Source organism: Numenius arquata, chromosome 5, assembly GCF_964106895.1.
Source record: "Numenius arquata chromosome 5, bNumArq3.hap1.1, whole genome shotgun sequence".
NCBI classification, from domain to species: domain Eukaryota; kingdom Metazoa; phylum Chordata; class Aves; order Charadriiformes; family Scolopacidae; genus Numenius; species Numenius arquata.
The window spans coordinates 56,362,945-56,434,759 of record NC_133580.1 but is presented as its reverse complement, the minus strand read 5'-3'; the positions used below and the strand labels follow the sequence as shown (position 1 = coordinate 56,434,759).

Here is a 71,815-nt window from a genome sequence, read left to right as displayed (position 1 = left end):
AAATATCTTGCTATTTATTCCTCGAAGCAGATGGTGCCAGTTGATTACCTTCACCAATAGAAGCTGTACCTGTTAGCGGGGGTGTGAAGAAACCTCTCTGCAGTGATGGCTTAGGGAAAGGCAAACTATTGCTTAAGGTAGTCAAGCAAGAACCTGCCGCAGAAAGAGTAATGTGTGAAGGTTAAAGGGCTGGGGCAGGGGAAGCAGGGTCAACTCTGTACAACACAAGGCTGTTGCCCTGAATTATGGGGACTGGTCCACTGCATGTCCATGAAGGGATAAGTTATGTGACACATCTGTCCCGTAGGAGGGAATTTGCAGAGCTGAGAGGCACTGTGTGTCGGAGCACTTTGCTGTGACACACAAAGTGTCGGAGCACTTTGCCCCGCTGCGACTGTTCTGGTCATGTTTGAGTTCAACCCATGGTGACTCGCTCATGCTACAAGCCCAGCTTGCTCTGATCCTTTGATTCAGTATCTGTTTAAACTGCTCCTGAGCAAACAGCTTAGGAAAGAGCTCTTGGCTGCGTGCACACACTCCTTCCTCTACAGCCATCTTAAGGGCTTTGAGCATCTCTGTCCCTGAGCAGCTCAGCAGCCACCTCTGTCAGATCAGGTCTTACACTGCACAAGGTGGGGTTAATTTTTTTCTTGATGTGCTTGCTGAGAGTGCTCTTTATAATAAATATCACCAAAATGGCCCCCATTGTAGAAGCTTCATACTGTTTCTTCAGCCTTATATTTGATTGCCTTCATTTCCACTGTGTTGGTTTTCCCAGTGGCTTTGTGGGACTTATCTTGGGCTTGCACTGACTCAAGGAAAGCAGAATCAAACCATCTGTGTCAGATGTGTGGGGGATTTTGAGCAAGTAAGGCAGGAAAAGGAGAATTTCTACCATACAGCAGAAGAACACATGCTGGTTTTTTCATATGTTGGCTCCTGGAACTTCACTGCAACAGTAAATAAATTGCCTCAGCAGTTTCTGAAAAATGCCTTTTAATGTTTGCTGGCCCCTGGGAGTGCTAAACATTGTCACATTTGTTGAAAATGCCAGTCAAAGGCTCCTGGGAATTTCATCCCCATGCCTGCAGCTTTGATAAGTTTTATAACAAGCTGGTGTAGTACAGCACTGCTAGTATGAACTACTGTGTTTGTGAGGCATGGTGGAAAAATAGCAAGAAAAAATGCACTTTAATCTTTATTCCTGTCAGGTTAAAATCTATTGATATAACAAAGCCTTAAGAATTGGACAAAAATAGATGAAAATAGAAGGAGGCTACATGTACCCTTACCTTGGGATTCAATAGGAATCCACTTACCATTTTATTTTTTCTTAAGACTGAAGAAGAATTTGTAAAATCAAAAATTCTGGTTATGGGCCAAGTCCTGAATATTCCATCAAATCAGGAGTAACTCTGTTGTAGAACTAGTCTGAGGAGAGAACGGGTATAGTCCAGGTATTTTGAAGAACTTGACACATAGTAATGGAAGACAGAGATTCAAATTCTTGTGCCATTTGCTTGAGGGAACAGTATTCCTCCATTAATATTTCAGACCTGCATTACAGCCTTAAAGCTGTTGGATGTAAAAGCTAGTTAGTGTTTGTTTACCTCCTGACACAAACTTTGCTGAAATCAATATATTTTGCTGCTCAGTAGAATAGCATATTTTTACATTCACATTTTTGCATTGTACTCTAGGAAAATCTGGCCAGCTTCATTCCAAAGCTGAATCTTGCAATCTAGAATGCTGGTTCTACCTGCTGCCTTGTGTTGTGGAAGAGGAAGACAAAATGAATTGGTGGCAGAAAGAGGAAGCATTGACATATATCCATACTTATCCATTTTTAGAATTGTATCTCAGCTGTAACTGTTTTGAATTCTGTGAATATTTTACTATTTTCCTTTCATCTTCCAGTATCTGTGTATTTCCATTTCCATTAAGAAACATCAAGACTAGAATCATAGAATCTTTTAGGTTGGAAAAGACCCTTAAGATCATCGAGTCCAGCCATTAACCTAACACTGCCAAGTCCACCACTAAGACGGGTCCCTAAGAACAACATCTACACATCTATTAAATTCCTCCAGGGATGGTGACTAAACCACTTCACTGGGCAGTCTGTTCCAATGCTTGACAACCCTTTTGGTGAAGACATTTTTCCTAATATCCAATCTAAAACTCCAGAGCTCCCCTGGTGCAACTTGAGACTGTTTTTCTTCATCTTGTCACTTGGCAAAAGAAACCAACACCCATCTCGCTACAATCTCCTTTCAGGTAGTTGTAGAGAATAATAAGATCTCCCCTGAGTCTCCTTTTCTCCAGACTGAATGACCCCAGTTCTCTCCACTGCTCCTCATAGGACTTTTTCTCTAGACCCTTCACCAGCTTCATTGCTCTTCTTGGATATGCTCCATCACCTCAAGGTCTTTCTTGTAATGAGAAGCCCAAAACTGAACACAGTATTCAAGGTGTGGTCTCACCAGTTACTCTTGAGGTATTTTCACCTGTCTCTTCAAACCTCAGCTCTATCCTCCAAAATCAAATATTTTCTTGAATTATTTTGAGATCAATTTTTGTAGACTGTAGGAATATGTCTAGTTTGCACAAACACGAGCCAAAAGATTTTTGCAAGTGTATAGTTTTAATACAAATGCAAGATTATTTGTTGAACTATGATATTCTTACAATTTTTAAGCAATTTTGAAATAATTTCAGTCAGCAAGACTGCTGTATGATTGAGCTTTGTATTTCTTTTGCTCTTCTCCCTTCCCTGGTAGTTATGATAAATACACATGCTTTTTACTGCTCCATTTTTTCCCTGCAAAGTAGGGTCTACAGGAGGAATGTGCAGACCTTCAGTTCGGCTGTATTCCATGTTAGGAAGATCTTTATGATAAAGCTATTCCACAGGTGGTAAATATGCCCACTGAAATTCTGCCAAAGGAACAGTGTTGCAGAATTGTATTAGACTGATGAGTCAGGCCTCGCATCTTTTCTGAAGAGACTAACAGCATGTCAGCTCTTACGTTACTACTACCAACTTGCTTATTTGCTATATTGTTCCAGAAAAAATAAAAGCTGTGTTAGACTATCAGGTATGGATACCCTGCTTGCTCAAAGACCCTACAGTTCAAATCATAATAAAGCAGGGCACTGAAAAGAAAGAGGGAATAAAAAATAATGGGGGAATAAAAAAAATTAAGTTGCTTCTGAGTCTTGATGGACTGAAGGATTCTAGCTTCACCAAAGTTTCATTAACTAAAACTAATGTGACAACAATAGCACACCTGCTGCCATTGTGGTGGTGAGAAGATATTTCCATGTGCTTGTCAGGAACTCGGAGTACCAGAGATCTTTACAGAGCATACTGAAAATCTTACGAGTATTAACCATTCTTGCTCACATTTGAAATGGGTCACTTTTTAGCAAGTGGCCTAGAAGTGAAAAGCTTTGTTCTTAACATCAGTTCTGTGAGTCATTCCATTTCCCCCTACATTGGTTAATGTAATTTAATTTCCCCCCTTTTGCCTATCATAAGAGAATCTGAAGGGTTGCTTTTGTCTGTACTTGCAAATTATTTGATAAGATTTGTTTGAGATCTCCTCTTTCATGGTGCTTTCTTAAAATTAGAACCAAATTAAATGTGTTCCTAGCCATTGCAGAATACATTGATTAGAGCTGAATTATGCTCAGTTGTGATCTGTATTGAAATTTGCATGACACATCTCTCCTGGAGTGAAACTAAAAGGCAATTTGAATCGTCCCCTGTTCCTTTCCAATGAACACAGTGCATTAACCATTAAATCCAATAAGTTGCGGTCAATATTTAGAACAGATGAATGTGTAGATTTAATGAATGATGCAGCTATTAGGATAAAAATCTCAAGTACTTACCTAATCTGTGCTAACTGAATAGTCTATGTTTATTAAAGGATAATTAATGACAAGCACCTCTTTTTTTTTTTTTTTCCTTTCTTATTTGTATTGCAGCGGTCTCCAAGTCCCCAGTTTGAATCAAGACAGCACCCTTGAGTATGAAAGTAAGTACTGTAAGATCTTGATTGGGAAAATATGTGTGTTTAGTGTGACCACTGTGAGCATTTGTAGTGATTTATGTATGTCTGCTTATATGCAAAAAGGTAGCATATGTGTTTTCAGGGGTAAGGTGGCAGATGCCTACTTTTGCAAACTCAGAGTGGCAAGTTCAAGCCTTCTGGTCTCACACAGGTGACTGTTTTCAGCCTCATAAGCTGTAAATGGGCATTTGAGCATCAATATTTGAAAGGTGGCTGGTATGAAGTGTTATGGGATGCTGCCTGTAAATGGAAAAGAGTCAGCAGAGGACCCCCCATCCCTCAGGAAGTTATGTATATGCTTAACTTGTCACTCTGGCAAAGGTCTGCTGAAAACAAAGAGACAAATCTAACAATGCCATCCCAACTGGTTTCTTTAAGCCCACGATATTATTGCAGATGACCACAGAACTCACTGTACATGTGCAAAAGCAGAATCATTTTTTTCCTGGTTTTCTGCTACTTGCCACCTTTTTTTTTTTTTCCCTTGTCTTATTTTGATGTGTTTTTTCTCCATTAGTTTTCAGAAATAATTAATTCTTCATCTGAAAAAGCTGTATGAGAGAAATTATGTGTGTATGTGTAGAAAAAAGAGAGAAAGAGACAGAAGTTGCCTTCTGTCTGGATCCAACAGAAAATAGCTTCTCAAGTAGCTATCACAGTAAGAGAACAGCACATCTAGGTTGTCTCTGTGATGATATAAAATAGCATCTACCCCACCTGACATCACTACACAGACAGCCTCTAATCCCAGATGGTTAACATAAAAGCTCCATAACCTTGTGATACTGTTAAATGAAAGGTAAGTCATAGATGGGTTCTGACTAGTAGGAACCTCAAGAATTGCTGCTGTGAGAGAGGGAGTAATTGCAGGACCTCTGCTCTGCATGGGTACAGCCAGCTTCTCCCACGATGGTTCAGTCCTTCCCAACCCTCTATGCAGTGTTTGGCTCCACAATGTTGATTCCCTGATGACAGAAGCACAACAAATGAACTCTGAGATAACTGGTATTGTCATGCTTTTGTAGATGTGGGTTTTTTCCTCAAATGCTTACACAGATATATATTGGATTTTTGCTTGTCAAGCATAAGCAACGTCAAATGTATCTGCTCTTTTTTAACTTTGGAAATGACAGCTTTCTGATGAAAGAAAACATTCATTTTCTATCCATCCTGAGAACTAGTACAGTACTGGTTCTCTTCCAAATAACACATCTTATGTCTTGTTGCTTTGTTCTTTCCTTAGGACATATAACTTACCATAGCAAGTTTTTCAGTTAGGGCCTGATCCAAAACTTATAACTGCTGTTGGAAAAAAAAAAAAAAAACCAAAAACAAACCACCAATGCCTTCAGGCTCTTTCAAGCAGTTTTATGTGCTGCTTTTCACACAGTGGTCACACTTGCGTGACAAGGCTACATTGTAGAGACAATATACACAATACAGCATTTCCTTAGGATAGCGGGAAAGCTACCTTTTCTTCTTCTTTTTCTTCGTGTCAGTTCTGGCGATCAACTGTAAAATGTGACAGTGATTAGAAATGGCAGCTTTTTTCTGTACTAGTGTTTTGATGCACCAAAACTTACTCCCTCTTTTTTTCCTTTTTTTTTTTTTTTTTTTTTTTAATCTAAGACAAAGATTTATGGAATCTTTGGGAATTAGCCGTGTGATTCACTTTCCTGCCAGGTGCAGAGGGAGAATTTCTGGCCTCTTTCTTGTCTGTCTTTTCAGGTTTTGCCACAATGTGACAAACGAAAGAACCTTTCTTACCATCACACTGTTGTGATAACAGTGTAAATGGGAAATAGTAAGAGAGAGACTTTAGTCTTCCACAGAATGTGCCAGCACCACCCTAATGTGAGCACTTGTTCACCCAGCTGGGGCTTTAAATGTGTGAGTCCAAGCAGCCAAAGTGAAGTCTCTAACCAAGCAACATCCCTCACAGTTGGCCAATGGGGACAATGTGAATACCCAGAGGGCAACCATAGCTCCTCTAGGCACTATGAAATTTTTATTTCATAGGGAGAAGGGCAAGTAATCCCTCAGATGGAGGGGGAGGGAACCTTCCAAGGGGCACAGACACTAGCTTTTCAAAAGATTCCAGGAATGCTGGATGCAGCCTGTGCACTCAAGGTGTGCCTGACCACAGAGCAGGGATTAAACTACCAACAGCTCGTCGCCGGGTCTTATCCTTCCTGAGCTGCGCATAAGCGGAAAGTTGGGCTTCCTGTCGCTCTCGCTTGGCGGTCCGGGAGTGGATCAGACCGACTCCGCGATCCCTGGCTGAGCCTGTGCCTCGCAGCCGCTCGTCTGCGCATGAGTCGCCGCGGGAGGCTCCGCGGCTGGAGTATTTCAGGGGCTGGGCACCGGGGGAAGATGCTCAGTGCCTGACGGAGGCCGTGCGCCCGGCGGAGGGGGGACCCGCGGCGGGACATGGAGAGGGCGCCGGCGCGGGGGGGACCGCGGATGCCGGCCTGAAGCCGCGGCGGCGCGGCCGTCGGGGCAGCGCCCGCTTCAGCACCGCGGACAGCGCGCAGGGGCACCGCGCCCAGCGGCTCCGGCCCCGATCCCCCGGCCCCGGCTCCCCGCCATCCCCGGCCCCGCATCCCGCTAACCCCGCCCCGGCTCCCCGCTACCCTCGGCCCCTCTCCCCCAACCCCGGGACCTGCTATCCCTGGCCAGGCTTCCTCAGCCCCGGCTCCGGCTCCGCTCCTTTGGCCCCGGGACCCTCTGCCCGGGCTCCCCGCTACCCCCGGCCCCGCTACCTCCGGCTCCGGTTACCGGACGCTCCGGAACCGCTAGCCCCCGACTCCGACCCCGGGTGCCTCGACCTCCCTCCCCACTTCGTCTATACCTCCCCCCTGCCCTCGGCTCCTCTCCCACTCCTCCTCGACCCCGCTCCCCCGCTGCCTGGCACCGCTATCAGGAAACCCGAGCCCCGCTCCCCCGCGGGTCCTCTCCCCTCTGCCCCGGCCAGCCGCCCAAACCCGCTCCCCTCGCCCCTCTCTCTGCACCTTCGGCTCTGCTCCCCGCCCCCTGTTCCTCTCCCCACACCCCGCTGCCTCCGGCTCTGCTCCCCGCTGCCGGCTCCGCCGGCACCTGCGCCCCGGCCCGCGCCGCCGGCAACATGCGCGGGCGGCCGCGGGCGGCGGCAGGCGAGGCTGCGGTGCCGGCTCGGATGCCCCCTTCCTCCTGCCCTCGCCCGCTCCAGGCGACCCGCTGAGAGATGGACTTGGCAGGCGTGCTGCTGGCGTTGCTCCTCGTGCTGGTGCTGGTTGTCTCTCTGCTCTCCAACCTGCTGGTGCTGCTATGCTTCGTCTACAGTACGGAGATCCGCAAGCAGGTCGCCGGGGTTTTCCTGGTGAACTTATCTTTTTGCAACCTGCTCCTCACCGTCCTGAACATGCCTTTTACCCTGCTGGGGATCCTGAGGAACCAGCAACCCCTCGGGGGCTGCGTCTGCAAAGCGGTGGGTTTCCTGGAAACTTTCCTGACTTCCAACACGATGCTGAGCATGGCAGCGCTCAGCATCGACAAATGGATTGCCGTGGTGTTCCCCTTGAGCTACACCAGCAAGATGCGGTATAAGGACGCTGTGATACTGATGGGCTACTCGTGGCTCCACTCCCTCACGTTCCCCTTGGTATCCTTGTTTTACTCGTGGGTAGACTACAACAGCGTTTATGCCTCTTGCACCTTACACCTAAAGGAAGAGACAGAGCGGAGAAGGTTTACAGTGTTCACCATCGTCTTTCACTCCACCAGTTTCATGCTGTCACTGGTGATCTTGTGTTTCACCTATTTAAAGGTGTTGAAAGTTGCCCGGTTCCACTGCAAGCGGATAGACATTATTACCATGCAGACTCTGGTTTTGCTGGTGGATATCCACCCCAGGTAATGTGTGTGTGTTCGTATTCACAACCCCGGGCACTTGCGGTAGGTACCCCGGGGAGAGAGGATGTCCTGCCTCCCCAGCACCCTTTCCTGCACCCCTGCCTACCCCGGCCACATGGCGAATCCTTCTGCCTCTAGTTTCAGACGCTGCTTATAGTGCCAGAAGACGGTAGATTGTGCATTTGTAGCCTGCTTTGTTTAAATGCTAGTTCCGCTCGCTGGGTGCTCCCACTTGCCCGAGCTCCCTTTGACAGGGAGCCGCTGCTCTAGCGAGCGCGACCAACTCCAGAATCAGGGGGACCGGGACTGCGCTCCCCTCCCCGGGAGCTGGCCCCCTCCGGGGCCGAGTCTGCCCTCTCCCGGGAGATGTCACCCTCCGGGGCCGGGGCTGCCCTCCCCTCCCCCGGGAGCTGCCCCCCCCTCCCCCGGGAGCTGCCCCCCTCTCGGGTCGGCGCAGGGCTGCCCTGCCCTCCCCTCCCCCGGGGCAGGGGCTCTCCGTCCGGGAGTGAATCCTTCCCCCCTCCCCTGGGCTCACATCTCTCCTCCTCGCTTCTTGCCTTAACCCGCCAACTGCTCTTTTCCCTTTGCAGTGTGAAGCAGCGCTGTCTTAATGAGCAGAAACGGAGGAGGCAGCGGGCTACCAAGAAAATCAGTATTTTTATAGGGTCGTTCGTGGTCTGTTTTGGTCCTTACATTATCACCAGGTTAGTATCGCCTGTTGGGGTAGGGAAGCTTCTGGGACCGGTATGCCTGCTGCTGTGCAGGTGCTCGGCGGGGAGTACAGCTAATTTTGGGGTGCCAGAGCCTGACAGAGACCCGGGGCCAAGCCTGCCCGCAGCCTCTAGCTCTCCTTTCCTCATTGCAGCCAGGTCTGGGTACCTCTTGCCAAGAGCAAGAGGCTTTTAGGACAAGTACCAGGAATTAATTACATGCCAGTGAGAGATGAAAGCAGTTTAAAACACTCGCCACCCTTCCTTGTTAGCACAACCTAGAGCAATAGAGAGGAAAGCAGACAGCTTTTTCTGATTAGCTCAGGTCTTTTTTTTTCTTTTTTTTAAAAGCATAAGGCCAAACTTGCTGCTATTGGAAGATGAAGTGACATAATTTAAATTTATCCAGGCTGATAATTTGTCAGATAAGCTTTGTGTCTGGAAACATTAATGTCTGTAAATATATTGCTAATGGTGCAGCATGGCCTTGTGATGAGGTGCGAGAGTTATCTCCCAGGAAAAGCAATAATAAAAAGTATAAGTAATATGACTCTCAACTGGTCAGAATCACTGGTGTCCACCCGGGTGGTTTGCACTTTTTTTAAATAGTCATGTATCATTCTCATTGCGTACTTGCATAGTCTTTATACAACATATGGTTATTATTTTTAAATCTTGCATAAATCAGTGAGCTGGAAGCCAGCGTAACTCTACTGAATTGTAGCACCTCAGGATTTAGCTTTTCATCTCTAAACTGAAATGAATTACATCTTTCTACTAGTGATTTTTTAAAAAGTCTTCCACTTCACAGTGTGTACAAGACACACTTGAAGAGAACCGACTTCTATCAAGGAAGGTTCACTAGTCTTTGCAAAACCACCCTGGTGATGGCTGCCAGGGTCTGCAGCCACAGAAACTGGCCATCTTTAGACCACTGATCTTACACAGTCACATATACATATACGCCACTCATGATCACTGTAATTGCCCTTTTCTTTCATGGGTAGGGGGACAGATTGAGGCCAGTGCACAAAAATGGCAATGTTTTCTAACCTTTAGGATGACATTTCTTTCAGTTCCCATTTATATGTTGAAAGGGATTCCTGAGTGATTGCCTAGATAACTGCATTTTTTCTGCAGTGGAAAGGATTATTACAAATATTAACATTACATCAGAGTTAAAAGGTTAATTGATCACTGTTCAGTACATTCTGAGTCATTTTCTGTTCACTTTTGCCATAATCAGGATAGAATTATATTGAGCAAAGTGGATTTTGCCATCTTCTTTCCATCCGAACATTACCAAGCTCAGCAAATTCCAGCATTGCCACATTTTTCAGGGTGAAGGTATTTCTCATAAACTTCTTAAATAAAAGTGGCTTCCTTTTTCATCCTTGCATTTGGCAAATGTGAGATGGTTCATTCTCTGTGTGTGACAAACTGGTACCTCGTGTGTCTCGAGAGAGAAAACGGAGGGTTGGTTTATATAAATGTGTGTGTCAAGGTACAGCTTCTGTCTCAGTCACAAACACCCGAGGTGGTTCAGTGATAGCAAAATGGGAAGTATTTAGGGAGGATATCCTCAAAGGCTCTTTGCCCCAAAGGCAAGACAGTGTCCAAGCAGAACTAGATAAAAGGTTATGGTGGCAATGAGGTTGGAGGACTTGCTGCCCATGCCCATTTCTCCATTTTTCCCTCATTCTGGTTTTTAGAGGGGTGGCACTAAAGTAATCTCTACAGAGAGATCTCCTCCTTTGTTTTCTTGCTCTCTGGCCTGGTGACTCAGTTTGTGTTGTGAGCTCAGTATTTGCTCCTCATTTCAGAAATGTGAATGAGATTATGATCATCAGCAATATATTCGTCTGTTCACTAAGAGCCAACAGATGAATTTCATCATTTCTGTAACAGCACTGAAAAGAAGAAAATGAAACTAAGATGCATTCAGATGGATATTTCTAAGGCTGACTTGATTCGGCCAGGCCCATTATCTTATTAAAAACTGTGCAATTTTTCTTCTGTTGGCTTCAGTGCAATTATGTTTGGGCCCATAATACATTAAAGGAACACATGGTAATACATCTATTTTCATGACTGAAGGATACCTTACTCTTCCTATTTAGTGTCTTTATAAAAATGTCAATTGTGTAAATATCAAATGTATATTTCTTGTATTAGGACAATACACAGGAGGGGATAAACCCAAGCAACCATGTAGCAAGTGTCATTTATTGTACATTTGTTTATTTCTCACATTTTGTGTCTGGTACATTTATTCATTCCTTGCATTTTGTGTCTTCGTGTGCTCTCTGTTTTAAAGTCACTGGAATTTTTTCCAAGCAGCTTCAAAAAGAAGTCATCATTTTTTTAAATGCACTTGCCATAGGAGTGATTTCTCTTTTATGCACACAAATGAGAAATTTTTCTGTCAGAATTCAACCACTTGTTGCAATGTTCCATCCTAGCGGTGGTAAATCAGCTTTTCTATGCAGAGGGATCGGAACAGCTTCAAAAGTCAACGCCCTGCAAGTTGGGAGCTCTGCACTTTGGAAGGAAGCCAAAAGGTTCTTCAAGCCTTGAGAAAGCTTCTGATCTTACATCTTCAAACAGTGATGTTTTAGGGTACAGAAAAGGGCTATTTTATCTCATGGTACTTTTTTTTTTCTTCTGGAATGAATATAGCAAAAATATAGCAAAATTCTTGCTGCTACAAAAGGTTTCACAAAAGATGTGCAGATAACAAAAACTTCTCACCCTGTTCTTTCCACTTTCCTGAAGAGTTTGCCCACTGCAGATGAACTATATGCCAGACATTTGCTGGAATAGTCTAAACGTTTACTCTCACTTCTGTGGAAAAATTCTTTTACTTAGTTGCAGTTTCTGCACCCATGATTAATACACCCTTCTCAACTGAGGTGCTGAGGCCACTAATCATCCGTGAAACACAGAGCAGGAGACACAGGTCTGGAGACAGCTGGCTGGTCATATAATGATGATAAAAGTGTTGTCTCCTTGTTTTCTTTGGCCAAACTAGTGGTCAGCCAAGTGCACACAGAAACTTTCACAGGTAAGTAGATGTAGTTGTGCTCCTAAGCATACTATGGGATTGCAGGTGCCAACCAAATCTCTCTGAGATACTGCCCTGTTGCTCATATGACAACGGTCTTATGTGAATCCTCTTTGCATATTTTATAATTCACATCAGTTGTGTAATGCGGGTTCACTGATCTGTATCTGAGGGGGTGGATTCAGTGTTCTAGACCAGGTTTCTGGTGTCATTTGAGATGCTGCATAGTGTCCAAAACCTCTACAAAGAATGGCAGATATGACACAGGAGCTAGAAGAGACCCACAACTTCCAGGAACAGCAGCCTGATGCCAAGGGGGCTATGCCCAAGTGTCTCAAGTGTCACTAGACAGCTGTACTTAGGCAGCTGAGTTGAGTGAGCCTGGATACCCCAAGTCACATGTGTTTATCTCAAGTTTGCCATGGGAGAAGAGTAGTTGATTATGTCACCAAGATTTTTGTCCACTTACTAGCACAACTCTCTAAATTCAGAAAGTGAGCAATAAACTGAAGCTCTTTCTTATCTCCAATGCATGGGAGCACTGACACTGAAAACACACTTTTTCTCTCTCTATAGAGGGAATGATTGTTGTATTCCAGCGGCCTTGCTAGAAAATTTCCCTTTGCCTTTATTGAATCCAAGGAGTCAGGGCCTTTTTTCTGCAGGGACCATGTGCTGTAAGAAAATAAGTGATACATTAATGTTTCATGAAGCATGAGTTTAGCACTGGGCTCAGTGTGAATATAACACTCAAGTGTTTCCATCTCTCTTTAATGTTTAACAGGTTGATAGAGCTCCTTCCTTTTGTTACCATAAATTACTACTGGGGAATTATAAGCAAGTGCCTCACCTACAGTAAGGCTGCATCAGATCCATTTGTTTACTCACTTTTACGTCAACAGTACAAAAAAGTTCTGATCAACATCGTCAATAGGATACTTAAGAGGGACCTGTACCCATCGTCGGGGTACAACAGCTCTCTGGACACTGAAAACGATTACTGCTTGCACAGAACAAACTAACAACATGAAAAGCATTCCCCTTCGAGTGAGACAGATGTTTGCTGCTGCTGGAAAGCTGCCTTTTCCCTCTCATGCTGACAGTGGTGACAGCGTCTCCAGGGTGTGAAAGCTGCATCAATGCGATGCATTTTATTGTGGACTTTCATGAAAGGCTCTTCCCTGGTCTGCAGCCAAGTACAATATATGGCAAAGCCTTGTTCCTGAGCAAATGAAGTAGGCTTGAGGGGTCTTAAGAGAGCCTTTGGAGGCTTTAGAGAAGCTTAGAGAGCTTTTAATGTTTCATGTCTGAAGACCCGGTATATTTTGGAGCGTCCCACATCAGATGTGATATTCCAAACTTCTTCTGGGACCACAGGAATCCCCAGCTTGGAAGGAGAGGTTCAGAGTCCTCCGTGCTGCACATGTAACTTGGCAGCCCTGGATCTGCTTGGTTAGTTTCAAACATTACAAATAAATCTTTTAATTGATTGATTCATTGTATTGGTGCCTCAAGTGAGTGATATGGGTCAGCACTTTGAATCTGAGATTGTTATTATTAGTAGTATTTATTACTAGGCATCATGATTGTAACATAGCCTTTAGGAAGTGGTACATATATTTGATATGCCAGTATTCTATCAAGCATAACCAAAGTCCACATATCTGAGTTACTAATATTTAGCACTTCAGTGGTATGTGATTATAATAATTGCAGCAACTGTAACAAAGATATATATGGAATTTAGTTAAATAGCACTGTAGTTCCATCACTGAGCTAGTAGTCCTATTCAAACAAGCTTTTATTCAAGAAAAAAAAAAAATCAGTTAGAGAGTAGAAGTGACAGATACCACTGTGTTTAAGATATATTACTTCAGAAGCTATCTGTTTTCAAAGAACAGGCTAAAATATATTAATTCTTTTTAAGGGGTACATGATGTGTAAAATATTTCATGCATTGGCTATATTTGGTGGATTGTAATAATATTGTACAATCTTTTCTTTTATAATGATCAATTGATTTGGTGATTTTAACTGATATCAAGAGATATCTGAGAGATATTATAACAGACCCGCTGCCAAATGCCCAGAAACACAAAGCTGCTTTATTATTATATGTATTTTTCTCTTTTATTTATTTATAAATCTAAACAGCCTTTAGGAAAATGTGGGAATTATTTTTGAACAATGTTCTTTTGATTGTATAAGACATGATTCAAAAATTCTATGGCATTCAATAAACTACTATTTTCTAATCAAGTACATAAGGGGAAAATTAAAGCAATTTTAAAATATATTTTAAGAAAAAAGAAAGACAGAAGACAGTCAAGAACACTTATTTTTTATGTAACAATGGACTTAACCCTATTAAGCATTGAGAAGACTCTTCCTGGTCAAAGTAAGCATATAAGCATGTGATTAGGCACAAATAGAATTTCCTTTGAAGTTAACGGCTCTATTCCTGTGCTGAAAATTAAGTGCACACTTAACTGTTCTGTAAAATCACTGTTGAGTGGTTAGCACATTGAGAGGGTTTTCCCCACCATCCACAATGCGGAAGGAGAGCACCTTATTGCAATCCCATTGAAGTCAAGGAAAAGTGATGCTGCGTAACAAATACAACAAATACAATGTTCCTTATTTCCTGCTTTTAATCTCTGAGGCCTTTCTGATGCTTTTTTTTTTTTTTTTTGCCATGCGAGTACCTTAGGCCTCTGTGTTTTGCATCTATAGTTCTGCCTGTGTTTAAAACGAATGTACTATAATGGTTTTGTCTTCTTAGTAAAGTATTTGTATTCTCCAATTTTGTGTAAATACAGTATTTCAGACAAAAAAAAAAGTTGTCTATGGAATCTTTCCAGTTTTACTATCTTCCTGTCTGCCTCCACATGCTTCCCCCCCCCCCTGCCATGCCACTACAAAACCTGATGCTTCAGTCTTTCATTTCAGGTGCAACGTAGGGACCAGATATCTCTGGGGAGGGGTGGGAGGGATGCTATATTTTCAGTTATTTTTAGCTAGGTTTGTGCCAAAAAGTTTTGATAGGCTACAGCATTTATCTGTGAATAAACATGAATTTAATGATACCTACAATTGTTAGCTTAGCTTTGATTTCCTAAACAAAATGGCTCTCACTAAAGAGGAATGTTACATACAGTTAAGTGTATTAAATTGTCACCTCCAAGATACACAAATGAAATAAATCTTTACTTTGATTTTTTCTATTTTAGTATGAAGAAAATAGTAGAGGAAAAGAAAAAAAAAAACTTTAAACCTTTTACAGTAATAAACTTCTAAAGTTATTCAACTACAAGCCACATTTTAAAGGTATAACACAGGACATAGTTAAACCGCTACATCTGCTATTAAGTTAATTAATGAAGTCTATTCATGGTAGCTGAGGGTGTTGTCATGCCTACACTTTACAATACCACTCAACCTCACAAGGCATTGAACGTGCCAGAGGTGCTTAGGTCTAGATGTGGGGGTGAGGGGGGGAGAAAAAAAAGCATTTTGAGCCTGTGCTGGGTGTTCCAAAACGCCTTTTAGATTTAGTTTCCATAGAGAATTAGGAAGCTAAGGTCTAACGTATGCTCCAAATGTAAAGACACCAGAAACTAAGGAAGGGCGAGGACAGCTGATGAGGAGATTACAACATTTCTCTTATGAGGAAAGGCTGAGGGACTTCTTGGGTCTTTTTAGTCTGGAGAAGAGAAGACTGAGGGGGAATCTGATCAATGCTTATAAATACCTAAAGGGTGGGTGTCAAGAGGATGGGGCCAGTCTTTTTTCAGTGGTGCCCAGTGACAGGACAAGAGGTAACGGGCACAAACTCAAACATAGAAAGTTCCATCTAAACATGAGGAGGAACTTCTTTACTTTGAGGGTGGCAGAGCACTGGAACAGGCTGTCCAGAGAGGTGGTGGAGTCTCCATCTCTGGAGACATTCAAAACTTGCCTGGACGTTAGACGCGTTCCTGTGCAACCTGCTCTAGGTGGACCTACTCTGCAGTGGGGTTGGACTAGATGATCTCCAGAGGTCCCTTCCAACCCCTATTATTCTGTGATTCTGTAATTTCCATAGAGAATTAGGAAGCTAAGGTCTACAGTTTGCTCCAAATGTAAAGACACCAGAAATTAAGGAAGGGCGAGGACAGCTATAGTCCTCAGAGTCTTGATTTGCAATGAAGTTTAAGTGCTTTGTTTAGTATTACCAGAAGGCATCTTCCTCTGCTCAGTATGGACAGTCAGTTCTGCAGGTAAATTTTTCTTTCTCTCTTCTCGCCACCCTCTCCCCACCAGAGGAGGGCTTGCTCTACTCTTCTAACCAGGAGCAGGAAGCGTTCAGTGAGAGGTCTCAGATTCATTCATCACACCCAGCTTCCTGATGTAGGCAAAACTCCTGTTAGCTTGGTGCTTCATTCACCATGCTCTGGGTTATTTGGGGATAGGAGGAAGTAGGGGGAAACCACATTTTGCCCCCAGTTTTTGGGATGCTGCAAAAAGCATGAAAGGATTTAGTGCTATACTAGAGGTAAGAATATACATCTTACATGATGGGACCATTCACCAGAGATGGCAAGGTTGCGGATTCCCTCTTACTGACATTTTAGATAAAACAAACATTGGATACACAGTCCTGACAGTAGAGTTTAGTTTGGATCAGAAGATTTCCAAAAAAGCTGAAGCATGATATCCAAAATGGCATCTTGCCATTGACACACTTTTGCCAACTTGAAGGTAGTGCTGCAGGAAACTTTATCTGGATTTCCTGCCCAATGGTCTGGAGTGGCTTTTGCTAGGAGACAAGAGACTGGCAAATAGCTGGTAGGTGTGTTGTGGAGTTGGAAATGCCACAGGGGTCAGCAGGAACTGCCTGATAGGATGGCTTCCATAGCAGAAGGAGCAGCCACCCACCTGTGGTTGCTTAGGAAAAACGATGGTGAATTGTTAAAAGAGGATGTGAAAGAAGCATTTTTTCCTCAGAGCAGTAGAAGCAGGGTCTGAAAAGCTTCTGGTTGCAATCTGAATCAGCAAAAAAAGTCCTCTTCTGTTTTCCAAACTTGTGTTTTGGCTGCAGAGTCTGGAATTGAGGACTGCACCTTCCCTGGGTGCCCCCCTCATCCTAGTGGCAGAGTATAAATTCTGCAGCACAACAAACCTTTAATTAGTCCATGCAACTGAGGTGATGTTAAACTTCAATATTTTTTTCTTAATACACCTCCACTGAAGTGTTGCCAGGCCTGATGATTTGGATATTTTCTGGCAAGATCCAGGATGGAGTTTTGAATCTACCTTTACGGAAGAGAGTCTACATGCTCCTTTTCCTAGGTGAGTGCTCTGACGTTTATTTATTAGCCACCTCTTCCAAAGGGAATAGAAACTTTATTAATTTTTTTTGCCCAGTACCTATGTTGCAGGTAAGCTCTGAGACTGACAGTCAGACTCAGTTTCTGAGGCAATAAAGGTGAAGCAGGGCTTAGACTACAGATTCACAAAAGGTTTAGGTACGAGCTGGATCCTAGCCTGCTAAATCTTGACAAGATGTGCTTCAGGCCAAGTGCAAATTTAGGATAGTTTTCTTGGGTTGTGTGACGCTGAAAGTTTATGTGCCTCTGAGCTTAGGTGGCAGCTGAGCAGTGAGGACCTCGGGTTCTGTGTCACTCCACTAATTTGTTAACCTTACTGAAGAGCAGGCATATTATTCATCTGGGTAAATTAGCATTTACTAAACTTTTGCAAATAATCTGTGCGGCTCAGGGATTACTGAATACATGTTTACCTTGTCTTAACATGGGTAATGGTGGTACTGAATTTATATTTCGGAGCAAACTGCAATGTTTGGCTAAATACACGGTCAGGCGTGTGGGACAAAGTTCTTTAATGCAAGTGCTATTATGAGACCAGAGAGCGACCGTGTTCTTTACAACTATGGGTTAAAATATGAGCTCTTTGAGAAATTTAGCGGCATTGAGCCTTGTTGAATAAAATGACCTGTAACAAAACGTTCAAACTTATCTAGGTAAAGTGCTTAAAAAAAAAAAATCCAAACTGAAAAGACCTATCCTGTGTAAGTGGGAAGGTTTGACTACATCACCTGGAGGGCGTATTTTCTGTTGTATTTAAGGCATTTTTCCCCAAAAATTATTATATGCATTTGTGCATGTAGAATGAACAAGCAAATGTGTGCCTGTCTGAAAAGCACACAGAGTATTTCAGGATTGTGAAGTGCAAATGGCTTGTTCGGTCTGGTTCAGGAGGACACCTGGTTTACGGGAGGTGTTAATTACACAAGTAAATTAGAGGTTCTGCTTTTTATTTTTGGAAAGCAGGTCCAATTAATATTTAATGGCTCAGCTGGAGACACAGCAGAGATGACCTTAAGAAAGGTTGTAAATATATGAATATCTTTCTGTGCCAGAAGCTTAGGAAAGCAAAATGTCACCTGGCACAGTCTGTGCAACCAGCTCCTTCCCTGAGCTGAAGCTGCTTTTCCCTGTGGCTTATGGATGTGACACAGGCCAAACGACTGGTCCCATTTCTGCGTATCCCTGGCTCTTCTCCCTTTACCAGCAGTTTTTCCTTGCTGCAAATGAGGGTGCATGATGCAAACTTGGTGCTTCTGCTCTTTTCTGTGAGTGAGCAATGCATGAACCATGAGTTGCTCCCAGCCAGGCTTCTCATACGTTCTCTATGCAAATGAAACATCTTGTAAAGCATGTATGTTAAATGTCATAGGGTCCATATGGTTAAAGGTATTTTTGAGTGTTGAGAACTACAGATCATTCCAGTGCACTGGCACCACTTCTTTAAGCAGGTGCCTCCAGAAACTTTATAAACCACAACTTAAGCCTCTTCATTTTTGAGTCCAATCCACTATCACATATTTCCTGTGCAAGTTGCTGAGCAGCCTACTGTGGACTGTAAAGACTCTAAACAAAACCCAAAACCACACCCTTTAGGACTTAACCTAAGCTATGTTGTGCGTGTTTCATCCGTTTTACTGCATCCTGCTGTTTGCACATAGCGTATACAGGCTTGTATCCAGCAAATTTGGAGCAAACTATGCAGTGTGCATTTAAGTTTCCAAGTTTCCTTTCCTAAAACAAATGGATGACAATCTTGAAATGCTTTCCAAGAATATCCCTGCTCTTCACGCCTAACCCTAGAGTAGCTTTACTTAACTCACTTTCTCAGTTGTTTGTTTGTTGGTTTTCTTTTTTCAACTGAAGGCTTAGCACTCTAATTGTATTTCAGTAGAGCCTGACCTTAAGTGGCAGACTCATTACCACCACCTTTTCACTTTTATAATTCCTGTCTCTACATATCTAGCTACTCTGTTCTCTTTGCTTGCAGCTGTCAACCCTGAGGCACATTTTCAGAATGTTTCATTGAAACCCAATAAATTACTCAATAACGTTGCTCCATGGCATGGGACCAGAGATTGGGTTCGTGTGAGCATTTGCACGAGAATATTTAAACATGTTTTAGGTCTTCTGTTTCATATTTGTCCTTATTCACAGTAAACCAAAATGTCCCTTGGTGATATGTGACCTTTGTTTTACAAATGATTGCTGATCACTCCTTACAGGTGCATAGCTCAGACTGGCTTTCAGCTTGAAAGCTAGCTTTTCAGCTAATCAGACTCTTATTGTTGTTGTTGCTGATGAAGCCTGCTTTAGGCATTTAAAATATCTTTTGGGTTCCCCACACAGTAGTCTGAATACCTCATTATCTTTTTATTCTTATTACCTTGCTGGAAGCCAGGAAAGTAATAGAACTGCTTTTCTCAGGAGACTGAGGCACAGGTAGATGAAAGACCACACAGCCAAGACACGATCAAATTGCATGAAACAGGGTTTAGAAGATACCTAGGAATGGAAGACAAACACTTTCATCCTGAAATCCTGAATCTGTCTGCTGATCTTTTGGACAAAGTTTCTCAGGCGTTTAAAAATGTGCTTCTCATGATGACTGGGGATACCTCAGAGTTGACAGTGGAGCTGAATTTCTGGGAGAAAACCTTTTAGGATACAAGTATAAGATATTCCTCTTGTCATCCTGAGGCACTTCCACACCATCACCATGTAAAAAGGAGTGACAGACACCCCTTACTCATAAAACACAGCTACATGTGTTTAAGCCACAGCTCCCTCTTATGTGCTTCTAGATGGAGCTTCAGTGATCTTCCCTGGGTGTGAGAGCTCAGGCTGGGATCTCTCTTCTTGGAGAATGTTACTTTGGCCAGGCTGGAGGCTGGGTAGAAAGGGGTCCTCCTCTCCCCCTGTACAAACAAGAGTTTGAGATGCTGTCTATGAGACAGTACGGACTCCGCTGAAGTTTAGTGGGTAGGGCGCTTGTTACAAAGTGCCCCATACAAGGACATGATGTTCCTACTCCTCTTGTGAGGGCTGCTTATATTCCTCTCATTTTGTTAGTGGGCAGAAAAATAACTGAAGGGGGAAATATGTTAAGGATAAGATCCTGGCTCACTGGCTTCAGGTAGAAGTAAGCCAAGATTTTACTTGAAAGTTTTCATCAGTAGAGTCCAAGTCTGAATTTGCAGAAATCTTTCCAAAAGGCATTTAAGACCACCTCAGTTAACCAGTCTAGTCACTGAATTAATCACATTAAAAAAAAAAAAAAAAATCTCGGATTCTTGTATATCCTAGCAAAACACATTAAGACCACTGAATGGAAATGTAACCTAGAAGCTGCAGGTTTTTCTTCAAAAGGTAACAGACCGAAAATGCAAATTGTATGGCTATAGGGGGAGCTGCATTCCGTCCTCTGACAACTGCTTAAACCTTTGAGACCTGCATTCCCTCAGGTTATTGTGGTGGCACTTTCACATTTTTTCCCTGTGGTTTTGGTTTTCTGTGGGTTTGTTGTTGTTTTTTAATTAGTTTTCCACTGACAGCCTTTTCAGTTTTTAATTTTGTGTGGCTGAGCAGGATTGTAACATGCAAATTAAATAAACTAGAAAGAAAGCTTTGTGTCTCAGTTTTTTTTTTTTTTTTTTTTTGTACTCAACAAAGAAAGCAGGCAAAGGAATCAAACCAAGAATCTTACTGAATCTGTTTTCTCCCTTGGGATTACAACCTACCAATTTCTGCAGTCAGTGGCACACAGAGAGGAGTAATACAACTACTGTCACATCTTCACTTTCAGATAAAATTACCAGATATCCATTTATGGCTGAATCAAGGTGTTCAGCATGAATTCCTCATAAAAATAAAGTTCTTATTTTTGAAGCTTCAAGAAAATTTCCCACCTATTGCCCCAATAAACCTCATGAAGGGAAGATTGGATGGAAATGCAACTACCCAATGTGGATGCATAGTGGGTTTCTCCAGGCTTTTTCTGCAATGGCTAAATGTCTGTTATTGCCCTGGCAGCTCATAGCCTCTAATTCCAATGCTGATTCTCGCAGGTTCAGCCCTTAGAGTGTCAGTCACCTTTTGACTTTCAATTGTACATGATATGAACCTGCAAAAAACCCAGTTAAATGGATCCCAGGACCTTTTGCCTTGTAATTTCCCGTACTGGTGCTGCATTGATTTGATGAGTCTTGAGGGTAGCTGTTGCTTGGCAACTTGAAGCTAAACAGGTCCAACATAAGGTGGAGTATGTAAATGGCTTGCTCTGAGCTAGCAAGGTTTCTTGACAGCTTGACTTCCTCACAGAAGGAAGCTGGAGGTTGGACTTGCCTCCTGGTACAATCTCCTTTACTTCAAGGAGAAAGAAGGAGCTATTGAGAGTTGTGCGCAGCACAAAAATCTGTAGAAAAATACAAAAAAATCAGCTCCTGCAGGTATTTCTCTGGATATCTGTGCTCCAAAAGCATTCTGCTTAGCAATGGTTTAATGGAGGGACCCGACTAATCAAAATTTTGACAAGTAACATTAATCTTTTTGATGAGCCGCTGGTTCTTTTTTGTTCCCTAACCACAGTAAAAGAGGATGATAACTCTGTGAAATGAACAGTTGAAGGAAATTAGAAAAACACAAATCCCCTGTTGTCATAGGGAACTCAGTGTTACAGTGGGTTAGGGAGTAACAGCGTGGGTAGGACAACTGACAACAACTTTTGAGCTGCTAAGGTCCTTGTCCTGAAGCCTTGTACACTGAAGGAGTGGAGAAGAAACATATATAGAGATTAGTTTGATACGTGGATGATATGGCATTTCTCACATCTGTACAAAACTTAGCAGTTCTGGATCAGATCTTTAAAGAGAACAACATTGTGATATTAGTAGCACAGACGAATTTACACTGGCAGAGATTTTAATCCAAAATATTGGCTTTTTGAAAAGCAGGGAGAAGGATTTTACTAATTGGAGTTTTTTATTAAATTATTAATTTTTAAAATTTTTTTAAAATTAATTTATAAATTAGTATAATATATTAATATATTATATTATAAATTATATATTATAATAACAAATAATTTAATTAAACTATTAATTTACTAATTACTGATGGAGCTGTTCCCAGAGCTCAGCCCATGACTGGTGTTGTTCCACAGTGTTCCTGTGGCTGGTATTTAAGACCCTGTAGTCTTTCTTTTACTCTCTTTGACTGCCCTGATCCTGCTCTCCTGACCCTTCATAACTGTGGCTTGGCCTGCCCTGTACAACTTATATTTTCAGAAGCATCATACATAGTCGAAATACTTGTAGGTAACTCCTGAATATCCAGTTAGTCATTGTTTGGCCAAGAAAAACTCATATTCAGCAGCTGAAATTATTTCTCATCATGAATCAATGCCTAAGGGCCCATCCTATTCGCTACCACTCTCCAAATCCCCTCCAATTTGTTAATCCTTTTGCTGAAATGAAAACACTCATGCTTTTAATGTCATTGGATGCACAATAACATGACAGAAGAGTGGCACGTAGCAGTGCTGTACATGACTCTAGCTGAATTCTGGAACCAGTTACATGAGGCAGCCCTGAGCCAGTGACCCCCACCCCAGATGCTGTTACAGACTGCATTTGAAATAGATATCCATTTCCAGGAGTTAATGACTAATTACATATAACTTGGAGAGATGAGATGCTGCATGTGGGTCTGGCATGTAATCTAAATGCCATGTAGACTTCAATAAAGCTGGGACAATGACCTTGAGGTTAGCTTGCTCTCCGTAGAGCAGACAGGCTGTTTGCGATGTTGCCTCTGTGGGCCTGGGTATCATGCTGTTGAATATGCTGGCTGTGTGGGATCCTGCATGATCCCAAGGATGGTCCCAACCTGGTCTCTCCACCTTTGCTATCCCTATTCTGCTCCTCTGGTCTTTGAAGATGTGTTAAATTGTCCTCAAAGGACAGTCTGAGCATGGCAAGTGGAACTCACCTGCATACTGCAGGCTAGAGATGATATCTTCCAAAGGTTGTCTGGAAAAAATAGACCTTACAGTTAGTTGTTTTATATTTGGTCTCTAGTTTCCACTGATGGGTTTTAAATTCTTTGAATGAAAGAAGAAAATAAAAACTGAACTAGAATTCCTTATCTGTTAAAAGGCTCTCTGTTTAGGGGACACTTAGGCTGTGTCAGTCTAAAGACTTGGAACCTTGATACAGAAAACAAATCTTAAGACATCTAAAAATTATCATTGCCCAGATATTTAGCTGGACAACCAGTCTCAGTATACTGATATGTAATTTTAAAGTCCCTAAATACCTTTAAAAACATTCAGGTTTAACTCGTTTAACAGCCTATTTCTCCTGACTTTGTGAGGCTTGAATCTTGATTTGACTTGGAGATTGATTTCTGAAAGTGAAGTTGAAATCCTCAGACCTCTCGTGCCAATATCATCCAAAATACTAGTCCTTGCTGTCCAAGTTTAAAACCTGGTTTTCTGGAGAGTGTCAGACTTGGAGCGCCTGACTTTTTGGAAAGTGCCAAGGATCTGCCTTTAAGGAAACTGGGGTTTGTTAAGTGTTTCCCCCATCAGGTATCTACAAACTAAAGCACTCAAAGTCACTTTTTCAAAATACTTCCCAGCACCCTTGTGAATGTGCAAAGCAAGCCCTAGAGGACTTCTTTTGAGTGTTTTGGCATTAATGTTCTGTGAGACAGGGAAAAGAGATGAAGTGAAATGAGTCTCAAAATAGGACTGTCAAGTTCTTTTCTGGTAGAGCTTACATTAATTTTTAATACTCCATCTGTGATCAGAAGAAAAGAAAGACCTTTAGTTCTCAGCACAGATCTTTTCTGAGCACACTTATTTTTCCTTGTAGCCATTATATATTCAGTTCTGTGATTCACTGAGTAGTTTGTATTATTTTTCTTGCTTTATGGGAGTCAGGCAGAGTCATCTTTGGGCCTCGTCTTGAGCTGTAACCACAAAATGCATTACCAGTAACCCCTTAGTAGTAATCCTGCTTTATTTTACATGTGGGAGTAATAAGAGGCAGCCTTTGGGATGATAACAAGGTCCTCATGTCAGTTCTATCTTATTAATGTTTAAGTTTAAATAATATTGTGTGCTTATAGCAGGGTTTGGTAATCAGTGCATGTTATTTTGCACGTTCTCCTGGATATAGTATCATATTTATTACTTTTGTCCCTTTGTGGTCTCATTCTACCATCTGGTGCCAGGTTCCCTTCCAGTTTTTTGTATCACTTGTGCCTTTGATCGTGGCTGAATTTTAACTAGATATCATTTTCTCCTGTCATCAAAAGAAATTTTCTGAGTGGCTTTATTTCTTACTGATTAGCCCAAGCAAGCACAGAGATCATATGGAGGGTATGCTAAAAGAAAGGCATGTATTCAGATGAATCTATAGAGGATGGTAGGGCCGCCTTCTGCTTTAATTGCATTCCTCTGCATTATAGTAGGATCAGTTCAGTGGATCACCTGGAAGTGGTATAAGAAACTAATTTTGTGGGTCATTGACTTAGTTATTCTGTGACAAGTCAGAAGATGAAAACAGAATTTAATTATCACTGGCAGTACTTGTATTGAATTTAAATGATTTAAATATTTTTCAAGAGCTGCAATTTTTACTTTTTTTACATTTATTATATTTAAACAGGGAGGAAAGAAATATCTGTGACTCTAATATTAATAGGGGAAAAAACCCTCCCACACTCATTGCTTGCTTTTGTTTCCAGCATGTAAGCAAAAAATGGGGGAAATAAATTGGCAAAATATGCCAAAATGATAAAACTAAAAAGGAAATAATTAAGTCCAATTTTGGAGCAATTGCAGGAAATTTAATTTTTGGAGTATGACTAGATTGGCTTGCTCTGGGGAGGTCTACCAAGACATTACTCCTCCTCCCTTAGTGAGCTGGTACAAATATGGACTTGGTCAATAGTGATCAAAAATAACTGCTAGAGGCTACAGGGAATTTGTGAAGTATTTGAGACATGTAGAAAGTTGCAGTCCATGATCCATTGTAGGTTAAACTCTTAGGGTACAGTGTAGGAAAAACAGGAAAACTCTTGTTTGTGTGGTCTTTTTCTCTACTCTTAGTCTCTCCATCAAATTTCTGGCACTCTGTTTATGTGTGGTAGTTTCTAAAGCTGGTTTAATCTTGTGGGTCATACAGGGAACAAATTGAAAGTTGAGATAAAAGGCGCTGCTGAAAAAAATCTGTGTGAGAAAGCTAAAAGCTCCACAAACATAATGTAGATGGTCCCAGAAGGCACAGAGAAACATCCCAAAATATCTGCTCCTCTTAACAAGTGCAGAGCTCAGAACAGTCTGTGCATCTTTACAGTGAAATAGCCATTTCTCTTATCCACATGCATGTTAATTTGAATCAGAAAAATTTGTTTAGAGAAAAAAAATGTGTTTTCCTCTTTTAACTTAGCACCTAGAAGCTGAAAGAGAAGACCTTGTGGGTCTTTCTCAGATCTCTGTTGCTGTGTGATGCACCATCAGGGCATAGGGGGATAAGGTCTTGCAAAGATAAGTAGAATAGTTTGGGGTTTTGTTTGGTTTTTTTTTTTAAAAAAAAAAAAAAAAGTTCCTATTGCTTTGCAGGAAGTTGCTAATTCACTCCCTGTCTATCTTGAGATCAGCTCCTCTTCTCTGCCCTGTTCTTGTTCTGTAGAAAGAGGAGGAAAAAAAAAAATCAGAATAAGGATTGATTTCTGCTGTGCAAATGAAAATATCTCCTGGATTAATTTAAACTACTGTAAAGTTCTAAAAGTATGCCTGCTGACTGTACTGGAGCAGATGTGCTGCCATACACTGCTCTGCCAGCTTCACTGACACCTCTTGAGGGAGAGAATAACAAGCCATGAAGTAGCATTTTGATCTGCTCTCAGTCTGTTTATGCCCTTCAGAAAACAGTTATCTAGACAGCACTGCTTCTGTTTATGGTTCAACCTCCTGTCAGCAGAGTGAAAATAAAAAGAACCATGTAATTAAAATCAGTCTGAGTCTGATATATCCCTCTACTAATTTTCTCTGACAATAGTAAGAACCATGAGAATGCAAGCAAGTTAAATGTACTGTATTTAATCCCATTTTGAGTACTTGCCAAAGACATAAACCAGTTTTGGTATTTAGTCCTGTCTGAGGATTTCTGGATTGCTGCTATACTGTGGACTGTAGGCTAACAGAAAGGTCTGACCAGAAAAGAAGTAGTCTGTGATAAGAGCTAGTAAGATTATTTAACTTAACCTTATTGTATGATTCAAGTGAAAATTATTAAACCCAGTTGATGCTGCTCATCACTGTGGGATTTGCTTGTTCATTTTTAAGATTCTTTTAGAATTTGAGTGAATATATCATATTTAAGCCTAAGGCACAACTTGATGTCAGCTCCCTGGAAAGCCTACAAGGTTTACTAAAACCCAAAAATGAAAATGTAGAGGTGGGGAAGTCCCTTTGTTCCCAACTCTCCTTTCCCTGGCTGCTTTTTAGTGCTTTTAGGTTTTGATCGTACACCTGTGCAATACCTGGTAGTAGTCCTGTTTGATATAGTCAGTGTTAACATATAACAAACATATGAGAAAGACAAGTGACATACATAAAGTACAATAATGGGCTGAAAAAATAGCCAAACAAGGTAGAAATGCTGGATGGATGGAAATATTGTATGGGTGGGAGTAGCTGAACCTCAGGAAGATCCAGGTTTACAGGGGTACCCAGAGTAGGCAACCGTGCACAGGGGAATGGAAAAAGCTTCACAGAAAGACACGCTATAAAGTTCAGGTTCAAATGCCTTGGAAAGGAGGAAAAGAACAGGCAGTCTAAGCTCTGAGGCCATGTCTGCACCCTGTGCCCCTTACCCAGCCACTCATTCAGACCTTGAGTCTTCCCAGATGCAAGCCTTCTCCTACTTGTGTGTTAATCCAGACTGAAGTTTGCTAGAAAACTATGCACGCACACACATGGACATTGAATTGTACTCACTCAGGAAATACAAATACATGCAATTCTCTCCAGTTGCTGGCACTTAGACCTTGCAGCTTACACCTTGGTCTCTCCAGCTGCTGACACTTGACCTTTCTACACTCACACCTAAGTCAGAGGGGGAGATTACATAGGGGTGGAGGGTGGGGGGGGAATGGTTAAGAAAGGATTTCATATGAAAACAGACTAGATTGCAGGGACCAGGCACAGGATTCAGTCAGATAAGCATACTGGTCTGCAGCCTGCCTGCCTGCAGCTCTTCCCTTTATCCCCTCCTCTCTGATTTTCTTACTCTTTTGCCTCCCTGATCCGCTCTGGTCTTTCCTTTTACTCCTTCCCCTAAACAGGCTGTAATAAATTTTGCATGGTCCCTGAGTTCACTTCTAATATCCCATAATATCAATGATAATCATATTCCATGCTTCTTATCAGTGATAAAGCTCAGGCTGACCCTCTTCAAGGCTGTGCCCAAATTGTTGCTTTACTGCCCATCAGCCAGTGACCAACATGTTCTGGTCCCTGTTAATGTCTCCATCACCTGCTGGTTAATTCCTGAGTATCTGTGGGTTCAGTTGCTCACTTTCCTTGTTACTTGTTTATTCTGTTATACTGAACAGTCCTTAACCAGATAACTTACTGATCCAAGTACTTCTTCATTGTCCGTACCCACGCACACCGTATGTTGGTGTGTATAAGAGCCATACAGCACACCACACCCCAGGTGTTGCAGGGGATGAGCTAACCCTGAGCCAGGCCAGTTCTCCCATTCTCATGTTTTGAACAAACCTGGATGTGCAAACGTCAGGTATGGGTAATCTCTGACAGCAATGTCAAAAGCCTCTCTCTCTCTCTTCCTGCCCAATACTTCCTCTTGATCCTTTAAAGAAGTCAAGAAAAATCAAAACGGAAAGACAAAATCTTTAAAGGGCTGCCAGGCAGCCCGGTGTACACAATTATGGTGTGGGGCAGGATACAGCCTTGGAAGCACAATGAGTGGGTAGAGCTCTGTTCCTGTCACCTGAGATGGTGGATCTTTAAAGCCACGCTGTAGCTCGTCATAAAGAAACCCAAGGTGATGGTCAGGCATGAGGGTACCACATTGCAGCTGTGTGTAAAGGTGGTATCTCTGGTCCGGGAAAGCTTGCACTGAGGCCAAGGAGTCCTGACCCTTGGCAAGGCTAATTAGGCTGAGCATATTGCTATGATGAGACACAATGTTCTTTCTGTTCCAGAGCTCATCCAAGTTAATCATTATGTTGAACTGCCTTATGCAAGGCAGAGAAAATACTGTCTCCATTTGATTCTGATGAATATGATATAATGCCCAAAGGCCGGTTCAACTTGGGGACGTGTGGAAATCAATGCATAGACAAACTACAAATAATATTAGATGGATACAATAATCTTGAGAACAAGAAATGATATAGTGTACCACAATCATTTAATTCAGGAAATAACAAATGGACATTCCCAAATGACACCAGTATTCCCAGTGTGATGGGACTTTTTCTCATTAGTGTCTGAGAGTACGGAGCGCAGTATGAACGTGGAGTGTCACAGTAGGGCTAATAGCACTGGTGGAAGCAGGTGTCAGCGGTTTGCAAAATATTTTGGGGGTTCCTGGTAAAGTGGACTTACGTTTGCTGGTATTTTAAAATATGTGGTCCTAAAGCATGCGGCATTGAAACTGGGGCTGGTGGCCTAAAGTGTGGTGGATGGGAGGAGACACTCACAAGGGTGTAGCGCCTAGGCTGAAGGATGGGAAATCGAGTGAGACATCACAGGTGGAAACAAAAAAATACCAACAAGAAAAAAAGACAGAAAAGGGGAAAGCTGACGAGATTACAGCTGCTGAAGGACAGTTCTGCAGCAAAGTTCACCTGAAAAAGCACTGGGATGTATGGAGAAGATGTCATTCCATACTTTAGAAAGACAACAGCGTTTCCAAGGACTGGAGGTCAGCTTCTGTCTGTAGGTACAATCTCCACAGCTTTTTTTGCTGTAAGAAATTTAGCCTCATCACTCAGATCTGGGCAGCCTCATTCTTTCGCTTTAACAAAAAATGCATGGACCAGGCACACAGCAAGCCTTGGTCTTGGATGCATCCTTGGCTGTACTTGGGCACATCAGGTATGAATGTGGCAGATTGGTGTTCAAAGAAACCGACCCACAGGCTGCTGGGCAGAAGGTGAAGTACTTCTGTCCTTGGAGATCACGCTTTCAGAGCTGTGCTGGTACTATATTTTTTTTTGAGAGAGACAGTTCAGACATGCTGCTGTGTGATCAGGGCAAAAAAAAGGCAGCTAAATATTGTTCTCCTTAGAACTTTCTGTTCTTTGAACTCTGATGGGCTTTGGTGCTGTTTAATCCCAGGGTAGACGCTGCAGTATCCAGATCTAGTAGGAAATACTGGAGGCAAGAAACTCACCCTTCCACAGCAGAGGTTGTATTTTACCGCGGAGCTTCCCAATTCATCTAGCAGTGTAACCTCTCACAAATATGATGAGACATCAATTGCTTTTTGAGACACATACAGCTTTCTCCTGCCCTGTCAGCTTCTTTAGTGTGTTTCCCTACAGGGGGGTTTATTTGATTACATTATCATATAGCACCATAACTCCCTACTGATCTCTCTGATAGTGATCAGCAGGAGCCAGTGGGCTCCAACTGCAAGGACAGATTCTCTGCTCTCATGTGTAAGCAGATATCTGTCCTCAAAGGAACATTCATTGCCTGGAAAGATACAATGCTGTGGTCTGTTTTGGTTTAGATTTTTGCAGAAAAATTCCTTTTCCTGTGGCACAGGATATTTTTTGATGTGTAGGTAAGAAATGACGAGTTCACATCTTACCTAAAGCAAACTTCTCCACCAAGTCTGTTGTATTGGGATAAAAACATACAGTGCATATTTCTCTGGAAAAAAAAAAAAAAAACAACCTAAAAAAATAAATTTAAGATAAACTTAATGCAGATTTACCACCTAATTAAACGTTGTATTGTTTTTCTGGGATCTTATCTACGTTTTTGTAGTTTTTTTATTGTGGGGTTTTTTTTAAGAATAGACAGAAAAGACTGATATCCTTCCACGTTTGCTTCTGTAAACTGCATCTTGTCTTAAGTAAAATGCCTAGGAGCAGCATGGGGAGGGGGATCCTACTGGCTATTTTGTGGGTTCCCATTCTCGCTGTGCTGGAGGTGGTGCAGCTTAGAGTCCCTTTGCTGTCACATTGTGTTTTAAACTTGCAGTTAAGTGGGTTATGAAATACCATTCTTCAGGATGAAAGTTGCTTTTGAATGTTTGCTTTTCGCTGCCTCTTTTCCCCCTGCTCTCTCCAGGCGGTTGCTCTTGGCTTCAGCTTTAACGAAGCTCCCGTGTCCCTTAGAAAAACTGCTGCATGAAGACCAAAGGTGTGGGACCCCGGGTTGAGGAGCAGGCAGGCGCATCCCTGCAGGGACCCCCCTCTCTGCTCAATCTGTTTATGAAATTGTAAACCAGGCTGCGAGAAGGAGAGGGTTTGGAGGCAGAGGGGAGGGGGGAGCTCATTCCTCCTCCCTTTCTGTCTCAAAGCCTTTTGCTTTCCAAGCTCAAATGCTCGCTGAAATCTGACGCCTGGACTGCACACACAGTGAGACGTGGGCATGCCCTTGCAGTGCACTGATTTCCTCCGCAGCTTGGAGAGCCAGAGCCGCGCTGAGGTTCCCAGCAGAGGAGCCGCTCCATCAGGCAGCTAGTGCCACATCACTGTGGTGCCTGCGCAAGGGGCTCCAGCATGGTCCTGAGGCTCCTGCTCCTCCTCGGCGGGCTGCTTAGGGCCACCGAGCCAGCACCCCGCTGTGAAACCGGCCAGGAGACCCTAGGTAAGGCTAACCACCCCAAAAGTTCCCCTTCTTCTGTCCTTCCTTCTCTTGGAGATGAGCAGAGAAAAGGGCTCCAGCTTTGAGGCGAGGGAGGCAGAAGCTGTCACTGCCCCCTAGGAGGGGATCAGCTCTTTGGAAATCTGCAGACTGCCAGTGATGAAACTGGGGTTGTGGATGGGAAGGCAGGCTGTGGCAGGGTTCTGCAACAGAAGAACAAGTCTGGGGTGTATGGGAATGTAATGTTTCCCCATCACTGACTTTTAAAGCCACATGTGGATGTGTTTTTCTGTCAATGTGTGGAGTTCCCAGTCGGCAGAAACCCCCTTGTTGTCGTGGGGAATGCAGAGGATTAGCCCCATCTCTGGCCTTGCCTTCTAGGAACGTGGTGGTTGGATTGCAAGAAGATGAACTTTTGACCTTCTATGTGCTTTTCTGCTTAAGAAAAAATCTTTTCCTTACGTTTAGCTTTAGGTCATTTATTTCAAGTCCAAAGTATGAAAAGATTTATTAGGATCTGACAGCTGTAGGGTGTGTTTTAGCTTGCTATAAGCAATATGGAATTTGTACGAGTTGATTGGCTGGAAAAGCAAATTTACCCATTAGAATAAAGTTTAGATAGGAACATGCTGCTAAATGGATTATAAGCTTTCAGATCAGTAACCAGTTGACTAATAAAAAATATTAACAGTCTCTTTTAAAAATACATGATGTTTTTAATCAAGTGGACTTAATTCAGATTTCATTTATGTGGGGACAGTGGAGAGGTGAATGCCAGTGAATTGACAAGGTCTACTCCAGGAAAATTATTTTCAGAAGATTCAAACTCAAAATAATTCAGAAAAATATTTTATGGGAATACAGGAAGGTATAAGTTAACTTGAAACTGACCTTAATGTTACCCAAGGAAGTTCAGCTATATTTCAGTGCTTAACTATAAGCTGTAGACTCACTGGCATTGAACTGCTACACAATGCAGTCCATGTGCCGTGTACTGCATATAATTTGAGAGTGCTGTTCCCATGAACATCAAAGTGAGGTCTACCGCAGCCTGAAGGGATTTTATTTTTGGATAAAGCTGCACAAAGAGAAGTGTTGTAGCCTATTTACAGCCAGTTACAGGAAGAGGCTCTGTGGTTTGCAGCATGCCCTTTCTCTGTGAGGTATGATTCTACTCCAGTTCCAGCTGATAGAAGTTTTGCCATGGGGTATTAATCCTGGCAACCACAAACATAGGGATCACTGAGGGGTAACTCTGCTGTGGCAGAATGTTCTGTGTGTGTCAGCAACTGCACTGTCTTTAGAGGAAGGCTTGAGGAAAGGCAGGCGATGGAAATACACCTTGCATGTGGTGGGACTACACTGCTGAATGTGGCCCTAGAGGGATGGCTAGTGGTAGGGAAAGTGAGCTGCCAACATCACTACATGGTGTGCAATGGGAGGAAGGGGCACATTTCACACTGGAGGATGTTAGACCAGGAAATAAAGTAGAACTTGGACTTTGAGAGACCTGCCAGATTTCTCAGGGGGAGGTGAGGTCATGTCAGGTCACAGGAAAAGAAAGGGGACTGAAGTGCTAAATATGTTCATGAGGAGACCTTGCAGGGGTCTCCTCTCAACATTCAGGGCAGTAGGTTATGTCCTTAGCTGCAGCAGTGGGAGTTTCTCCCCTGTTTTGGGATCCCTTGTGCAGATCTCCATGGATCTCGGTGGCTGGACCTGCAGTGCCCTGCAGGAAGAGGGCAGGAGAGAACGGTAGAAGGAACCAGTGCCACTGTCTAACTCGCAGCAAGACTAGAGCTGGTTTCTGCAGACTGCCTGGCCTTCCCGGTGATATTTGCTCTTCTGTGACTCACTTTGCTTTTTTTAATAAGAAACTGAGATGAAACATGATTAACAATACCAAGATCCTTACGAAATGCTTTGTGCTCTTCTGCTTAGAAAAATAAGGAAGTGATTACTGTCATCCAGCCCCACAATATGGCACAGGCATCACAGTGTTGGGAGCTTTTTGAGCAGCAGCTGGGAACTATGGCACCGAGAGAGGGCAGATCCCTTCTCCTCAGCTGTGTCCTGTATCCTTGAGGAGCTAGTAAGCCACTGTCTCTCCCAGTGATAAGATCCCACACTTCCCCATTGCGAGGCCGCACTTCCAAACCCTGATGAGTTTTACTGGCCCCTTAGCCTCTAGTTTGGGTGAGAAAAGCACTGCTTAGCGTGTTTCCCCTGAAAGGCGGCCAGCCTTTGGTAGAAGGAGCTAAAAGCCCAGGCTCCTGTTTTATCTGAGTTGTGTACACGTCTGCTGCTGACTGATGTATTCCAGTAGTAATTAGTTAAATGCAGTACTTCACTGACAACAAAAATAAAACCAAAGTAGAAGTAGGATGAAGTCACATGTGTCAATATACTAAAAGCAGGTGACTTTCCTTGCAGCTGGGGTCAGCTCTACCATTGAGATGCTGCCCGGGGGGTCAGGCTAAGGCTGCAAAATAACAGTGATAAAACCTTGCCTGATCACTCATGTTCAGAGAGCACTTTATTGGGGACTTCTAGGGCAAAAGTACACCAGTGCTCAAGTGCGTGTGCGAACCCCCAGGGTTTACAGGGTGAACGGGGGAGGGAACAGCCGAGCTCTTGCCGCTGCCCGGGTACGGCTCCCGGCGGGCACAGAACGCTGCCTCCGCCGCCGGCCCGGTGCCGCGCCGCCGTCTGTGGTGCCACCGTGTGGGCTCCTCGGCTTGTACAGACGGCTTCTGGGGGGACACCGGAGCTGCACTGGGTTTGAACGCAGGAAGGGGATGCCTGAGCCTTTTGCCACCCCCAGCTCCCTGTCCGAATATTTGAAAGATGTTTGGGGTGCCTGGGATAGACTGTCAGATGTCACTGCTGAGGACCAGAGCTGTTGGATCTGAAGCTGTGGAGGTGGGAGAGCAGCTGGAAAGTGCTCCTGGGGTATCCCTGGCTGGCACGCTTGTCATCTGTGGGCCTCTTGCTCTCCCAAGAACCTTGGTGGTTTCTCATCATCCTGGCTTGCTCTGCTCCTGGGCCAGGCATTGCCCCATCCCGAGGGTCTCAGAGTTTAACCTCTGGAGGTGGGAGGGAATGGGGAGGAATAAGAAAGAGAGCTGGGGAGGTAAAAACCACCAGGATGGGAGGCAGGGGACAGGCACTGTATTTCTTCTGTGACCCAGAACAGCTTCTGTGTCACTGGCTCCTCTCTAAGCTATGGCATTGAGTAAGATTGATTGAAAAACTGGCTTCACGTATATATGCTGTACCTTTCCCCTCTCCTTCTCTGGTGTTCTCATCTCCATAGTGTGTTGTGATTTATTCCTAAGCGACAAAAGGAAAAGCCACTGCCTTCCATAAGCTTCACACTGGCCACAGCTTCACGGGACCATTACTTCACTTGCTGTGGACATTTCTAATGCTTGTTTGCTGGTGAAACCCCTGCCTGTGCACATGCACACAGGTAGAGCCTCTCCAGCTACTGCTGCTCTCATGCGTGTGACTGAGCTGGGTGACCTGGCAGTGGCCTGGGGTTTCTTCCTCTGGCCCAGGGCCAGTGGTGCCGGCTGGTCCCTTGCCCTGCCGTGGCTGGTATGGGCAGGCTCAGACAGGGAGCATGGCCACAGCACCATGCCGTCATGTGTGGGAAAGCCCAAGCTGTGAGAATCTCGCCTGCTGCACCCAAGATGGATGTGTCCAAGCCTTGTCAAAACAAAAAAATGCAGAACTAGTGTCTACATCATGCATACTCACAAGATGAGAAATTCCAGTTCTCATAAACCTGGTTTTCATCACTGAGTCATGTGAGCTGCTCTGGATTCCCACCAGTGATGCTAGTATTTCTACAGAATTATTATTTCAGCAACATTAATTTTCAGCTATGTTTAACATGGGGAATGGGATCAGAAACAACCACTTCTGTGGGGAAAGTAAGTTTATATCGAAAACATAATACATGGGCATAACCTTTTTACTGCTGAAATAGTTTATGCATGATTTTAATCTGAAGGCAAAATTTTCTTCAGAATACTTGTTCAGACATTTTTAAAAGTGTGGGTGTGTAAATACATAGCTATCAAAACTTGAACAAAAAGCCCATTGCCCTAAGGCACATCTAGGCTTTTAGCAAGATTTAGTAACACTAATGGTTGATCCTCTTTAACATTTCTAGACATTGACTTTCCCTTCACACCGTCAGTTAGTGGTTGTTTAGGGGTGCTGACTGGCTGACAGCTACCACACTCCCCTTTGGGCATATGAGAGCCATCCCCTCCTTAAGCCTGGACCAAATGTTGGATAAATGTCACAGGTGCTGTTGTTTGAGGAGGGACTAAGCATGGAAATACCATGCAGAAGTCATCTATCTTGTTGTAAACATGGTGGTTGAGGCTGGTGGGCCATGTCCTGCTCTCTTTGCTGGGCTTTTACTACTGCTGAACAGTTTTTGAACAGAGTCACCCCCCCAGTTGGACACAGCTGTCACAGGTCAATAAAGTTTAAGGACTTGGAGTTGCTCTGCCCATTGCAGAAATAAAACTGAAATTTCAATCCCTTTGTTTATCTGTTGTAACTCCATTGATTTAATTGGCACTATTTCAGTTTCACAGGGTTATAACAGGACAACCCTATCTAGGAGACAATGTGTGATTAAGACAGGGATTTAAAATTCCACAGTTATTAAGATTTTAGTCTAGGCTGTTGAATTAACTGCCAACCTTTTGTAATATAAAAAACCCACATTTGGCTAAAACTCAGTTACCTACAGAAGAACCAGATGTGATGTTAATTACAATAGTTCTCATACATCTAAACTAATGAAAAGACAGTTATGCTAGGGGGCTGTTTAAGGAGGATGGAATGATGTTTTGGCAAATGGTTTGGAAGGGTTGTAGCACCATAGATAAAAAAAATCAGTTTTTCAGACATCATCCTTTGTCCTGTGGCATTCATCAGAGCTGAGCTTACTCAAAGGTAAGATTCTCACTCTGTGGTAAGCTGTTGGCCAAAGCACTTAGAGAGTCTCTATGTGTCTTGAGATCATGTTGGTGCACAGCGAATGCACATTCAGCAGCAGCCCAGCAGCAGCCCAGCCGCAGGTGCAGCCTAATAAATCTTCAGCCAATTTGGCATCCCCTGGGCCATTTTGTTGTTGCTGTTGTTGTTGTTTCCTTGTGTTTTGTTTTCCTAACTGGTAGTTTTTCCCCTCACAACTGGAAAAATGTCTCAAATGAGGCCAAAAAAGCTCACCTAGAGATTTTTTGCATTGGGATTATGTTTCTGTTCAGTGTTTTCAGCTGGAATGACTCCCTGGAGTGGGACTTACTGGCTAGAGGCACAGCTGGAATGGCACGGGGGATCCTATCACTAGAGGCACTGAGACAAGTGGTGGGGACAGACAGGCAGACAGCAATATTCTTTCTCAATTCTTTTAGGCTCCTCCAACTGCAGCCCTGTTTGAGTTGCATCTGGACAATTAGGAACAAGGGAGAATCGTTGGCCACTACTGAGGATGGCTTTGGATACTGCCACGTGGCAAGTATCCATGTGCCTCGGCACAAATTTTGACCTGTGGTTTGCAGGTTGCGTGAACTCCCATCAGCCATGGGAGAGCTTCAGCATCTTCTTGCAGGCCCCAGACCAGTCCTGTGAGAGAAATAGCCCTGGAAGAGCCAGCTGCAGTGTCATTGCTGTGGGAACACCGTTAGCAATTCAATAAAAATGAGTGTTTAAGTGAATGCCAGGCAGCAGGTGGGTTAGAAATAAGGGTGATTAATAAGGAATACTGGCTTGTGTCTTCCTGCTGTGATCTTGCTCTGCAAAGTGAAGGCAGATTAAGCATTAATCTCTTTCAGGTACTTTCAGGTTTCTTCCTGTGAGGGAGCAGCACTAAAACAGGGCCTGTCTCACTGCCTGCACATCAGGGCTCCTCCATACTGCTTCTGCCCGTTTGCAAACCCATCATTCCCCTGGGGCAGTTAGTGCAATTGCTGGAGTCGAAGATTAGTTAACAGGAATTCAGTCCTCTACTCACAAAAGCTTTGATGTATCCAGGAAAAGGAGTTAACCATGTGGGCTGCTTTTTGCAGTCACTCCTCTCTCCTCCAGTTTTCCTAGAATTCCTTCTCTGCGGCTGGGGATCATCACTTCTGCCCCTACACGTATGCCTTAGATAAGTAGCTGCCTTGTCTCCTGGGCTTTCTGCTTGACCATTTCCCCCCCCTAGCTAATCTACTCAACTGCCTCATTCCTCTGCCTCTAGTCCCCTTCCTTCTCCACTCCTCCGGCACCCTGCTCCTAGTGATTCTGATCCATTATAGAGTTCTGTAATGGATCTTGTCCTGCCCTTGTCCTTGTGCCATAGCCGGGAGCTGGCTCCAGGGGCAGGCTGTGCTTTGTCATTTGCAGCTGTGGTTGCGACGTTTTGCAAAATGGTACAGCCCAGCAGTGTTTGCATATCACGGTTGATAGTAAGTTTTGCCTCTTTAGTGTGACAAGGCAGATTACCGTTGCAAAGACTGACTCAATGAACCGTGCAGAACTGCAAGGAGAGTAATACTAATATGATCAGAAACGGAAAACCTTTGTTTGGAAAAGCAGAGGGTTTGACTATAAACAGACTAAAATGAATACATATGTCTTCCAGTTTAAAACAGTATTGTAAGAAACCCAGAAAGCTGGTAGGGGGTGTGCTGGTCTGTGCAAGATAAATTATCTAATCTTGGTTGATCTGTCACTCATAACAATGCAATTGTGTAAGCCTCACTGAATGATTTAGATATTTTGAATCTAAGACTGGCCCTTGGGCTTATTCCATATCCTCAAGTGCAGAACTGTCCTGTTGGCTTTGCTCTTGAAAAGGCAACTGGCCAGGCCATGGCACTGGAAGTAGCTGTTGAGCTCTATTGTCTGGGTTAGGGTTAATCACAGCAGCTTGCTTCTTTCAGTGCTGAATCATCAGGGGGAAAAAATGTAAGCTTGGCAGTAAAATATGTATGTGCTGCATTGTAGATTTTCAAGCTTGCCTTTGCAAATTAAAACCAGAAGCGTATATTATAGAGAGGACTCAGAAAGCTTGAAATGGCTTTTCTCCTCTTCAATAAGTTATTTTATCCATAATCTCAAATAGAAGCTGTGCTACTGAAAGGACTTTTGTAGCTCTGGTGGAATAGCTAGAGTAAAAAAATAAACATAAAAAATTGAAAAGGCTGTTCTGGGTCAGGAAGAAAAAGGTCTCTCTGTACCAACCTGTCTGTGGATGAGACTATGAGAAGAGGTGGCACCGTCTTCCTCTGAGCCCAGGGATGATTCCGCTCAAAAAATAGAAGAGATTTAAGCTGTTTCAAGCACAGAAGAAGTAGCGACTGAAGCCTGCCTCTGTTTATCATTGCCTGTCATTCCTCTTATGAAAAAGGGAAAGGGAGTGGCCGAACTCTTCTAGCTGGCATTGCCGGAGCTTTGACAAAACAAGCTATAAGGGGTGGGGACGCAGATTTGCTGGTCATTTCTGTGCCCAGAGACCCAGACCCATGGGTGCAGGGCTCCAGGAGCAGAGCACGCAGCTCGGGAGCTGGCCTCAGAGAGTTTCCTGCTGCCTGCTCTCCAGGCAGGCAGGCCCTGGCCCAGTTACGTGCATCCACACTTATATAAATAAGTACACACACTGGAGAATTATCTTTGGCCCTTGCAGAGCCGCACCCTCCAAAACATATGCAAGCATTGGCATTAGGAAACATAGGAAATGTCCAAACACCACATCAGCACACATACACATTTAAGACTTGCTATAAAGCGAAGTCTGGTATAAACCAGACCTTTTCTCTCTTGTTTTTATGTATATTAACACCTGATAACCTGAAAGCTCAAGCTGCTTCACTCCTGGATGTTTACATTACAGAGCTGTGGCTGATGTATGGTTCACGTGGCAGCTTGCAGGGGGCTGTGGTGGGGAGAGGTGCTACATTTTGGGCAGAGCTGGCCTCTGAGAAGCTGCATAGATGTCTCTGGCAGAGAGAGAAAGGGAGAAAACAACATAGTGTGCTGCAAAAATGTGAAGCTTACATTTAGGACCCAAGAGGAAGGAATCAGTTTTGCTGCTAGCCGGTGAGTGAGCCTTGGTAGCTCTGAGTTTGTGAGGGACACCCTGGGCCAAAAGTAGTGGAAAAGGTTTATCTCATGTTGAAGAATCATCCCTGCTTATCACATACTGAGATGAACACCTTCATTTGCCACGGGAAATGTTTATATGGATTTGGGTTCCTCATCTAAGCCATAAATCTACCCTCTTCAGTCAGCATCTTTGTTAATGAGTAATAGCCGTGTTGCTAAATAGATTGCCTCTCCCTATAAGAATGGTAAAAATAACTAAGTGTAGAAGCCAAGTAGAAGACAGTCTGAAACCGGAGCTGCCTTTGCTTCTCCTGTGCTAAACGTCTGCTCCTGCTCACAAGACGATCTAGTCCTCCTGTGAACCCAGCTACAGCCTATGACTTAGCAAAATTTCGCATGTCTCTTCCATCAGCTCTCCCTTGCTTCTCGACACCTCTCCCCCTGGCCAGCCGGGCAGAAAGAGGCATCTGCTAAACGCGGCAGGACTGCTGCTGCCTGGAGAGCCAGAGCAGGGGGAAGCAGCAGCACCGTGCCCACACCCCGCCTGCTGCATTTTCCCTTTGGTTTCCTCTGCTTGTTCCAGCGTGTTGCCAAAGCACCTTTTTGCTCCAACTGAACAAGCGGAATACTGAGACACCACTGAGAATAGGTTTGTGCCACGTTTCAAGCAGGCTGATGGCTATAGCACTCCTGCACAGTAAGAGCTGTTTGTGGAAGATTGTGTGTGTCTCAGTTTCATTATTGGATCAGTGCATGACAGAGAGACAAACAAAAAGGACGTTTGTAGCTTGGTCACGGAGCCAGCGGAGGGGGAATGCCTCTTACCTTTGAGGAAACATTGGCAATTGTAGAAAGACCATTTGTACTCCCCTAATGAACCCAAAGAAGAACTGCTCTCAGCACACATAGCCTTCTAGTCTAAAATAATAGCTACACTACAGTCACTTTATGCTGCAGAGGAAAAAAGTGTCAAATACTTCTTAGCCACCCTTCAACGTAATGGAGGGGATTCATTGCCAATGACCCTGGGGATAGCCAGAGATGGTGTCACTCTGCTCGTTGGGACGTGGCTGAACTCAGGCCAGTCCCATCCACACCAAGTTTTCTCCTTTGTATAGAACATTTGTCTGGCTCCAGACTTGTTTACAAGGCCTCACAAGTTGTTGTGGGTGTAATAGCATTAGGATATAAGACTATCCAGATTCAGGGAGGTAGTGACATCCAATTTTATCAGCAGGATTAATTGCTGGAGCTCTTATTAACAAGAGATTGCTCCTCTCTCTTTCCCAGCTAGCATTGTACAAAATTCTATTCTTTTATTATTCCCAGATGTAAAACTACATGCAGTATCTGGCTGAGATGAAGCTTTTTTTAGAAATGCCTTAACCTTGGTAACTAACTCACAGAGGGGGTTGTGCCTAACTAAGGGAAACACTGAAATCTGTGTAACGCTATAACGGAAGGCGCTGTTGATGGACCAGGTATTGCTTATTGCTATTAGCGTAATGTACCAAGCCAGGAGAGCAGTCTGTATGGATATAATTTTTTCCAGCTTGCTGCTTACCACAATTTGCTGGTGTTGGAGATGGGCTGTTTCTTCTAGTTCTGATCCCTCATTTATTTTATGAGGTAATGTGGATCAATGACAATTCATAATATAGAACCAGATTCATTTCCAATTAAATGTCTTCCTCCAAGATAAAATTCCAGGGCTAATTTTGTTCTCATTGCAATGATTTTGTTTTGGCTAAAGAATGATCAACTCATTAGCAACACATATGCAGATGATTACATTTGAACAAATATGCCGGGAGTAGAAGTTTAAACTTTCCTTAGTAGGAAAAAAGAAAACATAATGAATTTGGTCCTATACAGACAAGTGCTCAATTCACTGAGCAAGAAGATAGATATGTGTCCCCCCAGTGAGAGTTAGAAGAAATAGCAACATAGCTAGATCTCCAACACATCACAAGGAAAGCAGACTTGTTGGTGTTTAAAAAGCTTGCACATAGTGGCTTAGCTCCTATGAGGAACTGGTGAAAACAGCTTCATACCTTGGTAGCAGTATTTTTCTTTAGTTGCCAGTGTCGGAGAAGAGCAATATAGAATCGTTGGCTTACAGGGGCAAAAGAGGTCTCTCCTGGGTCATCAAAACACATGCCTTCAAATCAAGAGAGCTTCGTTTATTTGATCTAGTAAATAGAAAGCTAAGGGTATCTGATTGCTCTCTGCTAACACACCATGAAGGCATGCACCAGGGAACGCAGAGAGCTATTTAAGCTAAAGGACAATGCTGGCACAACAACACATGGATATAAACTGGCCACAAATACTTTTAGGCAGGAAATTAAAAGGCAATTTCTAGCCATTAGAGGAGTGAGCTTTTGGAAAAGCTTTCCCGTGAGAGTAGTTGGGGAGGAAAATAATTAGGTTTAAGATGTTATTAAAAGGATTATAAAATGCAATTGCTAAAGGTAGGATGAGGTAGGATGGGGAAGAAATACGTCCCCTCATATCCACTGAAGGCTTAATTGCTTTACAGGAAAGATAGGCACAGCATTATGTGGGACCAATAGATTTGTTAGGGGAACATCCATAACACATCTCGGTATGCACAGAAGGACTTATGTGGACTTTCGGACTAAACCAGATTACTAAAGACCTACATTTTCATTAGTGGAATTTCCTGGGCACCTAACTTAGGGTTTTTAAGCATGTCTAGAAATATTTTCAAGTTGTCAGGGCTGGTCAGGTCAATGTCTTTTTCAAACATAGCTGTGATTTCTTGTATGACCACACTTCAGATATATTGTCAAGTCCTCCCTTTTTAAAGTGGATCAAAGACTGGCTGATCAGTGTGCTTGTTTGCCAATGCCCTGCACCTGATCACTGCAGTCTGTCCTGTTTCCTTATTAAACACAATTTCCAACTCTTTGCCTGGGTGAGGGTCTCTTTGGTTTTTTTTGTGTATGGGGGTATATGGGACTCCACATACCAGCAACTGGTGTGAGACCACAGGTCAGAGGGACTTGTGTGTCTGGGGTGCAGCAGCTGGAGGGACCGGAGTGCACATGCTTTGTGTGTGTATGTCAATGTGTGCAACTGCTAGCAAGCACCAAGCCGGACTAGCAGTGGACAGGACAAAAGATTTGACAACTGGGTATTTAAGCAGCTGTGATCCTGGGCTGGATACTGAAGAGACCAAAGGGTCCCAGAGTTGGTTACTGGAGGAACCAGGAGGTCCAAGTCAGCTATTGGGAAGACCACGGTGTCTGGGGCTTGGCTACCAGTGAGACCCTAGGTCTGGGTTGGCTATTAGAGAGACCAGCATGTGTATCAGCTCATGAGGCGACTGGGAGATCAGTGGATCCGGGGGCCAGATACTGGGTAAACTGAGCCTAGCTACTGTGGTTCCACTGTGTCTAAGCTGAGCTTCTGGAAGGATCCACCTGTCTTTTCCATCAATGATCTTTCATCCTGAATAGCCAGAAAGGGGAATGGGATGACACTTTTGGTGCTGGTTGTGTTTGCCTGTACTGTGTTCTCTCTTTGTGTATGTATGTAATATGTGCCTGTTGGGAATGCCTGTTTGTCCCTGGTATGGCTGGACCTCAGGACATAGAGCTGCAACAGCCTTGGTGGGGCTACCAGATTGGAAAATTCCTAACATGAGGGAGGTACCGTGGATACCTGCCCCATAATGTCATTTTTTTTCCCCTCTGTATTTGCAGGTCAATGCCAAACTGTACAGAAAGGTATGATGTGACTTTGCTCGCTGTCCTTGGAGAATCTCAAAACCATAAGTATTTCTTCCATATTTCCTGACAAGTTTTCTAATGTTGGTGCTATAGTAGGTCTTGTTCCTAGAGATATGATCTCTTTCACACAAGGTAGGATTTTGCTGCTGTGACAAAGGTATTTGTAACCAGTCAAAGGCATTAGCAAGAGAAGGAGACTTAAACATAAGCCCATTAATGTAATAGCCAGCAATTTTATGATGAGACATCTCTCTATTATTTCCTTTTCACCTCTGAGTGGGTTGATGGTATTACCAACATTTTTCCTTCCTAAAACCTCTTAGTCTGATTTCTTAAAGTGTATCAGATTTATGAGAATATACATGTGAACACGTTTATGGGCCTTCTTGCCTGTGAGCCAAGTCTCAGAAGAACTGTTCAACTCTTTGGGCAATTTCAATCAAGCTTCACAGAGGGGCTGCGTTTCAGAGGTATTAAAGTCTTACTAATTTTGCATGGCCAAGCAAAGAGGAGAGATATCCTACTGATACTTTACCTACTAAAGAAAAAACTTTATGTGATCTCACACCTTATCAAGGAATCCACACTAAAAGACAAGGACAGGGGTGAGAGTGATATCATGAATACACTATATTCATGAATCTGAGTTTTCCTCATGTTTGACACCAGCAAATTCGCATTTCAACAGGAGATTTTTCTCTCTTATGGATTCTCCAGTATTTAATAAGCTCAAACTGTATTCTTAATTTAAATCAGATAAAATTTAATTGAGTATGAGACAGCCTTTCCTTTGGAAACCAGACTTTATTAATTTTGGTGGTTTCCAAGCTATTTGTTAAATGAACTCCCGTGTGGGCCAGGTACTCCAGTGTTTGCTGGCCAGGGATTTGCCCTTTCATTGCTGTTCATGTCTTGAATTAACAAAATCAACCTTATTTTAGGAGCAGTGCTTATCAATCAGATAACCCTTGATTCCCCATCAAATTATCAGACATCATTTGAATTTTGAGTGACATCTCCTTGCATCAATCTGTTTGCAATCAATCTCCAGACCAAGCATGCTTTCTGTCATCTTTCTATAAGTGGTTTTAGACATTGAATTCATATAAATGTCTTCCAAACTTCCTCCAGTCTATCTGTGAACAACAACAAAAAAAATTCAATGAACGTGTTATTTGTTACATTGTCTTTCAAGTATTCAGGGTGTCAATGAAGCAAGTTATTTTTCATATTTTCATCTCTTTTTCATAGCAAAATGCGTGGACATCGCCTTAAGTTCTTGTACTGATGTTGCCTATACTCAGATGATGTATCCTAATTTTCTGGATCAGAAGTCTCGAGAAGTGATTGAGTACAGCTCTGAGTACATTCTCATCAGTGTGCTGCACAACTTGCTGCAGGGAGAATGTAATCCGGACCTGAGGCTCCTGGGCTGCTCGGTGCTGGCCCCGCAGTGTGAAAAGGACAAAGTTATAAAGCCCTGCAGGCATGTCTGTGAAAACCTGAAAAAAAATTGCCTCCCTGCATTTGATGCTATAGATATGGCTTGGCCCTACTTCTTAGACTGCGACCGCTTTTTTGCTGGGGAAGAAGAAGGATGTTTTGACCCGCTGGCAAAGCTGCGAGGTAAGGAGGGAAGGTCTGCTGACACATCTTACATGTCTAGATGGGAAGGGTCTCATCTCGCTCAGCTTGACATGTCTATGGCACAAAACCTCTCCGCTTGTCAGCTCAGCTTGTCATCTTTATAGACACCTGTAAGGTGTGACTCATTTTGTTCCACCTATTTTAAACACTTAATTAAACTGTGCTCAAGAAGCATCTGTTTCTCTCCCCCATATACAAAGAGCATCAAGACAGGCAGCTCAGAGCTAGATGTTTGGACTGCTAATGTGCATTTAGATAACTCCTGCCCTGTGTGATAGCTGTCTGTATATTTGAAATATTTTATTTAAAAACTGAAACTTTAATGCACTTCTAAATTCAGGATTGCTTGACAAGCATAACAGCTCATTAAAATAATCTCATTAGTGATTGTCACAGATTTTTGTTTGGATGAAGAAGATCCAGATAGCTGAAGACAGCTGAATCTCATAAAAACTGTTTGATCCACCAGATTCAAAGGGAAAAATCTGTACGTTTTGTGACTAAAATAAGCTAAGCATGCCAAAGGCCAAATTATAACTGGAGGTTGCACAAAATATTTGTCAGCATGCATATGCATTAGTATGGTTTTGCAGACAAAATATGCCACAATAAACAGCGTAGATTTTGAGATTTTGATTGCGGCTGTATTTTCTATAGTTCTACTACCGAAAAAGATATTTTGTGGAAAACTACAGGCATTCATGCAGTCCTCTGAGCACCATGGTTTTAAACACTGCTACAATTTTTCTTTGCAGGAGAAGTAGATGTTGAGGAAGATTTGCCTTCAGACTTGCCAGCAACTTTTATTCAGTTCAAACACCATTCATATTCCCAAATGGTGAGCACGTTGAAGAAGACTGCTTCTAAATGCTCCCATATTGCAACAACGTACAGCATAGGTCGCAGTTTTGAAGGGAAGGATCTTTTTGTGATTGAGTTTTCAACCAAGCCTGGACATCATGAACTGCGTGAGTTATATCAGTGTTGATCAGGTTTGCTTGAAGGAACTTCAGATTATCCAAATGAAAACAGGTTCTTTTAACAGGTTAAACTGTAAAAAACATTGATTCAAAAACATTCGTCCTCCTTTTTGTTCCCGAATTACAGTCATAGCTGAGGATTCACTGCAACAATTACAGTCCGGTTGCAATTTCCTAACTTTATGACCTCAGTTTATGACCATGGTTGACATTCCTTGTTCCCAGATGTATGACCGTGTACTTGGTTGCAGTGATATGGCTATTATTTATTTGTGTCCAGCATAAGAAGAAGTTGGGATAGTTTTCTGTTACTGATCTGCCCTCTCCATCATCTACCACTTCCTTAGTCTCCTTTTATTTACCACTGTACCATTAAACCCTATGCACTTCCTACAAGTAATGCCTGTCCCTAGTCTAAACATTGTCCTTCACATCCTAAAATACGTACAAATTGTGAGAAGGCCTCAGATACAGAAAGACATTGCCATCAAAAAAAGGCAATGCAACAGAGAAAACAATCCTCCTGAAAAGAAGTTCAGGTCAGTGCAGTATCTGTCAGTGTAACAGGTGAATAATACCAGGCATTTGTGTTATCATAGCACCTGAATACCTTTTAGGATATGAGTCCTCACAACTTTTCTGCAAAGGGGAGCAGTGCTGATGTCTATTTTGTAGATCCATCACTAAGACAGCAAGGGCCAGATTTTTAAATGTTCTAAATTCTCCAAAATGCAGATAATTTTCTTGGGGAGTATTAGGTGTTATTTTCCAGTTACCAGCTCCCAGCTCAAATATAGTACCTGACTAAATCTGGTGGACTGCTATGGCTGCTGCTGCATACCAAGAGCCTCAGGTTGCTCTCATCAGACTATCTCCAGCACCAGAGCAGCCTCATTGTGTAGCAGAACTGAACTGCATCTGACATAATACTTTACTGAGATTATAGTCTTAGGTCAAGCTGCATCCTTTGTGGGCTATGCTGCAGGGGAGGCAGAGAAGACAGTGAAGATTGGTGAGAGCTTTGTTTACTCTCAGCCATGCTGCCTTCATGGTATAGAGGTATTTTGAGGTGCCTTTAAACTTGATCAAGATCCTAGTATACGTCTTCAATAGAGCAAAGACCTACTTTACTATTTCCTAGCCTAACATCCTTTCTCTCTTGTGTAAAGAAAAGAAGTTGCAGGTGTCTTTTTAAGCTGATACTCCATTTGCCAGGAAAACACCAAGCCTGTGAATCACACTTTTAAATTATAACTGTAATATGCCATGATAAAAGATGGTAGCTTAACAGGTTACCTAGCATTTCCTTTTAAAACCGTTGCTTCATGCTGCTCAAGACGGCATAAAGGAGAGTGGAAATAGCTCTAGAGATGGAGATTTTGCCAGCCTGAGCAAGGTGGCATAGTAGCTCTGCACCAGCCCTCCTCCAGCGTCTAATGCTCGAGGCTGGCCAGGATCAAAGATGAAGATGAAGGGATAGACAGGAAAGGGTGTCTCCAAAGTGCATTTATTTTCTACTTTCCATTAGTCTCTAAAGAAGGATGGAAATTGAGAGAATAACTGCAGGGAATCATGAAGTTATATATTTCTAATACTCTTATTCCAAGGCTATTTAGCCTAACAGCCACTTTTTATGCACGACCTGATTTCAGTTCCAAATACAGGGGTAATACATTACACATCTGCAGGTCGTTTCTAGGATCTGTGACAAAATAAGGCATTGAAGCTGCCCAAGGTAAGTGAAAGTGCCAGGGGTATATTTTGCTCCTTGCCAGCCATGGCTTGATGTTTCTGTTTGCAGCATTCTTTATTGACAATTAGTGATGAGTCCAGCAAAAGCTTAGAGCAATGATTGCCTCTTACGGTTTGGGATCCTGAAAGTATGGACTTCCTTTATTTCACACTATTTAAATTGTTGCTGAACTGACTTATAATGGAGGGAAGTTCACCTGGAACTGGTGTGCTATTTACAGGAACGTGTGCATTAAATGACTGTAAATAAAACTTTCTGACTCATTAGTAAGCTATTTGGGTTACTGGGCTTTTGGAAGCCATTCAGATATAAACGAATTAAAGCATCATTACTTCATATTTCACAGTCAAGCCAGAATTTAAGTACATTGGCAATATGCATGGAAATGAAGTTGTGGGGAAAGAACTGCTAATATACCTCGCACAGTATCTGTGTTCGGAGTATCTTCTCGGGAACCCTCGCGTCCAGACCTTGATTAATAACACCAGAATTCACCTCCTACCTTCACTCAACCCTGATGGGTATGAACTGGCTGCAGAAGAGGTAAAAAACTTTTTATAAGGAAACATTCAAGGCTTCATGTTTCTAAAATTCCCCATGGGAAAGGACAAACTGGGAGGGGAGTGTCACATATGGGAAGGAGTGTTAATAAACAGCAGCCAGAATCCCAGGCTGGTTTGGTGGTAGGTTGCTTTCCAAAGATGATGTGAACAGAGCTAAGAGGAAATCAGAGCCATGTTTATCATTTTTGCTGCCTGTATGCGATGACGTGGGAATGACTGTTACTTTTTCACACATTTAGCACTCTCTGCTATCAGTTCTAGAACAAAATGCCCACTGACTCACTGTAATGACTGTTAAATTATTTTATAAGGAAATGTAGTTTAATATTGTGGAATAGATGTTCTTACCCTTTTAGAAGAGCAGGTATAATAAAATGTGAATATTTTCTGGGTTGTCACACTTCCATAATGGATGGCAATTCCCAGAGATCAGCTGGTGTCTAAAGGAGACAACCTGTGAAAGCAAAATTTCTATTCAATGTTACATGACATTCTTCTTCTCAGCTCACTTTTATTGCTAGTGACATTAGCATGAAAATAGGACCTTTCTTTTTCTGTGTTACTCCTCTGGCGAGCTCTGTCTGTTGTGTGAGTCTGGGGTTATTGCATTCTGCCTCATCCTGTCTTGGAGCGTCAGCTGTATTTTCTCTCTCTCCTCCTCTAACCCACTCTGCATGCTGCTCTCTGCTGAGTAAGAAGCTGCTGTGTTCCTCTCATGAGTCACATCACTGGTGAGTGAAATGCTTCCTGCAGGCTAGTGAGTGCGTTAGTGTTCATGGGCATAAAAAAAATGATTAATAAGTGTGGGTTTTTTAACAGTATAGACATTTTCAATTTACTTCTTTTAAAACTTCCCCTTGATTAAAATGGCATTTTAAACAGTTTCCACAAAGTGATATTTTGAGACAGGGAGTTATTCTGAGGTTGGCTTCTGTGTTACAAATTAGGGAGCTGGTTACAATGGATGGGTCATTGGACGACAGACAGCTCAGAACTTGGACCTGAACAGAAATTTCCCTGATTTGACATCTGAGGCTTACAGAAGAGCTGGGATTCGTGGGGCCCGCCTGGACCACATCCCCATTCCACAATCCTACTGGTGGGGTAAGGTATGAATTACAGATTTTATAAATCACATATACTACAGAGCAACTCATGAATTAAGAAACTCAGATTGCTTGGTCTGAGGTTATTTTCAGCAGGACTAAACTGGACAGGCTCAGAATTGGCATGAAAATTCATGGTGTAGGTCTGGCCAACGAGGCAGGTGTCACAAATCATTGCAAAAATTTGTGGATAATTTGGATTTTGCTGTATTAGATTAAGAATAACGACTGTTAGAAGGGGGTCATGTGTGTAATGATTCATCATTAGTTATTGAAACTGTGGTAGCATGTTCAAGACTATGGATTTGGCTGTCATTGCACTAAGCTCTGCAAAGGTTAGATGCGATAGTGAATTCTGCCTTGGAAAACATATAAAGACTTCATGTGAAGCTGTGTGACATCAGCTTCCACAAAAGGATGTTTATAAAAGACTGTAACCAGCTGGAGCAATGGAAACAGCCTGTCAAGCTGCAGTAGTGCTGGAAGCGAGAGCTGCTGCTGCCTCCAGCCCCAGGGAGCAGGATGGAGGCAGCACTTCAGGACCTCACACTCATCATCACTAAGTTTCGTGTCATGTGATGTCCAGGAATGCAAAGCTCAGTCTTACCTATGTCACTGGCAGCCCAGCAGCCCCTGGCACTAGCAACTCGCAATGGAGCTTAGTTCCCCATGAAAGAACAGACACAGGAAGCCAAATCAGTGGTTCTGATATTGGGTCCTCTGCTTTTCTGCTTTTAAACTCATTTTATGCTAATTCAATTTTTATTGCTAGCACAAAACCTCAGACAGATGGGGAAGAGGGTTGTTTCAGCAGCTGATGTATTAGCAGAAGATTTGAGAGACCATACTTTGGTTCTTTACTGTGCTTCAGGTGATCTCATATGAGGCCCAGTTTAAATCCCAAAGGCATCTCTGATGATGCCTCAGTTTCACAATAGTGAAATCCAGATAAAAGCACCTCACTTCCTCAGGATAAGGTGCATATGAAGATGCAAAGCTATGAGAAGCTCAGTAATGCATAGTGAGACTATTGATTTTCAACATAACTAAGTTCAAGAAGTTTATTCTATTTTATGCATGCAGTCATACAGATCCCAGCTCATGTCACTATATTTCTATATGACTATAAGGTCATAAGCTTAATAGTTTCCAACTTTTGAATGAATAATGCAGATAACAGTGAGTTGGAAAATGCAAGTAGAGTAAAGAGCCTCAGATGGGAAAGAAGAGTTGAGAGCATGTGGAGCAGAGCCTGAGGTCAAATATAAACATCTTAAAAAAAAGGGATTTTAGGAGAAAAGTCTAGAGAGAGAATAGTTTTGATTCATCCCACTTGTATATAGTAGTTTTCATAGCTGTACGTCTAAGAACCATGTGCAGATATTAAACTGAAAGTTTCCTTCCACAAATGAACAGTGAATATGAAGAATCTTGGGAGCAGGATTAAGCCTAGCCTTGCAGATACCTGGTGCGAAAGGTGTGAGCTCTGAGCTGTCTGCACTACAGTCTTACCTGCTCTCCCAGGGGGTTTGCTTTCCCACATAGGACTGAGGCTGGCAGCCATCCCTGTTCTCTTTTTAGGAAACCCTCTTCCTCATCCTCTATAGCCAGGAGTTGGGCTGGGGATTCCTGTGTTTCACAGCAATTCTCTGAAGATGACTCACTTTAGTTCAGTGTCTGTCATCCTGTTCCCATAGGGAAAAACAAGATTATTCAGTCAGGAACCTGCCAGCTTTTGTAACATAACGTAACGTTTACTCAGAAGAACATGCTAAATAAAAATATACCATAAAAAAAATGCATTAAAAACATACATATTCATATATACATATACACCTTACTGGGAGTCACTATGCTATTTCAGACCCTCTTGCAGAGCCCATGTCTCTTGGTCACAGCTTCTCACTGGGTTCCTGATTGAAAACAAGTGTTGTCTTGCTCTCAACCTTGTCAAGGTTGGCCATTCCGTGCAGTTGCAGTTCTGTTACCTGCCAGGCTTTTTGACCATCAATTTATGTGCTTTCCTGGTGGAGATGCTTACGGGGAGATACTTACAGGGAGATGTTCCCTGTCTTGCAGACGCGTATTTGAGTTCTTTCCAAGGCTGTATAGCTCAGCCACCAAGCACTGCCACCAGCCTGTCCACAAAGATATGGCTGATGAGTCAAACTGCATCTGCAACATCTTACTCATCAGAGTCCTTTCTTTGCATGGCCCTTTGCAGAATCAGTAGTGAGGGTGCCAGTCTCCTGGGAGCTCTTTCATGACTCTATTGTCCCCTGAGCTATATGCAGACAGGCTACAGGAGTGCCTGGCATGCCAAAAAAAAAAAGAAAGTCATTGAAAATGCCTTTGGTTTTCCATGGAGGTATCCAGGAAAGCTGCTTTTGCCCTTTTGGACTGGAGTAGTGGCTGCGCAGCAGAGTTTAAGGTATGAAGAAAAGGATGGAGACCTCCCTCCAGCCATGTGCTCACTCTCTGCATCCAGAGATGCAGGGTTGAAGGCCCAAGCACCACTGAGGACAAAGCAACAGGGCTTTGACCCTTCTTTTTCCCATTGCGAGCTGTGAGCTTATCTCACACTGTGCAGCCCAGTCCCCATAACTCTCTGGATTTTCTGGCTCTAACCTCCCTGCTCCCTCCCTGAGTCCTGCTTCTGCCCTCATCCTTCTGATGGTCTTTGGGATGGTTGGTGGTAGGCAGCCACTTGCAGAAGTCATTTTTACAACCATGTATTTAGCTTTCTTAGATGCTGTGTAACATCACAGCAGTTTATAGAGGGCTGGATGGAGACAGCCTAACATTTCTTCTACAGTGACTCCCACTGCTGTGCCCAGCTTTGCCCCAGCTGCAGCGTCCTGGTCACCCTGGGGTGTCTGTCACCACAGACAAGGGACCAGGAAGACTTGGCACACAACCACCCTCTGTCTGAGTTCTGCCTCAGTGCCTCAGTGGCCTCAGACCCAGGGTCATAAATACATCCCCTCTCCTGCAAACCTTTTCTTGTTTTTGAAGAATAAATTGAAATAAGGTGGTGGTCCAATGGTTCATTCCTCAGAGCACCAAACCTCAGGGAACCTCTAGATGCTGTCCTGACCCCAAAATAGATCCTGACCTAAACAACACTCAGAGCATCTCCAAACCCATATACTTTGCAAAACAAATGAGGGAACTAATTTGCCTGTGACCTGGATGGCACCACAAAATCTCCTTGATGACTGCAGTTTCACATGGTTCAGAAACCTGGCACTAAGCAGTCTTGCAGCCTTGTGTCCCTCTCCTCCGCTGGTGGTATCACAGGACAGCCAAACCAGCTCTCCTGTAATGAGCTTCAATTTTGTCAAGCAGGTGAAACCATGGCTCTTACAGTAGTCGGCCTTGTGCATGTGAGTGCATTAGATTGGATGTTTCAACACCAGCCTCTCAGCTTTCATTTACTTAATAGTGTTTATTACCTGCCTTATTAAAGTAATTATCTGAGTATTGCAGGGCATTGTATAAAGATCAGAAAATGGAAAGCAAGTTCCCAGCCAATCGTATCAACTCAGGAGAGCTCCTGCCTCCCCATAACCCTTGCTGTACAGTGCATTTTGTTCCCTGCTATTATGAATTATTGTAATAAGTGGTCTGAGGGCTCAGACTGAGAGACTTCAGGCTTCATCTGAAGTGAAGTCAGTTAAATTGGCTTGATTCAAACAGAATTTGGAAGTCTGTGCCAGTGGAGGCTGGCATAGTCTTTAGGAAAATGAGCCTGGTTTCTTCTAAAAGAGAAAAAAGAAATCTTTGAAAGCCATGGAGACAGTGACTAATTGCAGTATAATCAACAGAAATGAGATTCAGGTTTAAAAAGGGTAGTGACCATTCCCCGTACTTATGCAGAAATAATTTTACTGTTTTCTAATTGTGCCCCAAATTGTTCTTGTGAGATGGATACTTTAAAATTTATCTCCTCTGACTAAAAAGCAAGATCACTGGTGAAAAAAAAAAAATCAAAACCCACATTAAAGGAAAAGTCTATGAATAGTCAAAGGCCAGAGTGACACAGATACCATCTGATATCATCCGGTGGAGCTGAACCAGGATGTGCATGTTTCAAAGCCTTAATCACGGTACGTGATGTCACTGAAATGCTATTAGGATAAAAATAGTGACACTGAAACTCCTGATTTTCCACAACATTCACTTCAATAAGACATTGGCTCTGTGACACAGCAGTGTCTCATGGCTCATGCAGGTATCTAGTGAGCAAGTTGGTTAATTCGGGGGGACTGAATTTAGGAGCTCTCTAGAGAGAACTGTGCATTTTGCCCTTGCCCACTGAATTGCAGAAGCAACTTAAAAATCTTCTTATTGAGGCCCAAGACTGCTGTTTGAAAGCAGGGCTAATTCTGATGTCTCTTTGGCTGGGCAGTGGGGGTTGGTAGGGTGGTGTCTTAAATCATTCCAGGTAAAACTGTACTTAGACATGGCTTTTTCCTGAGACCCTTTGCTTTCTACTTCATTGCTGGGAGCTGTAATACATCCATGGTGCATCTTTGCCTCACAGTGGTTTTCTCTGCTCCACACCTAAGTTTGTGTTACAAACACATGTCACAGCATGTCACAGCATCCCCAAAGCTGTGATTTACCAATAGCAGGATAGGGACTCTTCCAAATAAAGCAGGAATTACTATTATTGCAACCCTAATGTATAGGCCTTTGGATTGGTTGGTTGGTTGGTTTTTTGTTTGCTTGTTTGTTTTGTGGGTTTTTTTCCTGCACATTGCTGACTTGATTTCCTGTTACTAGTCATTAGCCAGTCTGGGATCCTGGGAATCAAAGCAAGGGGTGATATGCCATGTTAGCAGCCCTATATAGATCCTGGACTAAGTCCGGGAGATCTTGCTTATTTTATAAGAGATCTTGCTTATTTTTTTAAAACCCGCATATCTGCTCTTGTGCAAAGCAGAGTCTGGATTAGCAGCTTCTGCCTTCACCCGCTTTCCCCTGGTAACTTCACAAGCTGCAAGGAAAAGAACATCACCTCCTCCAAGGTCACCAGCATGTGTCTGGGTTTGCAGAGACCGGCCACCAGATGACACTGTTACCCCTAAAAATTAACTAACAGCCGAGCAGGTCCGTGAAATTACTCCTCAGAAAAGGGGATGAAGAAGATGCATGCCGGGGGGGGAAATGGGGGCCTGAGCATCTTTAGGGGTCTGGTGCCCACTCCCTTGGCAGCTGTCACTGAGTATGGACTGTTAGAAAGACAAATTTTGTGGCTTATCTGCAGCAATTCACCGCAGGTAAATTGCAGTCGTTGCTGTGCTTTGTATACATTAGTTTTCATTTATTTGCAGATGAACCTGGACCAAAGGATAACAAAGAGGACTATGTATTTCCAGGAAGTGCTGAGAGTTACAAATTGATCCCCCTATTCCAGTATATCCATCCAAAGTCAATCCTGCTGATTCAGAAATGTAATTAGATAAAGAGTTTGGTTTGCAAGTAGTGGTACAGCGCCACAATTTTTCAAGCCAAAAATGCCACCCTTATCCCTTTGAACTGCTGAAAGTGTCACTGTAATAAAAAGTTATTTTCCCTTGAAGTTTCTCTTTCTTTTTTTTTTTTTTTCAGTGTTTCTACAGTGAGCAGTGTGTCTCGTTTGTTCCCTGTAGCAAACTCACGCTCTTCCCCCATTAACCTTTGGGATGGAAAAGCCCAAAAGCCTTATGATTCTCCTGTCTGACACACTCCCTTCTCTGCTGTGCTTCATCCTGCCCAGGACCAAATGCCTTTGGAACTGCATGACTATTCACAACTTTTTTTTTCTCCTGGATTTCAGGTGGCCCCTGAGACGAAAGCAGTCATGAAGTGGTTGAGGTCAATCCCGTTTGTGCTCTCTGCAAGCCTCCATGGGGGTGAACTGGTTGTGACCTATCCTTACGACTATTCAAGGCATCCTATGGAAGAAAAAATGTTCTCCCCTACACCTGATGAGAAGGTAATATTCGTTTTGCACGGTGAGCATATCAGTATGGTATGTAGGGAACTACAAAACCTTTTTCTTTTAACAAGTGACAAACTTTGATTTATTTAGCTTGTATGCATGTTTGTATATGTATGCATGTATGTATGAAATATGTAATAAATCTCATGTTTATATATATAATGCATGTATATATACATATATATAATATGATTTATACACTTATTTAATGTGTTTTAAAATACAGCATCAGTTACCACTGATACGTAAAGATTTACCCATATTTTGTTAGGCCAAACATGACTTAACAAGGCACAGGTTAGTAAAAGCCAGGCTTTTTCTATTTAAAGCATGAAGGCTACAATATATTTAACTTTGATTTTCTGAAGAAAAGCCTGGCCAGCAGTGTTATTTTCTATTGATACCTGTAGGAAAAAAAATGCTTGTTGCCATATGGTGGCAGCCTTGTAACATTTATTCCAGGTCAGATGAACAGGAATGGTTTTTCCCTCTCTGTCCCTGGAAAGTTCCCCATTTGGGACTCGCTGTAAATCTTCTGTGAAATTTTTTGCCATCTTTCCTATTTCCCTCTGGTTTCCTCTATCTAGTATTCATTGCCGACATGCCCACTAGGAGAACAGCTAGTTTTTCAGCCTTCCAGCGTATGTTAAATATGTCCCTGGCCTCTTAAGAAAAAGTGGTTCTTTATATAATGAACAGCAGTTGAAAATAGTCAGAAGTTGATCTTTGACTTGAAGCATCCATTATCTTTGAGAATATGTCTATGGCTGGCTTCTAAAGTGACAGTTCTCAACAGCACCTATTAAATATTTAAATAATTATAACTGTAAACATTTTCTATATAAATTCATTTTTTCTGAGCTGTATAATACCTGACTACAAGTGTCTGATGGTGATTTGGCAGTAAAATAGACCAGGTACTGCACAGTAAAAAAACCCATGTAAGAAATGTCTGGTGGGTGGTAATGAAAGCTACAGAAGCTCTTGCTGAGGACTAGGAGAAATCATAAACCTGTGCACTTATATCGCATCACCTGGGTCAGGGCTATCCCAATTTACACGTAGATGGTGGAGGAATGGTGGAGGAATATGACCATGTGTGCCTTATCAAGCAGTTCACCTGTGGGATGGAAGGACATCGGTCACTCCATCATCTCCAGTCAGGGACAGCACGTGAGTTTTGAGTGAAATGATGCAGTCACATGTATGAAGTGCAATATCCCAATGCAGTGCACAGCTGGGCAGCCCTGCTGTCAACCCTGGTTTGGGACATCATGAGACAGAGGACCTCACACGGGTGGCTGCTGCATAGTCGGTGGCTGCTGCATAGTCGGTGGCTGCAAAGAATGGGAAGGTAGCTACAGACTTGGAAGTTTCAAACGTACAGGGTAGGGCTGGGGATGTCCCCAATTAAAACCAGTTTTTCAAATGAGGCAGCACAGCTACCTTAACAACACTACCTGTATCACTTTAAATTTTGCCCAGAAAGTTATAAAATCTGTACCTGTGAAGTGACCTGCATTTAAGTAATGTCATCTGCAGCTGCTGCTGCCAGGAAACCTGCACCCTGAAATATAGCAGCTTGTTTTAGCTGCCATACATTAGCCATAACCCTTGTTCTGACTGCTGACCTGTCGAAGTTGCCGTGCAAGGGGAAACCAGGCAAGTTTGCATCCTTGGCTGCAGCCCAGGGTGAAATGCTGTAGTGCAGATAATGGCTAGGAATTAAAAAGGCAAATTCTGTGAAGTATATTCAAACCAGGTTGCCCTGTTTGAAAACGCATCTGGGTACTCCCGCCTCCCTGTGTCCCTCATGAGCACAAGGAGCCTCTTGCCACCTGTTCCAAGACACAAAAGATTTAAGCTTCTTTAGCTGAGTCACAGCCTAGGCTTGTACCTGCTGAGGCCACATCCTTACACTCACATTCTTGCATCTGGTTCAGCCCACCTAATCCAGAACTTTCCCATTTTTTGGCTTTTGTGGAGATGGATGTTTTTAGCAGGCTCTTGTTGCTTTGTGTTGCACAAGAAGTTGCACTGATGCCTTTGCACATCAAGTCAAGTTCAATCCTTTGGCTGAATGGAAACACTCCCTTCCTTCCTCCTGAAAAACCCAACCTGTGACAGTCAGTGGGATAAAAGTGCTGGTGGAGGTAACAGCACTGACCTCATTTTACCAAATAAAGCATGGCACTTCCAAAGTCACAAGGATTCTTCTGTGTTTTTTCCCTTTTTGTTCCACTGTATTATGCCTAAATGTCTAAGGTTTTTTGAGGTCCACGACTAGTCATACATTATCTGCTATGTGATAAAAAATGTATTGCTATCCAAGCATATTTTAATGTTTTTTTAAAAAGTTTAAGTTTTTTTTTTTAAATCGGATTTGGGATTTCTCACATTCTCTTCTCACTACCACCCATCTTCATTCACTTGGACTAGTGGCCCGGCAAAAGCCTTATGCTTCTTGGTGTGAAACAAGAGAAGAGAGACTTGGTCACTGGACATAAAACATCTGCAGATGTCTTTGGGCAAGGTGAAGAACTTACTCAGAAGTCACATAGACACCTTCTAAACTATTAGCAAATATCTTTCACAGAAGGTTCAGAACTGGGACCAAAATTTCTGTAGAAATTAAAGATATTGGGCCTGGCCCCAGACTATAAACAGTAAAAGTGCATCTTAACATATTTAATTAACATCCATTTCTTTCCAGCAAAACTTTGAAGGAGACTTAACTGTCTGGGCTGAGCAATACTTAGAGACATAGAAACTCAAGAGAGATGCAAAAGCACTTTATATTAAGTCAGGATTTTCAGTGTCTGGACATCAGAAGTATTTTGGTAAATTGTCTTTGCAGTTACATAACACTCTCTTTCCACCTTTCCTTGGTCACCTATCTGATCCCATAGTTGGCTCAGCTTTGTGATTATTAGAAACATTTATAATTATTATACCAAAGTTGAGTGCTTGGTCATTTTGGTCTTTATCCTTGGTGAGAACATCAAGGATAAAGTTTTAGTATCACTTCTAATAACAGGATTTTAGCCACCTAACTTCTTGCACACATTGCCTTAAGTAATATGCAATGAAACTCCTGGTGCTGAGTAGTAAGATCAAGTAGCATCCGATATTTGCTGTTATTTCAATGTTGAAATATGAAATTATAGCTTTTCTAGATGAGGATCAAATAAACAAAAAGGAGAGGGGGGATTTCTGTACAAAGTTGGAATAAACATTGGAGAAAAATGGCAGGAACCTGATTCCAAGAAATGGTTTCTGCAGATCACTGCTGTTTCTTCTGTCTTCACTACATCTACCTGTCACTTTTCCTTTCTGGATGGTGACTCCTCTGCTATTCATCAGTATCAACACTCATAGGAAGTCAGTGGTGACATCCACCATCACCACATACTATCCTCTGCTTTTTAGGAATGGTTTCTGCCCCATGAAGAAGCAACTGTCATCGAGATCAAACTGGCAGGTTGTCCTGTGTGAGTGATAAGTGCAAAGCAAATTGACACTGTCTATTTTAAACAGCAGCAGCTGATGCAAAGATCTAGTTGGGCTGAGGATGGTGTAGGTATTTTTCAAAGGGTAAAAATAGCACAAGCTAAAATGTAACGGGGCACAAGCTAAAACGTGACGGGGAGTGTTAATTTCAGCTTTGAAACCTGGGACTTGAAGTACAACTAAACAAGCCCTCTACTCCCGCCCCAGACGGTAGGTTGAAGCCAAGTGTCACAAGATCCACTGGCATTTAATGTTATCTCTGGCTAAATATATTGGATTGCAGGGAGGGACCTTGGAGAAGGCGGCAGGTGAAAACTTCCTGGCAGAATATCCTTGCACAGAGGTTCACTCCCTCCATCAGCCTCGAGGATGCAAGATGGCTCGTTGTGTGGGCTCACAACAGCACTAGTTACGAGCAGCAATGGCAGTGTTTACAGTTTGTAAAAGCAAATGTATTTCCAATCCTTTCATTACAGATGTTTAAAATGCTGGCTAAAGCCTATGCAGATGCACATCCAGTCATCTCGGACCGATCTGAGCTTCGTTGTGGTGGAAATTTTGTAAAACGTGGAGGTATTATAAATGGTGCTGAGTGGTACAGCTTCACTGGAGGTAAAACCACTTTACCATCATATCAAGTGAGGTAAAACCTCTATATGACCTTTATGAGACACAAGGGTTTGAAAGAAACATTTTTATTCATTTCAGTTTGCTTTAGGTCAGACCCCTGCAAAAAAGTAAGTTGTAAGGGATTTAGTAACAAAATGTATGTTGGTAACATATATATTCAGATACCATGGGATGTATTCAGCCCTGATATGACCTAAGAAAAGTTACCAAGTTACTTGCTAAATTATTTATTGCACATAATATCATTCTAATTTTAAAATTTAAATGTAGAAATAAATGCTTAATGCTATGCTCTCATTTCTTAGTGGCATGAATTTGAATCTATCCTGCAGACTGACAGAGACAAACATCCCATTCATTTGTGCTTAGGTTGCTAATTTGATTTCCCCAATAATAGTATTTACTTCTCTTCACGATTCCTGAAATACTGGCATGGATGAAGTATCAGTGCTCATAAAATTTTGAGCAGTGCTTCAGTTGTGTTTTCAAATAGGACTCAACTGTATCCCCAAATAATTATGTTGAAACTAGGCATTTAGAGAGCTTTGGGGCATGAGTGAGAATTAGGTTTAAATATCTTCGGCTTACATTCTTCTGAAAATTATATCCAATGTCTTTTGTACAGAAACAGTTTTGAACATACAAATGTCAAAAGGTCATCTCTTTGCTGGTGACCCTTGGCAATCACCTCTGATACAGCCGATTATCCAATTATGGTGATTAACCAATCCTTATCTCTCTATTGCTACTTCTTGGTCAGGTGAATAATAATTTTAAATGATGCTTTTTCACCTGAAAGAATTGTCATTGCCATTAGTTAATTCATAGTTGAAATGAGTTGTAGAATTCTGATTTTGTTGAATACTTTTTATATATTGGCCATGTGCACTCTTTACACTTTATTAATCCACATCCACAGGGACTCATTCAGTGGACTGCAACAGCAAAGCTCCAGTTAAGGGTTAAATGGCTTGTTCATGATCTCTCCTTTTTCTTTTTAAACCTATAGGTATGGCAGATTTTAATTACCTTCACACAAATTGCTTTGAAATTACCGTGGAGGTAGGATGCGAAAAGTTTCCTTTGGAGGAAGAACTGTTTACAATCTGGCATGAAAACAGAGATGCCCTTCTGAACTACATGGAAATGGTACGGCTTTGCTTTAACAGACCTACTTACTGGTTTTTTTTCTTCATTCTTTGTCAGTATTTGTTTCTTTACTGTTTCCCCGGTTTGTTATCGAGATGGCACCAAATCAACCATCACATTCCACAAGGGGCCCCAGTGCCTCAGTTTGTCTAGCAGGACACACGGATAATTTTTTGCCTATTTTGCAGGAAGGATGGTGATTGAGGACTGTAAAGGTCTTGAAAACAGTGAAAAAGGGATTTGTCTGTAAATACTTTGTGCAACGTTATAAATCGACTGTCCAAAATTTAAAGCTAGAGAAAACCTGCATATTCGGAAAAATGTGGATCATAGACTCATAGAATCATGTAGGCTGGAAAAGACTTTTGAGATGAGCCTTAATCTTGAAGAATAAACCAACAAGATTTGCTCTCCAGAGAGCTTCTTGGAACTTTTTCCTTTCCATATTCCATGTTTGTGGCCCACACCCTACTGCACAGCAGCAGGAGATTTAGATTCAGCTGAAATGGGGAGGTTCTAAGTATCTTGGTAGAAATTAGCTTCCACACTTTTCAGATTGATTTCTTGCTCAAAGTAGTTAAAAAACATCTGAAGCCTGACCTTCTAAAGGAACAACTGTATGTCTGTAAGCATTAAAACATGCCATTTAAAAGTCATTTTTAATAATAAGTCTAAGCTCAAGAAAAACAAATACCTCCCTGACAATAAGTAAGTGAACACAGAAACAGAAGTTGCTCATCTTTCTCTTAGCCATTAGTAGATTAGCTTTCTGTCATGCCTTATTTTGATAGAGTACGCAGTAATTTAAAATTGTTAGGAGTGTTTTTATGGCCTTTCTAAGCAACCTCTTGCTACTTGTGGTAAGTATTATCATTCAATAAAGTCTACAGTACAGACCACCAAACTCATTTCATTTTACAGCTGTCTGATGAAAATGAGTTTTAGTGAATCCAAATGGAGCTGGGTTAAATCCATATATATTGCAGTTGAAGTCTTCAAGATGTAAAGATTTTTATAGTGTGAGATACTGTAGAAGTCTGTGCTGGAAAAGCTTTTTGAGTAAATGCAGGACAGTAAGCAAAACAACTTTGTAGATAAGGATGACTGAATTACTCCCGATAAGGATTAAGTCTGCCATAACCAATTCAAACTTTTCTTATTCTGACATATACCAGGCTGTTTGGTGTGTGTACAAATCTACTTGGCTTGACACGCAGAAATAGAATTCATTTTCATAAACGCTGATCTCTTCTCCCCATCAGAATTGGTATCAAAACACTCTCCCAAACTTACGTGGCACAGACTTGAGGCAAAACCAAAACCAGTATACTTACTAGAGCAAAACAAATCAACATTGTTAAAGATATTTCAATTTTGACATTTTTATCCCATCATGTTGTAATTGCAAAATTATTACTGAAGTTGGATGAGGTCATACTACTTTGAGTATGTCTACACTGTAAATTAAATTTGGGTCTTAGATGACTCTTCTGACCAGATTTACCCACTATCCATATGATAAATCCTCAAGTCCATGCTGAAAAGCAAATTGCAGCGCTTCATCATAATAGTTCTTAAGGGACAGTTTTCAAGTCCTTATACTGAGGACTGGGTTCCTAAACCCTGCAGTGAATAGCTCCACTCAGTATGGAACAGCAGTGACAACACAACCTCACCTTAAATAAAAAACTACTGTCACTAGACTAGACTTTTTATTAAGAATTATTGTAAAGTTGGATATTTTCCTGTTTATTTTTAACATCTCTATATTCCAACAGAAAAGCAAATATATTTTTTCCATTGGTTTTGTGCTTTGCTCTTTATTTCTATTCTTCTTTTGTGACAAAGGATAGTGGAGAAAGAAAAATGAGAGGAAGAGGAAGAGAAATAAGGGTGGGGGGAAGTCAAGTAAAGAACAGATCAAGCTAATCATAGGAGTTTAGGGGAAAAACTGAAATGGCTTTACTTTTCATTCAAAATGGTCCTATAGAATTGCCAATAGAAAATGTTTTCATTTCAGAATCTTGCAAAAAAGGAACCTTAAGAGGTTTAATGTTTAAATCCTTGGATTTTTTTCTGATTTGTTTTATTGAAGTTCAAATATACTGAGCTGTTTGTGCACCTACTTGTACAACAGAGTTCACATTGCTCTTTAGTTTGTCACCAAGCACGTTTCTCATCAGCTCAAGCAGCTGGGTTCTGTGCTTGTAGAGAAGGGAAAAGGGATATCATGACATTCTGCCATGCAGTGAAGCGTAGGCAGCAGAGCGACGATGAGTCCCAAACAGCTAAAGAATTCCCTTACTTATTCCTATTCGCTGATATTGACTATGGATATTAACAAATTAATAATTTTATTTAATATCATGTACTGATTAATGTGCATCAGTGTATTTGAGAATTATTAAAAAATATTGTGTTAAAGATTGTGTATTTAATAATATTAATATAGAAGTATGTATCTTATTTTATTCTTATGCTTCTGCTCTCCTTTAAATTAGTAATAGTGTGCCTATCACAAGACAGTTGTTCAGTTGTGGTTCTTTATCTCTAAGCAGCTTTGGACCCGTTTAGGTGTGGTGAAAGAAGACAGAAACTATTTCAACTAATACTGGTTTATTGACATAGCCTGCATTAATGGATTCTACTGCCAGGATGGCAGTGTATTGTTTGATAGGTGGTACTGTCTGAAAGATAATAATTCTTCTTGATTCTGATTTATTTCACACATCCTTTAGTGCTGCACTTTGAGTAGATTAAAAGGCCATTGCTTCATGCTAAATTAACTTCACTCTTAACACCAGCGATGCCTTCTCATTGTTTGGATTGTTTTTTAAAGCCTTAACTTTTCATTTCTTTTTGGTTCTGGGTCTAGGGCAGACATTCAGAAACAGTCTTTAAATACCAGGGTCAGATCATGAGGTGCCAGTGATCTGTGCAGAGGAGGGATGCTCAATGCAGAGCCACATCCCTAGCCCCAAAAAGCTCTTGTTCAGTTATCCCTTTCCCTCAGCCCCCTTGGAGCTCCCAAGACAGAGAATGTGATTTGAAGGGGCCTTAGTGCCCAAGAGCCTGTATAATGGGTTGAACCTCTTGAAATTGCTTCCTCTCTACAGGGATTTCCTTGTAGAAGATGAGGAGGTGGTACTGTAATAAATGACTCCCATCTAACTTTGCTTTGCTTTGCCAGGTTCATCGGGGGATAAAAGGAATTGTGTCTGATAAGTTTGGCAACCCAATAAAAAATGCTCGCATTTCAGTCAGGGGCATCCAGCATGATGTCACCACAGGTAACATTTTTAGTTTGAACTTTTTCCTGGGGCAGGGGGAAAGCACTGAGAGCTTAACCTGCAAAAGTCTTGTTGTATTTGATAGAAATGGCACCTTAATGGAGAATTGAAGGCTCAGCTGTGGGTTTGTTTCTAGAATAATAGGAGTGAAGACACTTCTGTTGAGTCTGTTGTGTCTCTGGGATGACGCAGTCCTTGCTGTTAAAAAACTTCCACCTGGAACTGTCTGCTGTCCATCAAAGCCAATGTGTCTTCCATCAGATTCAGAAATCCACCTTTATGATTCATGTTTGGGGGAATATGGCAATAGCCCAGCTGAGGGGCTCTGACTCAGCATGTGGAGGCACAGAGCCCTGATAGAATAAGTTAGTTGAAATATCGTGAGCATGAGGTGTAGACATTAGAGTAGGATCCACACTGATTTTAACAACTGGAATAACTGCAGTGATTGAAGGGCAGGCAACATTTTTTGTTCATTTAGAAAATCATAAATATATGCTATTTTTGGACAATAGCTATATCAAATGCAAAAAACTAGAACCTTGAATTATGTTCACTTTATACCTGTCGCCAGCTGGTAAACATGTATTGAGGCATATGCAACTGTTAATTTTCACAGTCATAAAGTTCTAAGCTTTTAGGCTCTCACTGAAATCAATGCTCTCATTTTATTATTGATTTCAGTGAGAACAGGGTAGGCCATAGGAGTGCAAAATAGAAGACATGAATGGTAACATTTTTCTCTAATGATAGTTGTTGAATCAATTCAGAAAGTCAGAATGGTTTATAATGTAGTGGATGCTTTCCAGCTTTCAAAAAACTAACATTAGGGGGGATACAATAGTGGAGATGATGCAGATTCTTGAGGCTGGTGGGAGACTCTGGCATGAATTAGGGTCTTTTTCAAACTTCTTCCCAGACAATGGCTTTCCATTGGCAGTGGACATTTAAAGAATTAAGAATTAAATAAAAAAATGGGTTTACATTGATGGAAAAAGGAGTATTTGTTCTTGAGTTAGGTGGGGTTAAGAATGTTATGTGATTAAATGTCTTTTAATTTCAGTGTTAAAAATGACTGAGGAATTCCCTGAGAAAATAGGATTAATGCAATATTTACTGAGTTGAGAAACTTACTATTCAAAATAAAGGGAATATGAAATGAAAAATAAATATTCTGTTTTAAAACTCCCTGCTTTTGCCTGCAGGCTCTAACCTTCAGCTGGAGGAAATTTACACCCGTTTTACACTAATGGCAATTTATACCAGCTGCAGCTCTGACTCCATAGTCTTATGTCCTATAATGTCTGCAAAGTAATTGAATGTAATATAATAAAAGCAGGGATTTCTTAGCTCCTTAGACATTAAATATATATATATATATAGAGAGAGAGAGAGCAGCCTGGATTCTGCTTTCACTTTCTTAAGTTTCACATAGTTTTAAATTCATTTGATTTCTTTGGCGTTATTCCTTGTACCCCTGGAAAAAGCAGCATGAAGGAAAGCTTCCCTTCCCTGAGATGCGGGCACAGCAGTTACTGACATTTTGTAGGTGAATTTTACTCCATTAGCTCCCAAAGGCCCGATTTTCACAGGTGGAGTCTCTTTTTGTCTTGAAGAGTTTGCATCTGAACTTTTTTCAAAATCTGAATCAAAATCTGAGATTCTTTCAAAGCCTACCCCCTAAATGCTTGTGCTATCTGTGCATGCACGTGTATACGTGTACGTAAACTATAAAGGGTGCCAGACTATAAACTAAGATCAGTTTTGTTGTGCCTTTACCTTTCCTAAGCTGCTGATGGAGACTACTGGCGACTCCTGCCTCCAGGGACGTACATAATCAGTGCCCAGGCGGTGGGATACAGCAGGGTGATGAAGAGGGTAACCCTTCCTGCCAAGATGAAACAGGCTGGGCGAGTCGACTTTGTTTTGCGACCTGTTGAGGCTTGGCCCAACAAGCTCCTCCGCCGGTCAATGGAAGACACATATGACCCATATGACCCACTGGAACTTTTTGACCCTCACGCCCAACATGGGCAGCCCGAGGCTCGAGGAGGGTCACCACCGGGCAGGGAGAAGCCCTGGTGGTGGTCGTATTTCAGCTCTCTAGACCTGCACAAACCGCTGTGGCTGCTCAAGCAGCGCTGAAGGGCGTCATAGTGCTCCTCTCATCTGGCTCTGCTGCCCTTCCACCCAACTCCAGATGCCCTCACTGCTCTTGGCAATATTTAAATCTGTTTCATTTGAAAATACCATGTTAATTCAAGCGCACTTACTTCTTTTGTTTTCTCTTCACACAAAACTGAGAATGTTCAAGTGGTTTTATATATTAAAAACAATGGTGCACACCCATTCAAAGGCCAGGTTTTATGTAGTCTTTTTCTTGGTAATGCTCTGTACTTCTGCCCATGTAGTTAATCGTCACATTCATTATTTATTAGGTTCTAAGTACCTGCAGGAAAATATTCCTGATCCTTTAATGCATTTTTGTACATGTCTTAACACATTAATGACTATATACTAAAAAAAAAATTTTCGGAAACATTCAGAAAATTCTTTTCTTTCCTCTTTTTGCATTATTTTAGCATACTATGTTCACTTCATTCACTCTCCTAACACAGCTCACATGGAACTTTTAAAATCCATTATGTGATATTACCATTGATTTCAGACAGAAAAATAAAATCATTAGGAATTAGAAATTTGGAAATAAATCCACATCTGAATAAGTAACATGTTCAGTAGGATGAGCTGCTCATTGGCAGATCAGTATCAGTGAGAATTATTAAATAATATTATATTTTCCCAACTAAAGTTTCAGAAGTTATCTTTTGAAGACATATGTATTAAAAGCGTTAAATCCTTACAGCCTCCCTCCTTTGAAATCTCTTGTACCATGAGTCGGCTCATCAAATCAAGGAAAATGTTTGGAAAGTAAACTCTATTTCAGTGAGTCATAATATCCAATCTTTATGCTATTTAAATATTAATATAATTTGAAGGTTTTTAATCTGTTAAGCAAAGAGATTTTTAATCTATTTCAGCGAAATATTGAAAAACACTTTTACTGCTGGGAACATGCACATCCTATGGCATAGAAAAACACACAAGATAATTCCTGAGGAATTTAGGTTAAAATGTGATATGTTACACGAAGGTGTTAACATCGTGTACTGTTTTGAATCCATGTGCTTGTTAATGGAATTTGTAGACATTAAAAAAATAATGAACTTTTTCCAAGATAGTTGGGTAAAGCTGGGTGAAGAGCAGTCTTGCCAGATTCTGTCCTCTCTCAGGCATCAGGTAAAATGTGTTTTTTTGGGAGGATTAGAAAAAATGTCCTTAATTTTGATGAAACATAGGCCCATGCTTCCTTTTGGTTTCAACTGGTTAATGAACTCTATATATTCAGAATATTTTCTCATCTAAATGCTGTGGTGTATGAATAGGGTGACCGTTTGGAGCTGATATATTTACTACAGAAGCTGTATTACCTGTCTAGATTGCCCTCTGATTTCTAAAAACTTTTTTGCTCATCTTAGGTAAAGAAGCCCACATTGCATGTGCACATATCTCATACTGTAATTGCCTGAGAAGACCCAAGAGATGAATGATCTTAATTCTGCAACCAGATGCTGCACGTGCCTAAGTACCTTATTCCCAGTTGTAATCTGATTGAAGTTAGAAGTCTATTATTCATGTGTTTGAATGGCTGCAGAACTAGAGACTATGTAAAAACGAAAGAAAACAGTTACATAGAATTAACAAAAAGTAATTATATGGGAGTGAATGTACTGCATGCACATGGGTAAGTGTTCCTTGCCCAGGCTTGCCAAGTTAAAGAAACCCTGAATCCTAAATATGCCAAAGATAAGTAAGCAACAGATGTACTTCCAAACTTTGTTTCCAGTAATAGGTATTATTACTGTTTTCTATGTTCATTTTTTTGAAGCCACCATCCTGTGAAAACAGTGGTAAAGCTAACAAAATCAGAACAATATGCAAAATTGCTAGCTATTAGCTGCTCTTTTTATGCACATAATGTCTTGCATGCGTAGAAAGATGCTTTCTATAAGTATTTCCTAGATTCTCGAAGGAAGGAAGGAAGGCAGGCAGAAATGGAGAGAGGGAGGGAAAGAGGGAGGAAGGAGTTGGTTAAAAATGGCCAAATAACAATAAAATCAAAATTACCATCACCTTTCCATTCTTATTTGAGATCAATATAGAATCAGTTGTACATTTATCTGGGAGAGAATGCATTGAATTTGTATCCTCAACTGTATTACATAAATCTTCTTCAATATTTATTTCAACCAAGAAATGTGAGTTTAATATCAGAAAGTTTTGTTAAAAAAACAAACAAACAAAAACCAACACAAAACCAACCCAACCCACAACTATAATATGGTTAGAAGCATTGTAAGTGGTGGCGAAATTTAAGCAACTGTAGACAGCTCTGTGATTAATGAACAAAAATGAACACACTGATCAGCTCTCTCATGCGCCTTTCTGGAAGATGTTCATGTGATGGGTTTAATGGAATATAAAGTTAGGAGCATATTAAATATTTTCTGAGTAGCTAGAGGGATTGGAATGCTCAAATACAAGTAACATAGGAAACAAGTGAAAACCTACCAAAGCTCCCTGTAAGTCTCCATTGTGCCTAAACCATGCCTTACAGATTGGACTTGGCCTTTTTCCAGCGCTACTTTAGAGGGTGACAGGTTCAGCAGCCAGACGGTGCTGTCAGGAATTATAGTGTGTGTTCATAAGGCTCCTTCTCCTTTTAAGTCAGAGTCTACATAATTTTTTTCAATTACCTTCCAACCGCATATTGAACAGTATTGACGTACGTTTTTGTAACATCCTCCTTAATAATTAATTTCCTAGTCTCCACATTCATTTCAAAGGGGATCTTCTCTGCAATGGAGCCAAACTTTTTCCGTGCAAAGCAATCACATTAATAAATGTTCTGACTGCCAACTGTCCATACTTCATTGCTCTGCCAGCAATGAATCTTCCCAACAAGTCAAAGCATGCAAATCTAACTAACATTACAAGCATAAAGAGCAAAGAGAAAGGTCTGCTTATGTCATATGTTAGCTTTCTTCTACATTCATATCACAGAAAAAATTCCAGAACACGTACAAAAAATATCAGGAGATAAATTACAAATTGTATGCATGCATTGTACCAAAGAAGCTTTGGATCTCTTTGTTCCATTCATAAAAACTTTTTAGATCAAAAATAACAACAATAAACAAAGGCAGAAAAGTTTGCAGCTGTTGTCATCTTTGTCTCCTGTAACAAAACGATGTTCCAGTCTTGGGCCACCCACATATAGGAAGGAGCATCTTTATTTTCCTTAAGATAGAAGAAAAAAGTATCTTAAGCTAATGGCCTGAAAACAAAACTTTAGTGTCAAAATCAGTGACTAATAGAAGCTCTTCCTGCGATCATTTTTCATAGTGCTTATACAGTTTTCCTTTTCATGCCTCAGTTTAGTAGCTAAAGGGGAGCACTCCAAAACAATATTACAGTCTGTTTTGAAGTCCTGTGAACCAGCTGTCGAGCAGAGTTTGCCAAGCCACTGCTATTTCTTTGTGTCCGTCACTCTAGTATTGCACTGCAATTCAAAAACAAGCCAGAGATGTCTTTAGCCATTACGAAAGCAGCCATCAAAGTAAGAAAAGACTGTATGTCTCTGTGATGATGCCTGTAGACAGACTGGAAGATCTCTGTGAGGGGTGGGCATGCCCCCTGCAGCAATGAAGCACTGAAGATTCAGCCTTCAGGAGATGAGGAACAACACGGAATGGAGCCGTTCGGGTGGCTCAGACAGAAATGTGAGCCAAAGCTGATATAGCTTTTTACAAAGCTCCTGTCAGAGGTATTCTCACGCTGTCTTCCTTCACTGTGTAAGATCTGTCTTTTGAAGCTACCACAACGTAAAAGGAGTGGATGGGGAGGTTGTAGTATACTTCCTCTGCTGTCTTTGTCTTCATGGCATATCAGAGGAGAGATCCTGTTTGACGTTTGTCTTTTCTGACATCGTGTAGTCTCAAGTTGTGCTGCCAAAGGGCTTCACATTGGCTTCCTTGATGGGGCAGCTGGACATCAGCAAGGAGGTGAGCTGCTTCCAGCCACCCATCATGTGCAGGGGGACACCAGAAGAAGGGCTTCTCTATAGGGGCTTTTTTGTGGCCACGTAATTTCTGGCCCAAGGTCTGCTTAAATGAGTGTGTGATGAATGGCGGATTTCCTCCCAGTTTGGCCGCTCCTCCTGGCTCCCAGAGGGCACTAGTGTCACATTGGTACAGCAGCACTAGTGTCAATGTCACCATGGTGGGATAAGGGAAGAAGCTGAGCATCTCGACAGCGCACCATCAATAAGCATTTCATTGTAACACCAGGAATGACCCAGATTATGTCATGTTTTGAGGAAGATCTTTCTAATTTCTATTTTTTCCCTTTTAGGAAATGTGATTTAGTGTGTGAAAAACAGTCTTATTCTTCTCTTCTACTTCATTAGTAATTGTTATTTTGAATAACCCAATAAAAGTCTTAAATTTCAGTATTAGATTTCTTTTGCTGTTTTAAGGAAAGTTTTTTTTCCTGCCATTATGCAAAAGCTGTTAATTTTCCATTAAAATTTCACTGAGCAACCTCAGACTATTCAATGCAATACATGCTATGTAATATATGCTGGGTACCACCACTTATCCCACAGCTACACGTATAAAAATACCAGCAGTGTTGCAATAATTAGAAATTAAACCTTGAACAGTTTAAAGGGTAAATTTGCAAGAAACTTAAAGAACATAACTGTAACTTTTGGCACAGAAATTCAGTAAGTAAAGGCTGCCCAGCTCTGAAGGCTTTGTGTTTCCTAACTTGCAGCCAGTGATGTGCCATAGCTATTTGAGCTTTGCTGCTGGGTACGCACAGCGCTGCTTGCTCGCTCACAGGGCAAGCACCACGACCTCTTCACACCACGTCGCTTGAACATCCCACATTAGTTTTGTTTATTGCATCCTTCTGCTGCTGAGCCCAAGCAGATAACCCAGGCTCTGTGCCTCATTACCCATGCAGGACAGTGGCTGCCCCACGCTCAGGGGTCTCTTTTATGCCATTGACTTCAAAGAGGGCTAGTTCGGCTCTGCAGGAGAGCGCTCCTGCTCCTACTTCTCATCTGCAACTCTATTCCCTAATTTTAATGCTATTCTTGATTGATTGCAATAAAGCAACACTGGTGGTGCCCCTGTGACAACATATTTAAGAAAGGGTAAAAAAATATGCAGCAGCTGTGAGAAAGATTAGTGAGACTATGTGAGAGAAACAGCCCCACGGACACCAAGGTCAGTGAGGAGGAGGGGTAGGAGGGGCTCCAGGCACCGGAACAGAAATCCCCAAGCAGCCCGTGGTAAAGACCATAGTGACACAGGTTGTTCCCCTGCAGCCCATGGAGGACCATCGTGTTGCAGATATCCACCTGCAACCCATGGAGGACCCCACGTTGGAGCAGGTGGGTATGTCATGTCCTGAAGGAAGCTGTGACGCTGTGGAGAGCCTGCACAGGAGCAGGTCCTGGCAGGTCCTATGGCCTATGGAAAGGAGTCCGTGCAGGATGAGGTTTTCTAGCAGCAGCTGTGGCCCCGTGGGGGACCCATACTGGAGCAGTCTGTTCTTGATAAATTGTATCCCGTGGGAGGGACTCCAGGCTGGAGCAAGGGAACAGCATGAAGAGGAGCATCAGAGATGAAGTGTTATGGACTAGTCACAATCCCCATTCCCACCTCCCTGCAGTGCTCAGGAGGAGGAGGTAGGAGAGTCAGGAGTGAAGCTGAACCTAGGAAAAAGGCGGCTGGGGCGAAAATGTTTTTAGTTTGTTTTTTCTTTCTCACTATTCTACTCTTTTTTTAATCAGCAATAAATTAGATTAATCTCCCTCAAGTCAAGTCTGTTTTGCCTATGACAGTAATTGCTGTCCTTATCTCAGCCCATGAACTTCTTCATCTTATTTGTTTTTCCCTGTTTTGCTGAGGATGGGGAGCGAGTGACCAGCATGGTGGGCACTTGGCAGCCAGCCAGGGTTCACCCACCACATAGTGTCTGCATGTCCCAATGGACTTTGCACTGAGTGACGTGCCCTCTGTATTGTGAGCAGGGATTTAATGTGAGTTTTGAATTCCCCTAAGCATCAGGGCCTTAAAAAAAAGAGATGGTGTAATGATGAGGATAAAGCGTGCTTGTGAATCTACATAAGTGGGCGTGAGGCGTCTCCTAAGGAGTTGCTGGTTTCAGCACACTGGCTGCTGAAAAACCTAAAGGATTTTTTTAAGATTATGCATGGA

General features: G+C 42.2%; 2 protein-coding genes across 2 annotated transcripts; both read left to right on the top strand.

Moving 5' to 3' along the window:
- Positions 1 to 7,302: 7,302 nt before the first annotated feature.
- GPR78 (G protein-coupled receptor 78) lies at positions 7,303 to 12,766 on the top strand. The gene is made up of 3 exons (XM_074148140.1): positions 7,303 to 7,970; positions 8,561 to 8,674; positions 12,529 to 12,766. The coding sequence occupies exons 1-3, from the start codon at positions 7,303 to 7,305 to the stop codon at positions 12,764 to 12,766; spliced, it is 1,020 nt and encodes a 339-aa protein (XP_074004241.1).
- Positions 12,767 to 30,889: 18,123 nt separating this feature from the next.
- On the top strand, positions 30,890 to 65,609 carry CPZ (carboxypeptidase Z). Its single transcript, XM_074147711.1, has 11 exons — positions 30,890 to 30,977; positions 42,821 to 42,844; positions 44,099 to 44,473; positions 45,250 to 45,462; positions 47,574 to 47,770; positions 48,738 to 48,899; positions 54,721 to 54,879; positions 58,872 to 59,007; positions 60,035 to 60,174; positions 63,365 to 63,464; positions 65,254 to 65,609. Exons 1-11 carry the CDS (start codon positions 30,890 to 30,892, stop codon positions 65,607 to 65,609), a joined length of 1,950 nt encoding a protein of 649 aa, XP_074003812.1.
- Positions 65,610 to 71,815: the final 6,206 nt, after the last annotated feature.

Coding starts and splice junctions, on each gene's coding strand:
- GPR78 (XM_074148140.1), top strand. CDS start 7,303: ATGGACTTGGCAGGCGTGCTGCTGGCGTTGCTCCTCGTGCTGGTGCTG. Junction 7,971..8,560: donor CTGGTGGATATCCACCCCAG/GTAATGTGTGTG, acceptor TTCCCTTTGCAG/TGTGAAGCAGCGCTGTCTTA. Junction 8,675..12,528: donor GGTCCTTACATTATCACCAG/GTTAGTATCGCC, acceptor AATGTTTAACAG/GTTGATAGAGCTCCTTCCTT.
- CPZ (XM_074147711.1), top strand. CDS start 30,890: ATGGTCCTGAGGCTCCTGCTCCTCCTCGGCGGGCTGCTTAGGGCCACC. Junction 45,463..47,573: donor GCCTGGACATCATGAACTGC/GTGAGTTATATC, acceptor CATATTTCACAG/TCAAGCCAGAATTTAAGTAC. Junction 59,008..60,034: donor GTGGTACAGCTTCACTGGAG/GTAAAACCACTT, acceptor TTAAACCTATAG/GTATGGCAGATTTTAATTAC.